This window comes from Protomyctophum bolini, assembly GCF_963924005.1.
Source record: "Protomyctophum bolini genome assembly, chromosome: 17".
NCBI classification, from domain to species: domain Eukaryota; kingdom Metazoa; phylum Chordata; class Actinopteri; order Myctophiformes; family Myctophidae; genus Protomyctophum; species Protomyctophum bolini.
The window spans coordinates 13,266,801-13,337,089 of NC_137878.1; the positions used below are offsets into that span (position 1 = coordinate 13,266,801).

General features: G+C 41.9%; 8 protein-coding genes across 10 annotated transcripts in view; 2 read left to right on the forward strand and 6 right to left on the reverse strand.

Moving 5' to 3' along the window:
• Nucleotides 1-3,122: 3,122 nt before the first annotated feature.
• Nucleotides 3,123-9,255, reverse strand: rergla (RERG/RAS-like a). 2 transcript variants are annotated; one of them, XM_080786950.1, is made up of 6 exons: nt 8,980-9,255; nt 8,303-8,359; nt 6,382-6,455; nt 5,789-5,937; nt 4,390-4,531; nt 3,123-3,290 (listed from the first exon to the last, which is right to left on the reverse strand). In XM_080786950.1, exons 1-6 carry the CDS (start codon nt 9,029-9,031, stop codon nt 3,150-3,152), a joined length of 615 nt encoding a protein of 204 aa, XP_080643076.1. In that variant the 5' UTR covers nt 9,032-9,255; the 3' UTR covers nt 3,123-3,149. The 2 variants fall into 2 exon arrangements, with proteins under 2 accessions (XP_080643076.1, XP_080643075.1); XM_080786949.1 differs by having other exon boundaries at nt 3,123-3,293.
• A 6,374-nt stretch (nt 9,256-15,629) lies between these two features.
• On the reverse strand, nt 15,630-17,080 carry LOC308331369 (ragulator complex protein LAMTOR4-like). Its single transcript, XM_080786786.1, has 2 exons — nt 17,018-17,080; nt 15,630-16,075 (listed from the first exon to the last, which is right to left on the reverse strand). Exon 2 carries the CDS (start codon nt 15,990-15,992, stop codon nt 15,690-15,692), a length of 303 nt encoding a protein of 100 aa, XP_080642912.1. The 5' UTR covers nt 15,993-16,075; nt 17,018-17,080; the 3' UTR covers nt 15,630-15,689.
• A 4,021-nt stretch (nt 17,081-21,101) lies between these two features.
• On the reverse strand, nt 21,102-27,812 carry gmnn (geminin DNA replication inhibitor). The gene is made up of 7 exons (XM_080786881.1): nt 27,765-27,812; nt 27,035-27,105; nt 25,388-25,489; nt 24,859-25,009; nt 24,081-24,163; nt 23,024-23,134; nt 21,102-22,421 (listed from the first exon to the last, which is right to left on the reverse strand). Exons 2-7 carry the CDS (start codon nt 27,086-27,088, stop codon nt 22,074-22,076), a joined length of 849 nt encoding a protein of 282 aa, XP_080643007.1. The 5' UTR covers nt 27,089-27,105; nt 27,765-27,812; the 3' UTR covers nt 21,102-22,073.
• Nucleotides 27,813-30,622: 2,810 nt separating this feature from the next.
• LOC308331840 (tyrosyl-DNA phosphodiesterase 2-like) lies at nt 30,623-38,384 on the reverse strand. The gene is made up of 7 exons (XM_080787358.1): nt 38,211-38,384; nt 37,348-37,475; nt 36,322-36,498; nt 35,511-35,602; nt 33,850-33,968; nt 32,358-32,528; nt 30,623-31,892 (listed from the first exon to the last, which is right to left on the reverse strand). The coding sequence occupies exons 1-7, from the start codon at nt 38,361-38,363 to the stop codon at nt 31,611-31,613; spliced, it is 1,122 nt and encodes a 373-aa protein (XP_080643484.1). The 5' UTR covers nt 38,364-38,384; the 3' UTR covers nt 30,623-31,610.
• Nucleotides 38,385-38,737: 353 nt separating this feature from the next.
• On the forward strand, nt 38,738-41,718 carry acot13 (acyl-CoA thioesterase 13). The gene is made up of 3 exons (XM_080788200.1): nt 38,738-38,913; nt 40,132-40,316; nt 40,991-41,718. The coding sequence occupies exons 1-3, from the start codon at nt 38,830-38,832 to the stop codon at nt 41,148-41,150; spliced, it is 429 nt and encodes a 142-aa protein (XP_080644326.1). The 5' UTR covers nt 38,738-38,829; the 3' UTR covers nt 41,151-41,718.
• A 1,153-nt stretch (nt 41,719-42,871) lies between these two features.
• Nucleotides 42,872-49,534, reverse strand: cUnh6orf62 (chromosome Un C6orf62 homolog). Its single transcript, XM_080788196.1, has 5 exons — nt 47,839-49,534; nt 47,490-47,666; nt 46,820-46,945; nt 46,028-46,162; nt 42,872-44,559 (listed from the first exon to the last, which is right to left on the reverse strand). Exons 1-5 carry the CDS (start codon nt 47,965-47,967, stop codon nt 44,434-44,436), a joined length of 693 nt encoding a protein of 230 aa, XP_080644322.1. The 5' UTR covers nt 47,968-49,534; the 3' UTR covers nt 42,872-44,433.
• Nucleotides 49,535-50,380: 846 nt separating this feature from the next.
• Nucleotides 50,381-58,053, forward strand: LOC308331952 (tyrosyl-DNA phosphodiesterase 2-like). The gene is made up of 6 exons (XM_080787509.1): nt 50,381-50,586; nt 53,321-53,497; nt 53,890-53,981; nt 55,006-55,124; nt 55,643-55,813; nt 56,581-58,053. The coding sequence occupies exons 1-6, from the start codon at nt 50,501-50,503 to the stop codon at nt 56,863-56,865; spliced, it is 930 nt and encodes a 309-aa protein (XP_080643635.1). The 5' UTR covers nt 50,381-50,500; the 3' UTR covers nt 56,866-58,053.
• Nucleotides 58,054-65,639: 7,586 nt separating this feature from the next.
• tmem64 (transmembrane protein 64) overlaps nt 65,640-70,289 on the reverse strand; it is a 33,467-nt gene continuing 28,817 nt past the window's right edge. For both annotated transcript variants that reach the window (XM_080787983.1, XM_080787982.1), the window contains exon 4: nt 65,640-70,289. This exon is cut by the window's right edge and continues 2,370 nt beyond it. The gene's annotated coding sequence lies outside the window, so the exon portion shown is untranslated.

Sequence of the window (70,289 nt, forward strand, 5' to 3'; positions counted from 1 at the left end):
ATTCATAATGGTAAATGGTGCATTTATATAGCGCCTTTATCCAAGGCGCTTTACATAGATTGTGCTTTACATTCACCCATTCACACACCGATGGCAGCCGAAACCATTAAGGCACCAACCAACACATCAGGAGCAATTTGGGGTTTAGTGTCTTGCTCAAGTACACTTCGACACTAACTCTGGGGGAGCCCGGGTTCGAAATAGCATTCATTCCAATGGAACGTGGATATGGTCACCAAATAAATATTGGACCCAATCGCCACAAGCCACACGTTTTCCCCAAACATTGCTTTTTTCAAAGAGACAAATGAGAAACTTTGCATCAACCTTTCTCTGCGTCAGCCCCAGGCAGCAACATACCCTTTAGCGACAATAATCTTTGGTTAAGCACACAGTCCTGGCAAAGGACCCAGGTAGGGGGCCATCACAATGGCAACAAAACGCAGGGATATAACTCTATAGCTGTTCCATAACGTTAGGAGTTCTACAAACAGCCCTGGAATTTTACAAATGGACATTGTACAGAACTCTTGGTCATCAAAAGATAATGATAACTCCTTCTAACGCTATGGAACAGATCTAGCATAACTCCAACCCTGCAAGCAATAATCCTAGCCCCCAATTTGAATGAAATTCTAACTCTATATCAGTTAACTATAGTCTCTCTTTTTATGACCGAGAAAATATTCCTTACAATGTCCATTTTGTAAAATTGTAAAACTGGTCCTCACAAGTACGTTTGTAAGTTATACAAGTTCAGTGTTCACACACAAATACGTGCAGCCGCGCACACACACACACACACACACAGTGGCCGTGCATGCACTGCCACCACTACATCAAACTGATTCCAAGGCTGTGTGTAGCAGGCAGAGAACTCCTGAACTTATCATGGATCAGTCAGCATTTTCTCTGGTCTGCTGGGTGTACTGTCTGCTGAGCTACCCTGCACGATATAGGGGTATTTTCACACATTTTATTGAAGGGATAGACAGCCCATAAAGTCGTCAAATAAAAAGGCATTGCTCAAAAAAGGGAACAAAGTATAATCTTCACCCAACCTTCAAGTCAGGAAGCCACAGCCGGTTGCTTTGTGCAAAAACTCTGAATTGAAATGTTTGACCAAACTTAAGTCTTCCCCTTCACAAAGTTCTTCGGCCAAACTAGTCAATGGTTTAACAAGTCTCTCTTTTCGATACCTAAAATGGAACCCCTGGCAGTCTTACTTCCTTACTTTTATAGAAGTTCCTGGTACCTCGCTTCCTGGAACTATGGCTAACATGCTTTTTCCCCACAGCTGTATGATCAAAGCTTACACTACATTTTGTCAATAAATCAATAAATTCCAGTGTTATCACCCAGTATGTTATGTTTCTTTTTCTTTCAATACTCAAACCAAGAAACAATTTGGATACCAATACTTTTGTAGGCTACTTTTACTTGAATGTGAATTTTGAATAGTGAACTTTGACCTGTAACAGAGTCATTTTACATTGTGGTATTGATGTGTTTACTTCAGTAAAATACTTCTTCCCCCACTGCCTCTAATGAGCATTAGTCATTCAGTATAATTTGAGTAGCAAAGACTTAATAAAAAAAAATATGAATGATTCCCATTGACTCAATTTACCCCCGGACATTGGTTCATTTTACCCCAGCCACCATTTTAGAAAACAATGACTAGAATAAGCTACAGACAATTTATTTGCTAAATGATTCACATGGTTCTATCCATTGGCAAATCATCAACGTGTATGATATTACATTTTAGACCTAGGTATATTTTGCTTTGTATAATAGTCATTTTACATGACATTTTACTTTGACCGACAAAAACTGTTTGTGTAAAAGAATGCTTTCTACTTTCCCTATGTGCTTCCCAACTTCACAGCCAGGTGTAAATGATGGATGCTTACTAGATTTAAGGTCACATGGCAACACAGTTTTCTAGTTTTCTAGATAAAGGGGGTGGTTCAACATACCCGCTGGCTCATCTTACCCCGTTCTCCCCTATTTGACGATAGGTTGAAAATGGGTGAAGCACTCCTTTCAGTTCCTGCGTTTGGTCCCGACTGGAAGCTCCAATTGGACATTTTTGTCCGTTTAGGTCACCTGTGTTCTGTAGAATAAATAAGTATATAAGTATATAATTACAGGTAATGACGCTACATAGAATGACTTCCATATGTCTGCTGTCATTACAGGCTTTGCCTTTTTAAACTTTTACCCTTTGAAACGGACCGCTTTTTGATCACTGCAGCTGGACATTGTGTGTCAAAACATGGTTTTATTGAAAAATGCATATACATGCTCATGTTTGTACAAAAAGATAAGACAAAGAAAAGTTTGAGAGTTTATTTCCATTTTTGTTTCTTGGCCACGGGTATTTGGGAGGGGAAGGAGGAGGGTAGCAAAAAAATACAGATAAATAAAATTGCTACAAACACATTCATACAATTTCCAACATACGGTAGTGGAGGAGTAGTACAACGACATGGGTGCTGTCAAATGAACATGTCTTGGGGCCTGTTTTGTTGTTATTATAAGAGCAGTGGTTCTGGTTCTCAAAGTGGGGTCTGGGGACCCCCATGGCTACCTTGAGGGACTTGACATGAAAATATGTGAGAACCATATTTTAATTCGCACCAATGTATTTTTTTAAAGCATGCACTTAAAGCGCCACTGTGTACCTTTGAGCGTTAATACAATGTGACTTATACAATCGGGGTGGTTGCATTTTGTCTCTGCTCTTATATTGAGACATTTAGATTGTGTCAAAGGTCATGTCTCACCTAGACATGACCTTGACCCTGAAGGTCAAGATTAAATTCATCCCCTGAGCAAGCAGCATTCATTAGCTCAATGGTATGAAAAATAATGCAGCACTTGCACAGGAAACCGGGTTTAAAATCCAGGGTAGAAGAGGAGAGTTACATATAGTGCATCTTTAAGTATTCCTAAAAGCAAGTACTCTACTAGTACTATGACTCACATACACGTTTGACTGAGCAACTTCCACTTAGTTGGGAGTAAAGATTCTGACCAGGAGTATCGATACCTTGACTCTGGTACAGCGGTTTGAGTAAATTGTCCAAAGATGCTCACAAAACAGTGAAAACACACACTGTGGGGACTCGAACCGTGGAGCTTCAGACCGATTTCCTCCGCTTGCCGAAGACGTTGTTGATGAGCTTGGCCATGGACTTGGATCCGCTGGGGCGGCGCCGCCGCTCCTTGGCCTTGCCTGCCATGCTGGCGTTGTGCACCATCTTGGAGAACATCAGCGCCACCTCCTGGGAGCAATTTGTAATTGTCGTTGTTTGATACATACATCAGATCTACAAGCTCACAACGTGTTACGAATGTGACATGTTGTGAGCTTGTAGATCTGCTAATTACCGCATGCAACAGCAGTGTGTATGAATCAGGCTTTAGGCATTTGGCAGTTCCGGCAGATCCGGAGCGACTTACAGGGAGCAATGTAATCACACAAAGAATGCAGTATCTCAGTGTCTGTCTAAAGTTTAGACAGACACTGAGATACTGCATGCTGTTTAGACTCTAAACAGCATGCAATCTAAATAACATTCGGTGCATTTGAAAATACCAGAGGGGCCACTACGCAGCCCTTATATGGCCTGCGTTGTTGGGCAACGGTTGCTTAACAAAAAAACAAACATTATACAACGGGTCGTTTTGAGGAAGCAATCCGATTGGTTGAAACAGAAAAGCACAGCTGAATTATTGGTTTTGATTAGCCATTGAAATAACGTGGTTATTTCAATGGCATATAATTCAGCCGTGCTTTTCTCTCAGAGCGCAGCAGACTCGGGTGGCTAGGATAGCTAGTTTCTTGGGACATTTGTGGTCGTAGTGACAACATCTGTCATTGAAAGATTATAATTTTTCAGTGATTCTTAGTTTTAAGGGTAACTGTTGTATAATTGCAATATTACACGAGAGGGTGTTCTTTAACGCCAATAATGCACTTCTGCGATAGCTTTCTGAACTCGCCCTGTGGGCGAGTTCCTAAGGCACCGCAGGCATGCATTAATGATGTTAAAGAACACTCTCGTGTAATATTGCTTAATTTAAAAATGGTTATGGCGCTAGCAAACCTGGGGTCCAATGGGAGGCTGTTCCAGAGTCTAGGAGCACTGATGGCAAAGGCCCTGTTACCATTGGTCACAGTATATACTGTATACCAGGTAAACAATGAACCTAGCCTCTTTCCCTCAACAAACATCTAAATGACAATCTGTACACTGAAATTATAGAATATATACCGGTAAACAATGAACCTAGCAATGCTAGGATCTGTCTGAATACCATGTTAAAACTAAATGACATTCTGCAAGCCTACATTGTGACCAAGAAATCAGACCTCACCTGGTAGTGCTCGGCGGCTGACAGCTCGTAGAAGTGGCAGCGCGTGTCAGAGGCCAGGCGCTGGCCCTCCTCGCGTCGCACCTCCCTCATGTGACACAGGTCCTGCTTGTTCCCCACCAGGAACAGCACCGGGTCCACGTCCCTGTCGGGACACAAGCCAGAGGAAAGAACAGAGTGTCAGTGTTGTCAGATTCTGTGAGAGAAATAAGCAACCAGGTCTTTGAAAACAAGTCCAAAAGAGGCAGCCATAACAAGCTTGTAGCCTACTGTACAGTAGATCTGGTATTTTGAAATAATCTTGAAATACTTGGGTATATTTTTGAAATATTTTAACTACAAAAATATTTTACTTTGACCAGCGGTGTTGCCATATCTGCTTAAGTGTAGTTGCTTATTGGGAGAGAGTGGCATTCTGAGCACCACCATTCTGACTAAGTGGCTTCCGCGTGCGGTTAGGGTCAGGGACAGGGTTAGTAATGCGGCGAGTCGGAATGGGGGTGCGTTAACTTGGAATAGCAGGCTTCGGAATACAGGTTTGTAACTGTTGATTATTTGGACTTGCTTGATGTAAATTAGTTTTAATGTCAGCCCAAATGTGGGTCAATGTATTTTGACTGTACGTACCCATATCTGTATATATTGTGGCATGGACCCCCAAGAAATATCTACAAGCTCACAACGCATGGGATCTTGTAGATCTGTTATAAAATAGCCGATATATAATATGTACAATGTAAATAGCCGATGCTCATGTGGATTGTGGACCCATTCATCGCTAGAATCGCTTCTTTTGGGCTTGCTTTCATAGACCTGGTTGCTTGCTTCTCTCGTAAATTGTGGCAACACTGGTGCACAGTTAACTATTAGATTGCATTAGTAGTACTGTACTTCAGTAGGCCTACATTAGTTCTGCGTGGGCAGTCGTTTACATAAGCTACGGACGGTGTAGCATGGCCGCCGTGGGAGAACACTCAACGAGGTTACGTAAGAAATGTTTTGCCGTTTCGCTTGAGTGAACAGTTTAGTATTACTGCTGTACACGGTATCGCAGCGTTTATTTACCTTTGCATTTAAAATAACAGATGCGAATCACATAACATCAGTTGGGAAACATTGTACTTTATGTCCAAAACCAAAAGAACCTGTATTCCAATGGATTTAATTCGTCCCCACCCTGCAAAGAACGAGCACAGGTTGAAACGGAAGGCACTTATACGGTTTCGTATTCATAAGGTTCTGCATCAGCCACACGACGTCTTACGTTGTATTTAGTGCCCTAAATAAACATTAAAATCCATAGACTTGGCTGGCAAATGATTTACGTCATGAGGGCTCTAGTCTAAACAAACACTACAAACCTACAGACCCACATGCTGTACGAAGCAGTGTGCAGAATGACCTTTTGTTTCCCCCCGGGTGGATGTCTCTGATCAGGTGGATGATGGCTTTGGCGCTCAGGAAGGAGGAGCGATCGCTGATGTCATAGATCACCATGAAGCCATCCGCCCAGTGGATCTGATCGTTTAGCGTGGACTTACCCTCGCACGCCTGACAGACAGACAGACAGACAGACAGGTTAATTAATACCTGAGGCCGATTCTTAAAAATGTCAATAGTTTTCAGAAATAACGTATGTTGCTATAAATAAATAACCCATTTCACAATCATATAATTCGGTTGTAATAAATAATGCATTAATGTGTTCATATCTTCTAGTAAAGGTGCGGCTGATTTGAATGCCGTTACGTGCTGCTGGGTAGATTAACCTACACACTAATACACCATCGCTTATCACTTAGTCTAGTGTATGTTTTCTATTACTAATATTATGCTAAATAAATAGTAACGAAAACTGTCAAGTAATTGTAATGGAGTAAAAAGTACACATAGTCCAGTAAAAGTTCCGTAAGTACAGTACTTGAGTAAATGTACACCTCCGCATTTAGCATGCTATCATGATAATGGCGTTAATTACAGTTTAATTGGACTCACCTGTGAGCATGGGTCATACAGCTCCAGGTTGAGTTGTCTTCCGTTCATCGAAAGACGCTTTCTGTAAATACATTCTGGAAGGGGAAGGAACAGTCATGAAACGACCATTATACATCTGTTAAAGGAACACTTTATCCATTCTCAACATACATTATCTTCATACAATTAGTCCTCCTCACTAATGCTCATTATGTCGTCAATGTCTGGCAGAAACCTCTCATCTAATGTTTTCGAATATGAACGCCCTACTTGATCATACTAACAGCATCACAAAAAAGCATCAAAAGTAGCAGATCTACAAGCTCGAAACGCAGGTCGAAGCGACGCATTTTGAGCTTGTCGATCTGCTATTTTGAATACGGGAAAGTAACAGCTTTGGACATAATGAAGTTTCCACCCGATAGGGACAAGTGTGTCTGTGTCTCAGAGGTGGGCTGTCGTACCAGTGACATCATAGGTAGGCAGGTTTGATAGTTTTGTTTTTATTTTGATTATTAATGTAAGAACAATGGCTTCTATTCGAGCATACTAACTTTCCAGGAAGAGAGAAGTTGCGGTTTCTATTAGAACCTGCAGTCCCCATCGATGATGTCATTGGTAGGCAAGCCTCTGAACTGTCCACAGCCCACCAATGAGACGCAGTGTGCCATCGAGATAAGCTTGAAAATAAATGGGTTAAGTGCTCCTTTAATCTCAGCTGCTGAAGCGTCCATCATCACCGCAGGGTGCCTGGCATCGACTATGCAGGTCTGAGTGAGTCATGCTGGTCAGATGCCAGACATTAATAAACAAACAGAGAGCGGACCAGTTTCAGGTGAAACCGGATTATATTGAGATAAAAACAAAGTGCACTATTGTTGAGGCGCCTTCAATGACAAACTGAGTCATTCTACAAAAAGTCTAACTCTGAGAGGGTTCCATTTTTATCCTCCCACATTTAAAGGTGGCGTAAATTATATTGCTTTTCGTGAAGATAACTATAATTGTTAAATTCTGATAGTGATCACTGTTATATAGCCTATACACTGTATAGGCTATATAACAGTGATCACTATCAGAACACTGTATAGTATACAGTGTTTGTTCAGTAACAGGGGTCTCCCTGTCTCTCAGGTAAACAGGAAATACATTTTCAGGACGGGATACTAATGTCATCCATTCAGGAGTTAGAACTGATACAGTACACATGGTAAAATAATTAAAATAAACAAAAATGTGAGCGGATGGAATTGGGATTGGAACACTGTAAAATTGAGGCAGAATGGCATTGGTATCGAACCTGAAAATGTATTCTCTGTTTATTAAAGAGCTTTAGAGATGGGGAGAATATGGAGCTTTAACTTTTTAACAAAACCTTTTTCTGTTTAACTCAGGGTGTACCAAGTGGAACCAAATGAACCCATAAGGCTAAGGGCATCTGTCAGGGCCTTAACTCATTAAATGTTTGAGCACCACTGATACATAGCAACATATTCCTACGTTCTTGCAGAAAACTATCAGGATTTAGAAAACATTTTTAGAATTGGCCTCAAGTCTTAATGGTTAAATTATATGCCTTGTTCAAGCTAGTCTGATGTTAGCCAGGTGAGAGGCTGTCCAGGTTTCTGAACATCTTCCACACGGCTACCATCTACTGTACCTGCTGGTTTATGTGCTATGAGGGGCGCTAGCACCTACAATGCATGCCATTTGAAAAGGTTTATAGCACTTATGTCAATCATTTGCCAGCCAAGTCTATGGGCTTTGAGGATGTTACAATGTTTGTTATAATACGATATAAATACACTTCACACAAGTGTGATTTCTTTGCTCCCGATTGTTACTGAAAAGGCTCATATTACAAAAACGGAGCTTGAACAAAACCTAATTCCGCCTTTGATTCTGATTTTGACAAATGAATAACACATTTTGCTTTGTATACCTGTGGAAGACGCATACTCGCCGATGAATCTCTTGGTTAGGAAGCGGACAATGAGGGCTGTGAACACAATAAGAGGTGTATTTAGCATCATCAGTTATACATGAAAACAAATACTCTCCAACATGCAAAAAAGAAATGCATCTGAAGTTCGTCACTGCTCATACAGGTAGGCTACACATACATTATTAAAGTATGTGAGGGTCCGCATAGTGTTCCACACAACATTAACAATAACAATAAATTCAAAAGAAATATAAGTAGGATCATAATAAGCTCTCCATCTCTTTAGTAAACAGAAAATACATTTGCAGATGGGTTGCCAAATCAGAGTTTCAATTGAATAGTGTTCCCATTCCAACTGTGTCTGTTCATTTCTGTGTCATGACTGTCATCACTCCCAATTCAAATTTCCACCTGTTTAGCCTGCTGTATCCTTGGAGACTCTCTCTCCTGATTCAAATTGCTGCTATATAATTACTATAGCATCAATATGAGCCTATACTATAGCATCATCTTAACCACATGAACCTCTGACCTCAGCATCCATATTCTGGGGGAAACATTAGCCAATATAGCCGATCTACAAGCGGTGTGAGCTTGTGCAGAGCCTCAGCCAACTCAGGCACAATCGGGTTTGAGACAGGGCTTAAAAGTCTAGCTGGAACGTTTTACTATACCAGATTTGCCCACTCCTTCGCTTCCAAGAACCGCAAGTTTGATGTCGTTCATGATTCCACAATTTATTAACACGCCATAACAAAGAATAAGCTGTCACGGTTGTCACAGCTTCTTTGCACGTTCCATCCGTTGAAGTCTGGATACTGCGTGTTCAGGCTCAGCTCAACCAAGATCTGTGCATAAATGTGCTCGCATCTGAATCCTGTGCGTCAATGTGTCTCTCTGTGTGTGTGTGTGCGCGTGTGAGAGAGAGAAAGACAGCCTGTCTCTCCACTCCTCTCTGTCCTATCTCCTCTCCTGCCTGCCTCTCCTCTCTGTTCCTATCTTCTCCCACTGACTCTCCTGTGCCGCCTATCTCTCTGAGCAGAGACCAGCACTGCAGTGAGCCTAACATGTGCCCCAGGGTTTTGTTTATACACATGGTGAGACACTGCAATCCTATTGGCCAGCTGAAAGTCTTTGTTCTTTACAACACTGGTTCTCAAAGTGGGGTCTGGGGACCACCATGGGTCCTGGAGGGCCAGGGTACCAAAACTTCCGGGGGGTCTCCAGCAAAATGTGTTGATATTGCATTAAAATATTTTTAAACACTTTAACATGCAACAGCTACTCAGCTAGGCCTATTTTCTTTCTCTCTTTTTTTTTTTTTTTTTTTACTTAAAACACACAAGGGGCTGCATCTATGATATATTACAAGTCAATACACAATAAGTAGTTTGTAATTATCTTACATTAGCAATGGGCTGGAGGAAGAGATCCCACTTTTCCCATTTTTTATAGAACTTGTCCTCTTGTAGTCCTAGAATGAATGTTAGTTTTTCCATGATGTATATTTTGTTATGAATGCATACAGTCCGGTGGTATTGCTACTTTTGCAATAATCAAAGTGCTTCTTCCGCCACTACAAAGCCATATAGTGGAGAGGAGTGTAGATGTCACCCCTCACACACTTGCTTACTTCATGGTTGTCCATCGAATCCGATGATGACGTCCACTTATGTCGTTAACGGTGCGTTTGTAGGTGGCATGTGTAGGTTGTAGTGGTCAGCTCAGTGGCCTTGTGGTTAGAGTGTCCGCCCTGAAACTGGGAGGTCGCGGTTCGATCCCCAGCCGGGTCATACCAAAGACTGTAAAAATGGGACCCAATGCCTCCCTAGCTGCTTGACATTCAGCATCAATGGGTTTGATTGGGGGTTCAAATCAACTAATCAAATGATTCCCGAGCATGGCACGGCTGCAGCTCACCGCTCCTTGGCTGCGTCTCACCGCAGATGGGTCAAATGCGGAGAACTAATTTCACTGCGGTAACGTGTGCGACTAATCGTACGACTTTGACTTTGGTGGTAGTGGTACTGGCAGTCATGGGTGTGTTCCTCCTGTGTCTCTGTTGCCGTCTTCTGGCAGTCCTGTCCACCTCCAACTTGTGTGAGTTCCTTTGTGGCAGCGCTGCTGCCACGAGTCGCGGTCAGCAGCAGCCTCATAAGGTCCTCAGGTCTGATCCTTCAGTGAGGTCTTCAGCTGGTCCTCTTCTTCGGCCAGGCCATGGTCTAACTGGCCATACAGTACTCTGCAGGGAAGTCTGTCTTGAGACATCCAGATCACATGTCCAAGCCAGCGCAGTTGGTGCTGGATGATTATAGCCTACATACTCCAGCAATTTATTTTTGCCAGTATCTCAGTATGAGGCACACGATCTGCAAGAGGATGCGCTGAAGGCATCCAATATGGAAGCACACAACGTTGTGAGCTTGTAGAAGGGCAGCAAGGGCTATCTGCAGCGAAAATGTGTAGAGTGAAATCAAGAGACACTATCATAGAGTCCTGAGGGTCTCCGCTCAACAACAACGTAATGTAGTTTAAGACACAAGTCAATAAGAGATTCTACTGTATGCATGGAATGTGGGAAAACAGTATTATCACCAATCTGCAGTCAGTCAAGCCAACGAAAACCTGACCGACCGTATCTGTGAATATGTCCATTCCTGCTCCATTCAGATCAACATGCATGACAGTGGGCTCTGTGTGTGTGTCTGTTCATTGTTCATGGACGGTGGGCCCCGTGTGTGCGTTCATTGTTTAAGCACATAAACCATCTAAGAAGTCTTAGAGAACCAGACTTGATTTACTACTGTACTTTGACCGGCTTTCTTCCGTCTATACAGAAATTCTCTACTCACGAAGTAGCAGATCTACAAGCTCACATAGATCTGCTATTTTGTGGCGAATGCCCCCCCCCCCCGCCCCCAAGACCTCATGCTGCCTGAGGTTCAAGTGGTTAAAAAGCCACAACTCCCTTTGGTTCAGTTAAACATGGACCCTGTATGCGTTCACTGTTTACACAGACAGCCACAAATCCCTCTCCTTACATAAATGGAAGATAGGACTATACACACACACACACACACACACACACACACACACACACACACACACACGCGCGCGCGTGCACGTCTGGCATCCCAGTAGCTGTACGGAACACTTGAGCCACCATGATATCATCTTAATTGAGTGAGACAGACAGACAGACAGACAGTGTGGGTGTGGGGGGGCAGCATGGATTACAGTCATACCGTACTTTATATTACTTAAGCACAGAGTATTAAGGCTGCTCATATGCCATCATCTGGAAACTATTAGGCCTCTACAAGGAGGGGGTGGGGGGTATCACTTTGTTTTAAGTATAACCTCGGAGCCGGGGTCGGTGTGATGCAAAAATAGGTCCATTGTTTAATGTGGAAACGAGGTGAACCATTTTACCGTCCAAAAAATGTCCAAAAAAAACTGTTATACTATTCAGGATTCAAATTTTATAAAACAGCAAAAGTAGCAGATCTACAAGTTCGAAATGTGTCGCTCAGCACGTTTCGAGCTTGCGGATCTGCTACTTTTGATGCTTTTGTGTGTGTCCGTTTACGGGTGAGAGACACAAAAATGTAGAATGTGTAGAATCTGGAGATAAGAGGTTTCTGCCAAACAGCAACATCTTCATGTAAACAATGTTACTTCAAAGGGAATGTAGAGGACCCAATTTTATGGGTCAAACGAGGAGTTGCACTGTACTTGGTGCCTTCTTTTTCATTCTACACCAAAAATAGCAGTGCCTGAGCTTGTAGATCGGCTATTTTTTTGGCGAATGTTCCCCCCAGAATATGGATGCTGGGGTTCAAGTGGTTAAATTAAACGTCAAGTATAAGTTATGTTAGTTAGTTACAACCACAGCATCAACACATTTTCAATCCGGCCTAATGGAAACCAATATTCTCTCAAATGTTCCTTGTGACATTAAGGGTAAAGATTTACATATATCGTAATATTACATGAATGTAAGGTGCTGTAACACAACGCGTTGCATAGCAAGGCGCAGAGAGTTTGTAGATCGGATATTTTTAAAATCACTCTAGTGCAAAACAAAGTTCAAGTGGTTAAGTCGTTTCTCATTTTACCAAGGACCCCCTGGAACCCCCCTCAAGGACCCTTGGGGGCCCGGCCCCTAGCCTAAGATTTAGACTATCGATTTATTTATCGATTCTGACGTGATCATTCTCTACGAGAGTCTAAACGACCTTGCCCCATGGTTTTGATCCACTCTGTCTCGGAATCTGGGCGAGTGGGTGGTCAGTGTTGCGTAGCCAGTTGCCACATATATCTCTGGAACATAACCTACTGCACAAGGTTATGTACTACAGGGAAAACATGCACATGTACATATCTTACTATTATTTTTACACTTTGATTGCTCTTTCTTGCACTCTTTATGGTTTTGTTGTTTTGAATGTTATGCTATCTATGCTGCTGCATTGTCTGTAAGGATGCCAAAACAAAAATAAGTTTTACTCCTATGTACCTGTACACAAGATAAATAATAACAATAAAGTACAACCTTAAACCTTGAGACATCCTTGGCTATAGCCGGTGCTTCACACCACATCCTCCGGCTGGCGATGTGCACACCGTGGAGTAGGCTGTTGTACTCCACCCCTCCGCCAGAATCGCCTTCTGTGGTCGACAACAGACACACAGACAGTGGCGTTTCCAGGAATTACATTTTGGGCAGGCAAGATGTGTTAATTGTCGTCTCCCTGCACACACAATCGTAGCACTAAAGGTTTTCAAAGAGATATACCTGCCAGACAGTAGGATACAAAGGCTGAATGGCTGCATTTACATTCCAATGGGTGATTGAGGGTCGCGCTCTACCACAACGGCCAATCAGCTGTCCACTAATAGTTCTCAGGTCTTGTTTTTGGCCTCTCTCTTTTCTCATTGTATGGATTTTGGCCAGGACAGAAATGGATTTGGACAGGCGGACAGCCTGCCCTCGCCTTATTGCACACAGAGAGAGGAGGTGGAAATAAAAGCGAGTAAAAAGAGAGAGGGAACAAAAGAGAATAGAGGATGAGAAAAAGGAAAATCCAATCGACACTGGAACCTATGAATATGAATTACATTTCAAAAATCACAATGGTTCTTTCAAAAAGAACAAACCCCATGCATGTTGAAGTCTAAAGCAGTGGTTCACAAAAGTGAGGCTCACACAATCATTTGAACCACTAGTCTTAAACCATATGTTATACTTTGAGACATAGAGAGAGAAAGAGTCACTACTTAAACTCTATTTATGAAATAGTACAAGCTTGTGCATCGCCAGCTAGTAGGTGACTATTTCCCCTGTTTTTTAAAGTATCTGATCTGCATTTGCACACAGGCATTGACCATGTGCGTGCGTGTGCGTGTGTGTGTGTGTGTGTGTGTTAGCTATTGATTACTAATGCACGATCTCTTGAGAACAAGGCGAGTCTCTCTCTTTCTCTCAATGATCCAGTGTGTGTGTGTGTGTGTCACAGGAAAACACAGACCCCCTAGGCCTAGGGAATGCTTCACAGATCACCTGCATAATAATATTAATTTTGTGCCCATCCCAACTTCCCAAGCTCATCCCTTAACCCCCTCGCCCAGCCAGACATTAGACCCCAAAATACTCAATAATATGATCTATTAAATCGCATTACCCACACTGTACATCATTTTGTGTTCATATATTCGAACGGCTAAGGACTAGTTGTATTAATTCTTCTGATGTAACACTCACAGGACAGGTATCGGTTCCACTTCCAGGGAGTCCATCATAGCAGAAAGTCCCAGCCTCATAGTTCTCAACGCATGGTCATTTTCATGGTTCCACACTGCAGGTCAGCTGGCGGTAGTCCATCTATTTGGGAAGGTTACACATTGCATTCTGTAATTTGTATGATTTGCCTCCGATTTTGTTATAACAGATCTGTTGTATATTCTTCCATTCACAAAATGTGTATAAATTCAGCAGGAATCACAGCGTTGTGCGTGCATTTTCTAATAAATATTCCTATTCCGTCAATGCACAAATGAAAAGATCAGCGTTGTGCGTGCATTTTCTAATATCCTACCAACTCAACTTTTTCAAAATAATTACTGTTGGGAATTCGGGTTCGGGTCTCTCACAGCCAACAAGGTGAAAACGTTTTCTTCCTGGCAGGCGGGCACTGGGGAGGTGTGACTGTGGTATTTTATCATGAACATTAGTGAGGACCAATTATATGAAGATAGGTTGAAAAGTGGTGAAGTGGCAACACTTTACCACATCTCAGACATATAGGCCTTTTAATTTTTAATACAGGATTTCAGTAATCTCTTCCAGTGGTTCTCACATTTTCATGTCCATGCAGGACTCCCAACTGAATATAAGGACTTTAGCTGCAGTCGGTAAAAACAATTTATTCAGGATTCCAATAAAAAAAAATAGGAGATCTACAGGCTGAATTTCACACCACGTTTCCAGCTTTCAGATCTGCTACTTGTGTGATCAAGTAGACCCTACTTAATAGGGCATTAATTTATGAAACCCACAAAAGTTCAAAACAGCAACAGCAACTATGGTAGGGTTAAGAGCAGGGGAGAGCATATTTAAATGCTGCTGTATGTCAACACATTGCTGGGGAGTGGGGACCACCTCTGGAACCACCTTTAAACCCCCACGGGAGCCAGTGTTGAAATTTCTCACCCTCCACCACAGTGGGCAGCAGTTAGGACGTAGCTCCACATCCACCACCATCAGCAGTTATCACCACCACGTGATACTGTCTTTCATTGGCGTTACATGGACGGCCACCAGTGATGACAGATGGAAGGGGGACCCAAAGACTTGTGCGAGGTTCTTCTTGTACATGGTTAACTGGTCTATCAGGCAGTCCGTCACTCACCGCCACCTAGCAACTTGGCATGCACATTATAGCGTTTTCATAATGTGCGTGTTCGTGTAACTGGTTTCCAATGCAGTTACTTGTTCACGTTTATTATTTGGATTAGGGCTGGGACTTTAAATGATTAATTTCAATTACAGAAACAATGACGCTATGAAAAAATGAATGCATTTTAGTCGCACTTTGTTTTTGCACCACAGAACCTCTCACGGGACAATTGGAGAATAAGCCGATCAGCATGGCCCAGTTGATAGGAAATTTATATTTTAAAAGAAAATCACTCATTGATTCACTCTTATACCAAAATCTGTTTTATTTTGAATTTTAAAACAAATTATTTCACCCGTAAATACACAAATCAAAATATTAACCATGACCTCATACAGGACTGTATGAGGTCATGGTCAATGAACAGTTCCTTTCAGCATCTCCCACTCTGGGAGGGAGTGAAACGGGTGACACTGGCAGCTTAGCTAGACAACCACGGGCTCTTGCTGGTTGTTCGGACGCTTTACCACAAATACTTTCTGACCAGACACCGTCACTACGTAGACAAAGTCTGCTAGAATGACCGACATGCGTTTGAAAAAAGGCTCTGCCGAACCATCTAAGCGGAAGCGACAGGCCGTCCGGACCATCTGCATTATGACGTTTGCTGTATGCTCATCATTCTCCAGCTCTCCTGCAGACGCCAACACGCCATCCTCACTCATCACCAGGTATCCCAGCTGGCCAGGGATTCGCTCCAGACCCTGTGTCAGTGCGGCTGTCGCCATTCTCAGTTGTTCTTCTCAGAATATTATGCTTATTCTTCTGCAAGTTGGATTTGTGTATTTCCTCCTTTCGTATTTTTCCAAATCTGTTTTAATTGAAAAAAAAGAAAGCCTTCTCAGGTCAAATATTGAGATTAAATGTGATTAATTAATTACAATGCCTGGAATTAATTAGATTTCGTTTTCAATCAAGTCCCAGACCGAATTTGGATATATTGTCACTGTTGGGACTCGGGCAGAAAGTGGAAGTCCCAGGAGTGTTTTGTGTTACCATTTTTGCTCAAATATCAGACACTACCTCGTGCTGATTGATTGACAGTTTGCATTATGGGTACATTTCACAGAAAGCACAAATCAATACAAAGACCGTTACTGTGGACGACACACTGATAAAGCATTACGTGTTCTTAATTGTTTAACAGGGTCCACCTGTGGACTGTAGCTCACATACTAGCTTGAGCTAGCGTCATTCTTATCCTTAAGGGGCGACCTCCTCGAATGTTTGTGCATGCTTTAGTGTCTACAATTTATTTGTATTTTCTTGGCATTATGCTGCAAGTGGTAAATGAGCCAAATCAATGTTTTCCTGTGCATGATTGATTGATATTAATTAGGGCCTAATCTCCCAGAAATAGACAGCATGGTTTAGGCTACTACTTGTGCTTGGTTGGATTTGGACTGGACATTACAAAGCCAGGTTAGATTTGTCAACGGATTATGCAAAACTATGAAGTTACTACGTAGTAGAAATAAATCATCAAAATTATACGGATAGCTTCACACGCTCAACTACCAACAACACATTCTACCGATAGTGGACGTGTGTTGGTCATCTAAACGTCAAATCCATTGATTCACTTCACTAGCGTGTTAAGCAGGTGGGTAGCAGCTCAGCTGTTTTGCGCTAGATGAGTTTCGAGACGAAATGTTTGCAAGTGAACTACTAAAGTTATAGTTTGTATCTGACATATGGGGGGGATAAAGTGACAAACGATAATACACTGGTTGTTGGTATAGTTTTCTGTTACCTTGCTGGTTGGTTGTCACCAGAACACTATGGAAAGGCCGGGAGAGGAGATGCGTGTGCTGCTGCTCCGTCTACGTCTAGTATGTTTGTCAGCTCACTGAGCTCTGCGCGTTCACGTTGAGAGGGAAGGGAGGGGCATGGCACATGGGTGGGAGTAACCTCGCCTCAGTTTCCACCACCTCGGAGGAAGGGTGGGAGTGGTGTGGCTGTGCTGTGCTGGGGGGATGTCTGACAAAATTACAATGCACATTTTGGGGGCATTAATACGGTAATCAACAATCAAGTATTCACAATCTTTAGATAGAAGCCCTCCCTGGCTGCAATTCACCCAGCCATTCTTGCCATTTTCAAAGAGAGAAAGACAGATCTGTAATTTACAATGTACAAATAAAGAAGAGTACAATTGTAAAGGCACTGTAGACCGGGGGACCAGTAGCCTGGTTCCAGCCCCTGAATCGCTAGCCACACAAAAATTATGTTCAGGCGATTTATAATAATGGAGTGAAACGAAATGAAAATTCAGGCTGAGTGTCAGGCTAGGGGACCAGTAGCCCCTCTCGGAACCCTACATAAAGCTTTTATGAAATTTGATGGGCGCTTTATAGGTAGGGTCCCTGGTCATGCTAAGATTTTTCAATGCGATTGTTGGAACGCGGATATACACAAACTCATCGTTTAGTCGATCGGCGCGGTATTACGACGCTTTTTATTGTGTTTGTTTACGGATGTGCGAACTATAAGTACCTTACATACCTCTGATAAAATCTCCTGTGTCGCGGAAGCCGTTAAGTATTTTTAATCCATGTTTGATTAAAAATGTCGCTTTGATTTCTTCTTGTTTATTTACCGTTTATTGTACCGCCTCTCGATGTGCGGTTGGCTTTGCGGGCTATGTCCCTGCCTCTGATCTGCTCCGTCATAGCTGTAGCACCACTAGCTAGCCAGATAGGCGGTACAATGAGGTGTCAATAAACAAGGTAGGAAGAAGCGACATTTTTAATCAATCATGGATTAAAAATACTTAACGGCAGTAATCCTGGTCTCTAAACTGCCTCCCCCTGGCCAGCTGGGGCGCCTGATGGAGGGGAAAGGAACTGGTTGGAATAACGTGTTCCTTTCACGCGCTAAGTCCAACCAGGGAAACTCCCCCCTGTCAGGTGTAAAGGAGCAACTTGGACACTCAAGCATGAAGGAAGCATGAGTTAAGTCCGTTGCTCTCCCCAGGTTGGCGGAGGGTGTGTAGAGCCCAGGATCACAGTAGATGATTGACACAGGGGTGAAAAATGGGTTACAAAATCGTGGGATAAAAAATATATTAAAAAAACAAATACTTAACGGCTTCCGCGACACAGGAGATGTGTCGGTATGGTATGTAAGGTACTTATAGTTCGCACATTCGTAAGTCAATACATGAATAAACATGGCGTGTTTACATTGTATTTGTTTGTGCGTAACTGGCGACAGCCCAGCGTGGAGCAGGACCCAATGGGTAAAGTAAACAAAGTATCAGAAACTTTACTACATTCGGGTTCTGCTTGCGGGGCTAGGGGACCAGGGGATATAGGCCTACAGAATTTCCCTTCTATACTGTCTAAAGCAGGGGTCTTTAACAGGGGGTTCGGAAGGGCGTCCTCAGAGATACTGTAGGACCCCCTTGTGTGACAGGAACTTTATTTTTTTAATTTCACATGAACCCTCGCATCCCAATTCTGGGGGAACATTATAACCAAAAATCACACCCGTGCGAAGTGAGGGGTGCTAATATATTAAAGTCTAACTCATGTTGATTAGGTGATGTAATGGTGATGTAAAACAAACGGTGCCAACACAAACATTAACCGCCATTAACAATAAAGAGACGATATGACGTAATGAGGAACATTATGACATAAATCTTCCCTTCATTGTCAATGGCGTTTACAAAACAAACATTGAACTAAAGACAAACATAAAATCTGTATAGGAGGGGCTAGTGCCCCTCAAAAATAGATCTACTGAGAGAAACGCGTTTTGATCTTGTATGTAGATCGTGTATTTTTGGCAAAGATTTTTGATGAGGGGAAAAAGATTAAGAACCGAGCCAAAGGTCAAGTTTACAAAATAGGCCTATTGAGGGTTTAACTCTTGGGACTGAGGCCGATTCTATTGAGGGTTTAACTCTTGGGACTACGGCCGATTCTAAAATCGCCTTCTAAATCCTGAACTAGGCCTAAGTTTTCTGTAAAACTTCAAATATTTATGAAAAAAACCACACATTTAACATGAATCCGATATGACGTGGGGGTACCTGCCCCATCTCTCCCTCAGCTGGGGTTCTTGGTCTGAAAAGCATTGAAGACCCCTGGTCTAGGGGAAACCGGGTCATAAGTAAAACAATATAGGCCTACCGGTATAATTCAACATAATTCACAGACTACTTGAAATATAATAATCATCTTTTGATATAAACATACGTGCCCTCCTTACATTTTCACTAATAAGGCCAAGACGAATATTACTTTTAGTGCAATAAGTCAGTGTGTAACTGTAACATGCAGTATAACAGAGTAGGCTACAGAGTACAGACCTAAAGATGGACTGAAACGTCTCAATACTGAAACAAAGCAAATAACTAATCCCCATTTCCCTCTATGTGTATATTGTCACAGATCTGTGTATCGGAGCACCCTGCAAAAAGTATTTCCATTTGTAAGGTACAATATTTCCTAGATTAAGACAGAACACACACAAAAAGCAGTTTCTGTTGGTAAACATTTATTTCATCATATCATGTGAAGTCTTGTCTTTATATAGCATGTTGTTTTGACCAACTGTGGGAACAGTTTACTTATACATGTGACAATTCACCGTGTTTTCTGCATAGTCGCTCTGGAAACAAGAACATCAGCTAAATGCTTAAATTGTATCGTTTATGTTCTCTTGAACTTTCAGAGGCATCTTTATGGAACTATGAAGAAGTATATTTGATGTTTAGGAATACTAGGTAGAGACTAGAGGTAGCCAGATTTAAGTTGTATAGTGTACTTCCATTTACTTGTACATGTAATATTGAAGATTAACTACCAATCATTTACTTGGGGACCACTCAAGGACCCCTGGGGGTACCTAGACCCCATATTATGAACCACACTGTCAGTGTAGAGTAGTGTCATTCTGGGTTTTATCAAGTGACTCTTTTGGGAGAACCAAACTGACATTTAACACTGGTTCTCAATGTATGGTCCATTATGTACCAACAGGGGTGCAAATGGTCCCTTACTCGTTGGTAACTCCGAGAGGGTCCATTTGTACACTCTAGTTTAACAGACGATTGTACAGTAGACTGTAGATCAGTCAAAAGAAAAAAAAACATGGTCTCAAATGGGGGTCCAAGGCCTAATGCGCATCACACTGGGGTTTCTGGAAATTTAAAGGGTTGAGAATCACTGAACTATGTACTGGAACCTCCACCCCAAAATAGTCTGCTTATTTAACTCAAGTGTACAAAAACTACAAATGTCTGGCTGCATTGTATAATTGGCTCACTGGCACACTCTACTGGATGAAGATGGAATGTCATTAGCAAGTTGTCACTACACAAGTCTACAGTATATGGGCTAGTTTCCAGACATCGGCACAAACATTACAGTGCAACCTTGCTACATACTCTGGGTCCAGTGGTGGACAAATTACTCAAACCCAACAGCTACTGGCTATAAATACTCTGGTTACCATAAATTATTAGTTGCCTAGTCAAATTTGTACTAGAGTACCTGCCTTTATGCATATATATATATATATATATATATATACACACACACACACACACACACTAGCAGCGGTGGTTTCCAAACATTTTAGCTGAAGACCCAAAGGGAAATTAGACAGGACCAAAACAGTAGTGAAAACACCAGATCATGCTCCGGACCACATTGTGAGCTAGAAGATGACATTTTCACTCCCCACTTTACTTTTTAATAATGCATTGCTAGTTGACATTTTACAATAGTTAAGAGATTGTGAATCTGAGAAAGGTGAGTCAACACAAGAGGCACAGACAGAGCACATGAAAGTTTTAAAATGTTTATTGCACAGAACTTATCAAATCATATGTACATAAGAGTGCAATAAAACTGCACTGTAGTAGATCTATTAAAACACCATATGGCAACAAGGTGTACAGTCTTAAACTAAAGTTATGCTCCATCGTAGTTTGGAAACTGAACCAGCGACAGGTTCAATGTCTCTGACTAGGAGGAATATGAAATACAGCATGCCACCAAGGTTTAGAGAGAACATGGGGCCAGTCATGGAGATGGGAGTGAACTGCTCTTCAAACATAAAGTACTTCATTCTAGAACTGCACCCTTAAAAAGCACAATGACGTTTGGTGTAGTGCAGTTTACTTGCCATGGTTAAACATTTCAATAGCTGGTTGATTAGAGCTGGGGAAATTACAGGAGACTAAATCAGTACAGACTTGTTTTAGGAAGCAGAAACAAGGCTATGTGCAAGGCAGTGATGAAGGAGACCACAGAAGAGCCCCGCCAAAAAAAAAGAAATTAAGTCTCCTCATTGACTTTACTGCATGGTAAAAGAGCTCTCAAAGTCACTTGCAACACAAAGCAGATTCTGCCAATATAACATCACAATACCTTACCTACGCCCATTTATATATAAATTTATAATCATTAGGTCAAACTAGAGTTGACATTTCTTTAAGAATAAAAGCCATTGATTTGTGATATTATATTGGCAGCAACATATTTGTTTATGCTAAAAGAAACATTTTGAGAGCAGTTTCACTGTGCAATGTCAATTAGGCCATTTTGGATTATGAGTTCCCAATCAGCTCAACAATGTTGAATAATGAAGACACCGCACCACATTACATCGTGGCAAGGCAGCTACACAATCAAACCTAATGCACCATTGCACAAACTTAACTGTAATTTAAAAAATAAAAATAAAATAATTTGCAGCCGGGATCTGAAAACAGCATTACGTGTCACAAAACAAATGACAGGCACTCACAGCAGTGTGGTTTTTACTGTCCCGACGGTTCATCTGGGTCCTGGTCAGGCCTCTTCATCATCATCACTGGCCCGACATTCAGATTCAGTCTCATCTTCCTCTTCAGCAAGGCTACATTGACTTGACTGCATGGTGAAAGAGCTCTCAGAGTCACTTTCACAAAGCAGATTCTGCCAATATCCCAACGGTTTATCTGGGACCTGGTCTGAGGCCTCTTCATCATCATCATCATCATCACTGGCCCCACAATCAATCTCATCTTCCCCTTCAGACTCGTCATCCTCATCATCCTCATCCTCGTCACTGAGACTAGATTCAGCCTCGTCATCCCCTATTTCCAGGGCCATGTCTCTCAGCTGCTCCAGATTTTCTGGACTTGACCCGGTGAGCCTCTGAAAAGACATCACACGTTAGCAAGCACATAATAGCCACCAAAAATAGCCAAAATAGCCAATAGATAGAGTTTACAGCACTTTTTTTTTAAAGATACGTTCTGGGGCTTTTTTGCCTTTGACAGGTGACAGTATAAGTAGAAAGGAAAGGCTGGAGAGAAGGAGAGGACACCAAAGTTTGTCTGGATCGGGACTCAACAATCAACATGCTGTAAAGCTGGCTTAGCAGCCACGGTGCCTGGAGTCCTGGACCTCTGAGCCACGGCCCAGGCCACAATTTTAACCGTTTGACATACGATGTTTACAGCACTAGCCACATTGTTCTCAAAGTAGTTTTTCCCTCTAGCGGGTTTACTTTGCACCTTACCAAAGGCTATTCATGTACTTTAGTATCAAATCTCTTCAGCTTTCCATGCTCAAGCCATTTCTCGTCCACTTATTAACTCCAAGAGATACTCAGGGTTGACAGTATCATTTATAAACTAATTTCACACCTTTTCAAAAATGTTTTAGTAACCTACAAGAGATCTATAAAAGAAATACAAGGAATTCAGAAGTCACTGAAAGAAAGAAAAAAGCAGGTAAGTAACATGACTTTATACCTCAATCATATCAGACATGTACTGGACATGCTGGGCCAGTTCCTGAAGCTCCCCATTTTCGCTCTTCAGCTCGGCGAGTTGCTCATCCTTGGCCTCGATGTTTTTGTGCAACTGTAGTGGTGACAAGGACAAGCATGGTGGTGACTAATGTGACCGATGGACAAACACAAAATGCACGTACTGCAAAACAGGGTGTTTTTTTGGAGTCTGCACAGTTCATAAATTACATTTGTATTTAATCTGCATCCATAAAAATGTGATATCCTATACTTTTACTATAATTCTCCCCCCCTCCCCGTTTAACATGCTGGACCTAATAATAAAGTGAACGAAAAGGGATTCTCCGTCTATCATTTCAGGCTTTCAAGATACATTTGTTTACGAACATTAAAGGGCCTCTTCACCCCTTTTGCAACCAAAGGTACACTTTCCTGGGGTTTTTATGCGTGCAATATGTTTTTTTATATTTTAGTCATGATGCCATGTTTATGACCAAAAACCTCATGAAAATTTCGTCTCACTTCCTTCCGGGACTACAAAGACACGTCCATGCAGCCTCCCCACTCTCCACAATGAGGGGAAGTGCACTAAAGCATTATAGGAATTCAGCAATCCAGGCAAACACACTTTTCTGTCCATAGGGTACAAACTACAAATTGTGCTACCGTTATCTACTACAAATACTATTAACATAGAGTGACTGCAGTGTCTTCCAGCGGTGAAATGTCCCTTGAAGACTGGACGCACAGGTGACCGTTTCATGTAATGAATTCCTAACAGATCCCCAAACCTGTTTTGGAGAGCGTTTGTTTCATTTCATTAAACCTCTTGTGTGAGAACTAGCGACACATTTCACCCTGCAACAGTACCATGCACAGAGAATAGCCGACATGTATCAATTTGAATATCCAATTTGTATGACTGCTTGATTATAATAACAGTTAGGTCTCATTGAGAGTAGAAGCCTAAAGGCACTACATGGATGATTTCAGTCAGCGTGGGAACAGGCTGGACTGACGGCTAAACATTAGTTCAGATCTCTCGAAGATTAACCCACCTTCTCATTCTCCTGCAGGACGTTGTACAGGGCCTTGCGTCTCTCCTCGGCTACCTCTTTCCAGTAAGCGGAGGGAGGAGTCTCTGAAAGAGTGGGAGACAAGCAGTCACTCAATGAACAAAAAGGAGTTCGTCAGAAGTAAAGGTAAATTCTTAGTTGTGCAGGATCATTGCAGATCGAAATAGTGCATAATATGAATAATCTAAATGATACATATTTTGACCAGGGTCCTCAGGGGTTCTATACTTTGTCTCCCTCCCATCCAAATCTCTAGCCTAAAATAGATCCCAATGCAACGCATGAGCAGATCTGCCATTTTTACTAAGTGGTCGCTCCAGAACAGTGATGCTTGGGTTCAATGGTTATGGGAAGATAAGAAAAGTCACAATAGCTTTTGACTGGGAGCTGATGTGATCATAGCCAGGGACTAAAGGTGGCCTTACACTAGCTGATTATTTTTCAATCTGAAATCTGATAGCACCACACACACTACAGGATAATCGGGCCCGATTATTTTATACAGCACACACACACTACACAAGTTTAAAACTCGGGCGCAAATATCAAACACTTGATGTTGATCAGGCCGATCCCAATCGCGCTGTGAGCGGCCCCCCCGAGCAGATCGGAGGGATTACGATTGGATCTTTTATACTTGCACTAGACGATAATTTATGCCTGAGAAACCCCCCCCCCCCCAGCGTAAAAAAAATCCCGATTATCAGCTAGTGTAAGGCCACATTTAGTGGCTAGCAGAACAGAAACTGTGAACACCCACCTTTGACCATGAGCATGTAAGCATCGGCTGAGACGCCGTCTGGCAGACACTCGCTCTCCGTCTGGGTGGATTTCACTTCCGCCTTCGTCCGTTTGGAGCCAGTCACCGGGTCACAACCCCACTGCTTCCTTTTGGGGATGGCTTTGCCATTCTGAGGAGCGAGAACGTACAACATTGCAGATACATTTGATGTACTGTATGCTCCATTGAATTGTGTTAAGGTTAAAGCTCTATATTTGGATAGTCGCTACAAACCGTTGCAATGGTTTAAATAATCAGCCCTTAACAGATTTCTTCCTACCCCCCTTGCGCCTCAGACACATAAATTCTCCAATCAATTTAATCTGTGTGGGACAAATATACTGATTTGCTCAGACCATTTTGTTTACTTAAACCCCCACCTCCCCCCCACACACGCTTAACAAACTTAATGATTTCCCATCCGAAGAGAGCCATGTTAACTTAACACCAGATAGACATTTAGAACACATTTACACAGCAAAGCAAAGACCTCTTGAGCAGACTGTACCTGGTGAGACTTGCCCACATTTGTGCCGGAGGCTGAGGGCTGCAGGACCTGCAGGGTTTTCCTCGCGACTCCCATCGCCTGGTTAGATGGTGAGAAAAAGCTCTGGAAAACACAAAAATGCTCTAGTTAAAATGTGTGCTACTGCACATCTCAACTTTAATTCAATTGCCACCACAGGTCAGTTGTAAAGATGAAGTATATTTGGTAAAAAAAAAAAAAACACAAGCAGTGTGTGACCCTCATCCCTCGCCCATGACCCCCCCCCCCCCCCCCCCCCTCCCCGTCTGGGTCTTGAGAAGCTATTACAGTTCAGTCCCGTGGGAAAAGCGCACAGGACAATCAGCAGCGCACCTTCACAGCTCATTCACCGCGGCTTAGTACCACTTTACAGCCCTTACTCTAGTTACACTGTCACTCCTGGGAAGAGTAAAGCCTGATTTGTACTTCGCTGTACACCAGTGTCGCTCACTGAAAATAGGTAATCTACAAGCTCACAATGGTACTGCAATGAGACATGACGCAAGCTTGCAGATTGCCCATTTTCAATGTAAGACACTGCCGCACAAAGTACAATGGGGGTGGCTCTGTTGACAGGAGGTAAAGGGGCTGGGCTGAATGCATCAGGCAGTGTTGATTCCCACGGTGCGCGGCAGGCCCTTGCACCTTCACCTACCCCGCGTGCACGTTGGTAATGATCGTGGGAAAGTGTTCTCCCCCACAGCCCATTACAGGCAACGGTCAAGTTAGGTTAGTTAATGTTTGGCAGCGGTCAAAACACAATGCGTGCATTTATGGAAGTTTAAATGAACACTGGCAGTGTCACATTTGGTGATCATTACAGACCTGTGGCTCCATCTGAACTTAAGGCCACTTGAAGAACCAGGCCTAACGAAATTCTAAGTAAATGTTGATGCAGCCCCTTTGTGAGCACAGGAGTCATACAATGACCAAAACACCGCCTGCATGTACCAGAAAGTAACATTTTAGACGTTAATGCCACATGGAATGAAACACAAGAACCCATTTAGACCCGAGGCAGATTCTAAAAATGCCTTCTAAATCCTGACCCAAGTTTTCTGAAAATTTTCAATTTGTTTTGATTAACATCATTTTACCACTATTAAAAATTACCTTCAGTCATTGAAACGTTTCACCTAGAATGATGGGACTGGCTGCAAAATTGCTGATACACGTCCGTCTGCTCTATTGCAAAGTGGCAGTGCGTGATTTGTTGTACCAATGCCATAGACTGAAATAAGTGCTGGACCATGAACAGTTAACTCACTCATGATCCCAACTGTCGATCTATAGATCTGGTATTTTTACTAGTTTGTGTCTGGAGTCTTGAACTGAAAGTTTTGGGAACCACTATTCTAACTGACAAAGGGTGGTGAATGGTGATTACCTCATAGTAACTGAAAACAACAAGAGTGATCAGATTTTACACTTCAGTCCAGTCATTTGCCAGTCAACAGCTAATCTACAAGCTCACATGTTGCAATGTGATATTTTCTTAGCTTGTAGATCCGTCTTCCTTGAACAAGTCTCCACGATGTCTCTTGAAAATGTTTCACAAAACAGGGGTGCCAGCCAGGGTTAATGCTACCCAGCACCCACTTGTTGGGGGAAGAGAGGAGACTAGATTACCTTGATATTCTCTGAGGACCTGGCCCCTTGTTTCATCGTTTTGTTGGAACTCATTTTCTTTCAGTAGTAGCCTAAAGAGAAGGGGGGGGGGGGGGGGGGGGGGAGACGGCAACATTAGAGTAGTTTTGAAGAATAGCTAAACATCAGTTCTAATACAAAAGCCACCGTTTAACGTCGGGTCGTGTATGGGTCCAACTCTGAGAGCATAAAAAAGGAAGATCTGTGCACGCTCGTCTCAAAAAGCTAAAGTAATAGTTTTAGTAATTCAAAATGGGTGTCCGCGATGTTGAGTATTCACTAGCCTAGATGGATTTTTATATCTATGAGATCAGATACGACGGTAAAAGTCTGAATCTATGATAGTCTTCTTGACCCAAAGCAAGGCATTCAACCGCCGGCCGCCGTTCTAAGCAAATGTAACGTGCAATCAATTTTTTATACCATTCGAATAACTAAACGGAGAGCCTTTGACGTTATGTAGTGATCAAACTCATCGTTACCATTGATCAATTCATTCATTAAATCTTTAACGGCCTCGGGTCCATATAGAACTACAATGAAATCAAATAGGGAACAACAAAGTGAGAGGGCGGTGAACACACGAAACAAGCTTGTTTGTTTGATAGTTTTAGTTCCAGCTGTGTGCGTCCATCCAGGTTAAACAAGAGTTACATATTCGCGTAAAACAAGCACTATGGGGGAAAACAATAAATAGAACATATTTACTTACTGTTTTGATTGCTTTCAGTTTCAAGACGCGTCTGCTTTTCCTGTTGTGTTCTCTTTCTGCTAGTACAGAACTCGCGCCACCAGCGATTTAAGTACGGCCCCTCGGGTCACGTGGCTCACCGACAAAGAGAGAGCGCTCGTTTCAGTTCATCAAATGACCGCGTGGCGGTTTGTTTCCATTGGGAAAAGTATTGACTCCGCCCCCCGGTCAAACGGCAGGCCCGCTGGAAACAAAACGAGCACAAAACACAGGCACAGACTTTTACACTGACTGAAAACTAGTCGCGCTGTGATTGGCAACACGGTTACCAGGTAACCAGAGCCATCTAATAGAACGTAACCCTCTGCCACGGCACCTTTAGACTAGATTCCATCGCCTGGGCGGTCAGCCGCGCTGTGATTGGCTAAATGGTTACCCAGGCTGAGGCTACGTTAAATATTCAGATTGACCACCTGCACTTGCCATTCATCTTCATTAAACTAGCCTTTTCAGCTTGTTAGTTACCTGCATTTGGCTTCAAGTTCAACCTCCCTTGACAACGTGTGACCAAGTGGTACTTGAGGACAAGTTTGAGGTATTGAAATTGCTTGATTGAAACGTTTATTCACAGTTTGTAGAATGGGTACAGTTCAAACGAAAGTACAGGTAATACAAAAACTGCTGCATTAAACCAGAAAAATACTTGTTTACATCAGATGCCTCCATTTCCACTTCATCAGAACTAGCCCTGAAACAACATGACTGTCATGATTGAAGTAAGAGCGTCATGTGAACCATGGCTACATCAGAACATTTAAAGATGTACAAATATACACTTCTATGGAGCTACTTTACTTGAGTATTTACGTTTTGATATTTATACTTGTACTCCGCTACAGTGTCAGAGGCAAATAATGTACCATGATTATTTGTTGTCACTAGTTTGGCTGTTCGTATACTTTACTTGTACAACCACTGCTTGTGACACACAGATTGTATCCTGCTCAGCCGGTGAAGAAGGCTATACATGAAGGCTGTACATGATGCCATGCGGACTGAGAAGACAGCAGGCAGCAGGAGAAGAAGACTACAGTCTAAACCTAAAGCAAATTCCAGTCAAATGACTCTGAGCCTCCACTCATCATGTGATTGCATGGACTGCAATGTGTGTCAGCTCAAACTATTTTTACAAAGAATGGACCAGGAAGAGGAGAATGTCTCTGCTCAGGAAGCACAGAAGATTCAAGAGGAGGACACACTCCGTTCAGAGGAGATGGAGGATGACACCGAGCACACACTCAGTTCAGAGACGGAGGATGAAGCACCCAAATACACACTCTGTCCTCTGTCTGCTCCTGTTAAGACACGGTTGTACACAATACCAGTGGACATTCAGGCAGCAGAAAAGCCACTGAAGACAGTGGAGCTGACTGTGGATCCTGGTAGCGCGGTCTCCGTCTTACCCCGATGCGTCTACGAGGAGCATTTTAAAGACGTTCCTCTCCATCACTCCACTTCAGTGCAGCTGACCTGTTCACAGGGCCCTGTGATGGAGCAGGGCTGCATGCAAGCCACTGTTCACAGGAATGGCGTTCAAGTCCCAGCCTACTTCTACTTTATGGACATGGGATTGGGAACTACTGCACTTATGGGAAGGGATCTGATATCTGCTCTCCACCTGCACATCGAGGCTTGAAATTCACAGGCGCAGTATCGGCTATCAGAGAACGTAGTTCACGTGATCCGATTATTGGATGTGAGGAATCCATCTTCCTCTTTGACGTCTGCAGGGAAAAAGGCGTTGTTGACACACTCCGAAAAGGCCTCTTTATATGACAGTCAAGATCCCCAAAGTATAGCGTTGCCATCAATGCCATGTCAGCTTATTGTGAATGACTTTTTCTTTTTGGGCTTGTTTCTTAACTGCTTAGTTGGTCTTGTTTGGCAAGCTCTAGTTGGGCTGTTTCATGTTTACTTTAAACCAGTAGTTCTCAAATGCTTTCTTGACAAATTAATATTTGTCCATCAAGCCCCAGCTGTCAAGGACCCCAATACAAGATGTGTGTACTGTTTGTGTATGTTATAAAAACATTCCACATCTTTTCCCCAAGATTCTGTTTTTTCTCTTGCAAAATATGGCAACACTGCCCAAAAGGCTTGCCAGTTGCCAGAACCTCCAACAAAACCTGAACGGACCAAAGGACTGAGATGCCTGGGGACAAAATGAAACCATTTTCATTGAATTTTGTTTAATACTTATTTTCTCATTGAAAATATGATGTCCGTACAGCATGGGGGAACGGGGATGGGATGGTTTACTTGCATGCATAATGTTGAAATTATGCAAATTATTTTCTGAAATAAAAACAAAACAAAGTTTACGTTTGTCTTGAGTTTATGAATTGATCGTTTGAACTAATACTCAGAGAATGCCAGGCATATCGTGGAGATGTAACGTATCGTCGGACCTCTGGACGATATTCATCACAAATATCGTCACCCCTAGTAACAGGATAGGTGAGGTGGGCACCTCAGTATTAAATTGTTAAATATATATTTGGAACATGTATTTAAGTAAAGTATCATGGATGATTGGAACATGCTTAAACATTCGACTAAGGTTTAATATTTCTACAATTGCTGCGAATTGCTACAAACCTGTATATCCCCTCATTTTGGGACATAATCAAGAGGTTGAAGGATAAAATTAAGGCTGAATGGCTGATAATGATTGAGTTCCATCAGGGTTATACATCTTTTAGGCATTTGCATATAGTACTGCCAACTCAAGACAATGTTATTTTCATGGCCCTCGATCAGTTACAGCAGTCTCAACAAACTGCGAATGTAATAGAAAATTCCCAGAATGTAGATTACCGGTATTAATTTTGTTTATTGAAGTATTTATACAGTAGTAAAAAACATTTGGATGGAAACGCATGTCCATCTAGAGACAGAGCACAAACCATATCAGTAAGAAAGCATATGAATGCAGTGGTCCATGTACAGCACTAGACAGGACTGCATGGTAACATTAACATAATGATTAAGATGTCAGAAACATTACAAAACACCTCAGTCTCTGAAGAGATCAAATACCCCTCTCTCCGTTTGAAGACAGCAAAGTGTCAATTTATGCCATGCATAAACAATATGCTATATTGAAAATATTATTTTTAACCACTGACTGCATACATGGACTTAGGGAGGTTTGCTGGAAAAAAGACAGTTATGTTGGATATGGTCTCTGTTGGGTGAAAACCTCATACTGTGTGTCCAAAACTGTTACTTTTCAGGATTCAAATTCAAAAGCATCAAAAGTAGCAGATTTACAACCTTGAAGCGCATCAAAAGGTTAGGATGTGGAGATAAGAAGTTTCTGCCCAACAGCAACCATAATGATCTGGACTGGTCTCACTCATAACTCTAGACCTTTCCCACTACATGCTTTGCTTATAAACCTGTGGACCACCAGGGGTCCAAAATGGACCCTTATTCGTCTGTAACTCAGAGAGTTAAATTAAACACTGAGGATCTTAAAGTGGACATTGGGATCCCCAAGATTAAAAACAAAAAATCATATGAAATGGGGGTTCGTTGCCCTAAAGTGGTCCTTGAAATTAAAACGTTTGCGAACCCCTGCTTTAAACCACCATAACTGTAAAGCCTTTGTATGTCAGGGCTCATAAAACCCTCCCTTATCCAGCAGTGCCCCTGCATCATGTTTCAATAAGGGTTGGTTCTGGAAACGGTTCCAAAATCTGAAATGGAACCGATTCCTGTTCCTCAATGTTGGATCCGGTTCCTCCGGTTCTGGATCGCAACCCCTAGTTTCAACCAGTCTATTGCAAGCCGACCTGTGTCTCGCTAGCTTGTGGTGAACTGAGCGTATATTCCCCAGTGATCGCTAGTGTAACGGCCATAGTCCAGCTTCTCCAGGCCAATCAGGGCCATGTTGACAGGGGCCGGGCGAGGGACCCCGCCCCCGGGAGCCGGTCGTAGGTATACGCGGTCGAAGCGGCAGCGGCTGACGTACGGAGCGGCCTTGTTGGTGTTGACCTTGGTGTCCCAGGTGTAGCGGCAGTGCTCCTTCCTGCCCAGATGCTCCCAGATGTCACACACGCTGCGTGGCAGCCCCACCTTGGAAACCTGAGACCGTGTTAAAGGGCGAGTTAGGAAATGACGACTCTACAACAAATAAGAACTTTCTCCCTTATGGTCCTGTGTCTGAGGTCTTTGGTCTTGTTGTGATTATGTCCATTTGTGTCCAATGTGTCCGTCTGTTGTTTTGTCTTGAGTTTATGAATTGATCGTTTGAACTAACACACACACGTATACTGTACCGGTATATTATCTCAGGTATTACGTGTAAATGTATTTGAAAAGAGACCCTTTGGTTGTACGGCTGTTACAGCCTGTATATAAGATAAGAGAAACCCAACAGCTGTGCTGTTTGTGATACAAGCTTCTAAATGATCTGAAACCATTTACTTACGCTCAAACTTTCTTCTTTCCTGCCTTGATCCTGCACAAAAACAACCTACTTGTGATGTGGACCATAAAGTTTGATTCTGATTCTGTTCTCCGATACAGAAGACAAGACGGAAGCCTAACCTCTGTGTCTCTGAGGTTGGTGTCCCCTCCAAACAGCACTGTGACATTATCAGGTGCCTCATTCATCTTCTGCAGCACCAGCCTCAGCTGTTTCATCCTCTCGTCCGCGTGGCCCTTGCAGCTCTCAAAGTGGGACGTCATCAGACAGAAATCCAACCCTCTGAACTTCACCTGAGGTCACCAGAGAAAACGCACGCGCACGCACACACACACACACACACACACACACACACACACACACACACACGGAAGGTGATTAAACAAGGCCACCTTTCCCTTCCCTCACAGTCACACGCATTATGTTTGCTTTCACTGCTGTTGAAATATAGAATACAATGAAACGTATTCTGCTATTCAAGGTTTCTTTATTGTTACATATTGTGTAGGTGGAGGTACATAAAAGGTATGTCTTTCTAGTTCCTCCGATATTGTCAAAGGAATGATAATAGATAAACATACTGTATACACAATCAAATAAAATTGAATAATAAGGTAGTACTGAGAAAAATGTCAGTTTGATTGTTGGTCCTAGTGCTTATCGTGCTTGAAAAGTGCATGCACTGAGCAGGTTCTTACTCCTAGGTTATAAACATCTATTTATAATGTATGTCTGTGTGGGGTTAGCATTTTCCGAATCTTATTTATCTTTTTCCTAGCTTCTTTGTTCATTAGTTCAGAGTGCCTTAACTCGCAGTAGAGACTCTGGATATGTTGCTTATATGACAACCTATAAATGAAATATTAAGATGCTGAATTGGACACGGTAATCCAGGTATAGAATAAATCACCTTGTTCCTGAGGCCTAACTAAAGAATTTCATGAATAAATAAATTCCCTAATTACCAAGGTTCATGTTTTAGGTTGTTATTAGAGAAAGTAAAAGATGAGTGTTAATTTTTCTTCATTCTTCAAGAGAGCACAATGCTTTCTTTTGTTTTAGGAATTTTAGTGGTTTTTGACAGAGGGGCGGGGGCATTCGAGCATGGGGTTAAATATGTATTTATTTTACAAAATATCATGGTGATTTATTATTTAATATAGTTTTAATATACCCCAGGAAATTACATCTGGCCAGAGAAGATCACAGGATCTACTGAATGTGAAGGAGGCCTACTGGGGTCATTCAGTAGATCTCGTGATCTTTTGTGGCCAGATGTAATTTATTGCGGTCTAGTAGGACTATAGTAAATGATAAAAAAATTAATCGCTATAACATTTTGTAAAACAATACATATTTAGGACCATGTTCGAATGCCCCCACTCTAATAACAACCTAAAACATGAACCTTGGTTGAAAAAAACTAAAGTTGTCCTTTAAGAAGTAGTGAAAATAGCAACACGTTGTGAGATCTGCTATTTTCAGTAGTTTGGGTTCTGGGAAAACATCTGATTTCTCTTTTGAGCTAAAAGGTTTGGGAACCACTGTTGTAGTGCCTCACAGACACCGTATGACTGTATCTTCTGACATAAGACTGTATACTTAAATAAATACCTGAGCAATCAGCAGGTTCCTCATCATCTGAGTGGTAGGGTACGGGACAATGTTGCTTTCCAGCAGCTTGACACGGGATTTCTTCAACATCATCCCAGTGAAGTAGCCCTCCTCACCAGCTGACAGAGAGGTCATGTTAGTAGAGTATGACATGGTCCCGAAGGTCAGCACCACACTGAACCCTTGGTGTGGTGCGTTAACATTCCTGCTACTAGTAGTTATGACACAACAAATCCAGTGGGGGGCAGTGTATGACAGGAAGTGAGTAGATAAATGCATTATGTGAGCAAATACCTTAGATCTGCTATTTTTGCTACCTTTGCACAACTCTGTCATATGACGAAGTTGGGCATTCATTTACAGGGATATAATTTTATGGAGATGTACATTTCTGGCCAAAAGTGACAATATACCGTTTTTGCATGCAAGGTTACTCATTTCTATACCTTATACAATTGTACTTTGTTACAATTGTTACTATTTATGACAGAGTCTGCTACATTGGCATTTCACTGCACAAACAGTCTTTGGGCTTAAAGGAGTAGTTCACCCAAAAAACGACTTATTTTCTATCAATTACACACCCCATGAACTCTTAAATGAATGGAGATTGTTTAGTTTTTGTCAAATTCCTGAGCCAATAATGATGATCGGGTCATTGGTCACTCGGTCAGTGGGAGACTCGGTAGGAGACTCTGAGTCTCTGAGTCTGCCGGTCATCAAATGATTGGCTTCGGAATGCAACAAAAAAACAGATCAACTACTCTGTTAATGGTTAAACAATACAATGTTCCTCAATGGAAAGTGGTTCTTGTCGTGAACATCTGGAGACTCAATTGAGGGTCCCGACCTGCAGTTTGAGAAACTCTGCTCTATTGTTACCTTCAAGGAGCAGGTAGCTGACAGCTTGTTTCTATTGTTACCTTCAAGGAGCAGGTAGCTGACAGCTTGTTTCTATTGTTACCTTCAAGGAGCAGGTAGCTGACGGCTTGTTTCTATTGTTACCTTCAAGGAGCAGGTAGCTGACAGCTTGTTTCTATTGTTACCTTCAAGGAGCAGGTAGCTGACAGCTTGTTTCTATTGTTACCTTCAAGGAGCAGGTAGCTGACAGCTTGTTTCTATTGTTACCTTCAAGGAGCAGGTAGCTGACGGCTTGTTTCTATTGTTACCTTCAAGGAGCAGGTAGCTGACGGCTTGTTTCTATTGTTACCTTCAAGGAGCAGGTAGCTGACGGCTTGTTTCTATTGTTACCTTCAAGGAGCAGGTAGCTGACAGCTTGTTTCTATTGTTACCTTCAAGGAGCAGGTAGCTGACAGCTTGTTTCTATTGTTACCTTCAAGGAGCAGGTAGCTGACGGCTTGTTTCTATTGTTACCTTCAAGGAGCAGGTAGCTGACAGCTTGTTTCTATTGTTACCTTCAAGGAGCAGGTAGCTGACGGCTTGTTTCTATTGTTACCTTCAAGGAGCAGGTAGCTGACGGCTCGTTTCTATTGTTACCTTCAAGGAGCAGGTAGCTGACGGCTCGTTTCTATTGTTACCTTCAAGGAGCAGGTAGCTGACAGCTTGTTTCTATTGTTACCTTCAAGGAGCAGGTAGCTGACGGCTCGTTTCTATTGTTACCTTCAAGGAGCAGGTAGCTGACGGCTTGTTTCTATTGTTACCTTCAACGAGCAGGTAGCTGACAGCTCGTTTCTTCAGGTACATGACGTAGGGTGGAATGAGCTCCTGGAGGAACACCACGTCAGGAGTATATCTGTTGTACACGTAATAAACATGGACCTTATTCTATAGTATACTGTAGTTAAACCGTAGAAGACATTTCATTCAGAAACATGACCCATTGGGGCGAGTAAACAAATGCCTGCTAAATCAGTATCATTTTGGGGGCCAATGACCCCCGAAATGATATGTATTTGGCCGCAGACACCTACTGTACCTGAAAATGATTTGTGCCAGGCAGGGACCCCCAGACGAGAAGATGTGTTAATAAAACAAATCTAAATTATACAAGACTTTTCAAAAATGTTCAGAAATGGCAGATGTACAAGGTATTTTTGAGAACCACTGTTCGAATCACTTTTCTAAAACACTGTTCTAAATTCCAAGAGTTTTCTGGAAAATGTATGTTGTTATATAGAAAAAGTGGTAAGTAGCTCTAAATTAATATTCTGGTAATCATTGCTATAGAGACTTTGGTCAGTAACAGAGGTCTCCCCATCTATCTAGCTCTTTAGTAAACATAATGTAGATTTTCAAGTCGGTATACCTATTTTATCCTATCATGAGAGAGAACTCCTAAAAGTGACAAACAAGTTAAATTATAAGTAATGCCACAAAGACGTGATAAGACCAAATTGATCAGACGATCTCTCTAACCATTCAGCTATGGTTGCCCCTCAACGATAATTGACCAACGATAATGTAGGATCATGGAATTCCAACCAAAGATGAGAGTTCAAAGTGAAGACTTACAAGGCTAAATATGAACACAAGCCTCTGGCACGCTCTTGTAGGTTAGTCTCGTCAAGTCCATCCACATTCCAGGAGATCAGAGACAGTTTGTCATCTTCTTTCTCTGGAGACTTCTGCTTGTCTTCTGTTTTGCTGGTTCCACTGGAACAGGCTGGTTCCTCCTCTGTTAGATCAATGCTGGACAATCAAAGTAGATAACAATCAGTAATCATCCAGTGTTTTAACAGAAGACACGGTCATTTCATTGGTATTTGTTTATAACACGTATTGTCCACCCAATTGTATCTTTGTTCATGTGTCACATCTGAGATGTACTTTGTAATAATACGGCACATCTTGTTGTTTTTATAGTGTGTACACCCCTGTTTTAATGTCACATTGATCTATTGAGATCTGTTATTGATGGAGCTTTACAGCTTGTGTGTGTTATAATCAATGGGCCCTGATTGAGCTTGGTCCATTCATGTTTTCTTTTAACTTTGCCAAGCCATGCTGTAATAAAGGCTATTTATCACTATTAGTATTTTTCAACCAAACAATGTGCCTTGGATCTTTAATTAGGTTCCCCTGAAGCATGTTGCAATTGTTTTTCTACAAAGCAAAGCTCTATAGACCAAATCATCATGGGGCAATATTATCCTGTGTCATTTCACGTTATTGTTATATCAAGATTACCTGAACCATCTGGGCACGTACAAACATCTCATTTTTGTGTGCCTATGTGTGTGTGTGTGTGTGTGTGTGTGCGCGCGTGCGTGCGTGATTACAATGGACTTCAAAGCAGATACGGTACGCTGAAAAAGCCTATACATAATTAATTACAACATACATAGCATTTGGCTTTAAAGCCACAAACGACACGATGTTTGCGTTATTGTCTAGGTTAGTTTTGTTCAAGTTGTTTACTACTGCAGGTAAACAAGCCGGATGCTACATATACATGCTAATCTATTCTATACCCTACAATTTTTACAAACATTCTGACTTGGTCTATTACAAGTGTGTCCATGTGGGGTTTGCATTTACCACTTCCCCTTTGCAGCATTATCCGTTTTCTTCTTCTTGCTTTGGTGGCTGCTGGTGTCTCTCTCTGGGGAATCGTCCACTGCGAACACTGCCTCCAGGTCAGCCTCAAAGAACGAGTTCAGTGCTCTCTGCAGGATCATTTAGTACAACGAAAAGCCACTCAGAAGTTGCTGCACTGGAGGGGTCAGTGTTCCCTCAGCCCAATGTTCTCTCAGCTCCGTCTTCCAATTTACAATAGCATTTAGACACTCTTATCCAGATAAGGGTAATCACTCACATACATAGAATGCAGAGATAGTGAAACTATAGGAAGTATAGGATCCTCCATGTAAACCAATAACCTAGCATTGTTCCCCAGGGGCAGGCCTCAGGGTTAGGGTTGAGGTCAATTTTAAGGGTTAAGGTCAATTTTAGGCTCAGGGATAACATATGGGGCAGAGGGAACATATAGACACTAGCCCCTTTCGGGACCTTCGGTTACCTTTTCTGCACCGCCGTTCAAAATACAGAAAAGTTAACAGAGGGTCCCAAAAGGGGCTACATAGAAACTAAAATAGACTTTATTTATGCCAAGCCTTAGCCTTGTAGGAATAGAGCTGGATCCTGGATTACAGTTCAGGTTAAGGTTGCAGATATGACTTAAATCAATATATTATCACAACATTTGGGACCAACCCAAAAGTAATGAATGTACCATATTGTTAGTTTGTTCAACTTCAAACAAAGTTTTTTTTTAATTGAAAGGGCCAAAATACATATGCATTGCTAGTTATGTCCCTAAAATGGGTGATATTCAATCCATTGCAGGCAGAATACATGCAAGTATTATTGATGTGAAGACCTCAGCTTTTAAGGGACTGTACCTCCATCTCCCATTCATTTTCAGCCAGGTGGCATTGAGCCACTCCGCTGTCAGATCCTGTGATTTGGGAAAACTCTTCGCAGAGCTTAGTCCTGCTCTGTTCTAGTTCTAGATCAGAATGAGGTCGTTTATGGGTTTCAGGCGGGTTGCTCATTGTAGCTCTGCTCTCTTCTTCACCCAACAGATGCACACGTTTTAGGTCTATCCGAGAAATACCTCCGGGTGGAATCACTAATATTTACCCGAAGTACCGGGCCGTAGATATCAAACTGGACTGTCTACTACTATTTATTCCCACATTCCAAATGTGAGAATGATAGGTGACAGGTCACATGTACATTTTTGGTTCGCTGTTTATGGTTGTGTGCCGTGTATCGTCAAGTCAGGCTCTGCGTCAGGTCACACATTAACATTATGATGGCACTTCAGATGTGAGGTGGCGATGAACTTCGTGTGGGTTGTAAATGTTGTGTGCCTACTCGGTACATGTTGTGACCGGACCTCTTAGCAAACGCAACAGCTTCCGGAGTGAACGTAAACAACCCGCAGCAGCAGCAGCAGCAGTGAAGCCAGCCAGGTAGCTGCAGCAGTTTGACATTGAAGCACACTGATCAGCTATAATGGTGTCCATGTCATTAAACGCTATAAAACAAGTCATGAGGGCCATGGTGGACAGCCCAGGGTTCGACAGAGTCCTCAGTAAGGTAACACGTACAACCAATAATACCACTACTTACATTAAAATCATATACTAGCAATACCTTTGCTTTGCTGAATTGATATCATATCATTTGAACCTTGAGGAAATAGTATTCCTTTCATTCATTGTTGGTATTCGGGTTTAAATGACATAGCTTTTGGCATTGATAAACACACAAACCTGAATGGAATATGATTTGTTTAACAGGCAGTGACTGTATGGATACTACAGAAAGTGCCTATACTGTCTAACGACTCTGTTAATCAACAGGTACTTTGTTGATTAACAGGTTAGACAGTATCCATACAGTGTGTTCTGTAGGTACGTAGCCTAAGATTTAGACTATGTATTTTATGATTTATCAATTCTGACATGTCAGAATCGATAAATCATAAAATCATAATTTTGATTTGGATTGAATACTTTATTAACAATGTGCATGGACAAGCACAGGGAGGGAATTACAGTACAATAGTCTGCTAAAAATGGGTACAATGAGTAGCCTACAGTGCAGTCTCAGTACTATGAATGCAAGAAAGCCTATTGGCTTGTTTCCTGTACTCAATTCATAGAATAAGGGACTAAATTATTTTCGCTCCTATGCCACCAAAATGTGGAACGCCCTACCAACAGTCATTAAGACATGTGAATCCCTTGACTCTTTCAAAACCGCTCTCAAAGGGCACCTACGGACGGCTGCAATTCGAAACTGGTCCCCGTAAAATCTGAATACTTTTATAATACTTTTTTTGAGTGCTCCTATACGGAGCACTGTTGTGCAGCCTAACCACACACACGCGCGCGTTCCGGGGACCCCCCACACAGAGTTGCACCACTCACTTTTTTCCCCTCTACAGTACACCTCTACACTTGAACAGTACACCATATCACCAAAAATCTATAAACCGATTGTTGGCTTTTATGCCATATCCATAATGGGGACCTAACTCGGTTAATGTGGTTAATGTTGTATGCTTTGTTGTGTGATGGTGGGGCACAGCAAATATAGCCCAGCAAATATTTACCGTCTCTGTCGGGTGGAAACGTCATGTCCAAAACGCTTACTTTTCAGGATTCAGATTTAAAAATCACACCCGTGTGAAATGAGGGGCGCTCTTGTCATAGTACATCAATTTATGCTACATTGCTACATAAGGTGGTCCCTTATTTATTGGCCAAGTGCTCCACACCAACATGTGACACCTGGGTGTCACCCTCCCAGGTGGACGTGGTAGCAGCCAGTCCCGGTAAGGTGGTGTGTCAGATGACTGTTCAGGAGGAACACACCAACCGAGGAGGTACGCTGCACGGAGGCCTGACGGCCACTCTGGTGGACGTGATCTCCACCGCCGCCATCATGTACAGCGAGAGGGGGGCTCCGGGGGTCAGTGTCGACATGAACATCACGTGAGTACTGAGTATGACGTCGTGTCCGTTTGAATTTCACTCAAATATGTTCCCTAGTGCAGGGCAGGGGAGGGAAACCATCTCGTTTTGATCCACCAGGTGATCGGATCATCGGGCTGTTGATCACGTGATCAGAAAACAACCATTATTAACCGTTTTTGTTGGATGTGCAATTGTGCATACATAATTTTTCCTTCCCAGATAGTCATAATCTTTATTATTATTGACTCATTCTTTGTTAGGTAGGTATTATAATATTGACCTTTTATGGTTTAAATCTGATGCCGAGGCAGCCGAGCCTATGGGAAACTGAAGCAAAACAAGATGGTAATGTGACCTTCTGGAAACCCAGGGTGGTGGTTTTCACTGTCGGGCACTGATATGAGTGATAACACCAGCCTTTGAATGAAAAACATGTATTTCCAGGGAGTGGGACCCCCAGACGGAGCGAAATGAGTAATAAATGTCACTTTAAAGATTTCTTATTTTTTAAACAACCAATCTCTAAGCTGTATCTGTATCTGTATCCCCTGAGCTAAGTGACCATGTGCCCAAAATGGTGGCTCACCCCTCCTGCTTTAGTGCTTTGAACTACAATACCTCACTCAAGATTGAAGTGAAACCTCACTGACTGGTTAACAGAAAGTGGTACATGTTCTTGTTTGTCTTTCCAGGTACATGAACGCCGCCAAAATAGGAGAAGATGTACTTATTACCGCACAGGTTCTGAAGCAGGGCCGGACCTTGGCGTTCGCCACTGTAGACCTCACCAACAAGGCCACAGGAAAACTCCTTGCACAGGGGAGACACACAAAGCACCTTGGAAGCGGCTAAATGTCATCTGGACCTGTATGACAATCACACGGTGTGATTGCTGCTGTTAAATGTACTGAGTCAACATGTTAACTCGTCAGTCGTCACTGTCGGGTGGAAACCTTGTATGTCAAACTATTACTTTTCAGCAAATGTAAAAGAAAATGTGAGGGGTGCTCTTATAACCTCAATTTGCGTCCTCACCTTTGTCATCAATGTTTGTTACGCAATGTTTGTTTTCACAAACACAAAAGCTGGACAAATTAGCGCAAAATATCCCTAAACTCCTCAACTAAAGATCCTATGCAATGAGTCAATGTATACTTGTCTTGTAAATAGTCTTTTTTCACAACTTTTTTGCAACACTCCTGTATGATGTAGGCAGGGCATTATTTTGTGTGTGTAATATGGAGATACAAGGTTTCTTCTCAACAGCAACAAAATGGTGTGCCTGTTAAGTCCACTGTAAATCACTTCAAGGCTCGAACTTTCAGTGGTTGGTGATCTGTTTGTGCAACAGTCATCCACTACTCCATGACTACCGGTATCAAAGCTGCAAAAAAATAAAATAAAAGGTTATTTGAACCAATCTGTATGGTAGCGCATGTTAATACATTGTACTGCAACTAGTTCAGCAATGGTTGGGATGTGGTCTCCTGACTTTACTATATAAATGTACACCTTGGAGGACACCTACTCCTACTGGTTGACAGGCAGTACTGCCTGAAGAAGCTCAAGGGCTGATTCTCCTCTTGAAAGGTACTTTGGTTTCTCTACACAGGAGACCAGGGTTCAAATTAACACTTTGACTCCTGAACACGAGTTAATTGACTAGAATATCTTCCCTCCGGTTCACAAGTTATGTTTTCATTGTTTAGTCTACGTTTTTAATACGTTTTAACTTTTAAGTCATACAGGGATTCCACCGGACAGAGTGGGATAGGTGACATCCGTCGCACAAGCATGGGACATCGAGGCCCAATGCATTACAATGGCTTGCGTTCCTTCTCCGCTCTGTTGTGATCACCACTTTGGAACACTTTAACACTATGACAAGCGATTACACCATTTTAAAGTGGATTTTCATAACAAGCAAGGATGAAGTCGGCTTAGTGTAAACTCGGCAGGTAGCTCTGGAGCTTCTTTAATCACCGGGAAGGGAAACTGTTAAGGGTGTTACTCACAATAGGCTCTATGCACAGCACAGCAGCCATATTGGAAAGAAAGTTGTCGTCCGTAGTTACTTCACAGGTCCTACCACGCACTTATACTAGTTATATACTCTGTTCCATTTTGGTCAAACAGTCAAGATGCTGATATTTGCTCACTAGAAACACTGCTCCTTGGAGGGCTTCCAAATGGCCCTTACGGGTGTACAAATGGAACATTTTGGTTCCATTTGTACACTCAGTTTTGGGGGTCCTTGAATTTAAAGTTTGAATACCACTGCACTACAATAAATGGAAGAGTTGGGTCTCTTTCTTACCGATATGGCTGCTGTGCATAGTGCATTACCTCTGGAGCATTTGTATCTACTTATGGTCTGTAAAATCAGCCCGTCACTATATAATATTAAATCATGTCACCTCACTGTGGCAATCAAGGCCGTTCTAAATTGTTCCGATGTATTTACATTTGACCAATAAATTCATCCTTTGAATAATCAACATGCTACTGGATTGAGTGGATTCAAGCTCAGAACATATGCAATAAAAAAGACAATAGTTATGCTTTCAAATTTTGCATTGTATTGGGATATGTTCAGCAGTGTTGATTTGAGAATCATTGCAGAATAAAGCAAAAACAAATGACCCACCCTAGCCCCTTTCATGTAACATAATGAATCAACATGGAGCTAAATTATATGTACTCTGTGCTTCGGATTCTTTGAAAAGCAAGCTTGCAAAGAAGAATTTAAATTTTCATATGTACTGCAGCAAATTATTATTTTTAGTAAGTCAAATTAAAAATCTGTTAAAGTTCCTGTTAGGTACATTATATTTCAACATTAGTTCCTCAGCATTTAGTTAACCAATAACCCACACTCCCCAAAAACATAAAACATTACTTTCAGTAGCTTAAATCAATAGTGCATGAATGGCTTGCATGTGACAATAACCATGAGCAACTAAACCAACATCTTTCAACTGTCACACCTAATTCTGATTTGACCAAAGGTCTGCCTGTAGAGCCCGACTGATATATCGGCCATTATTTGACTTTCAGTGACTATGCTATGTGTGACGCAATAGTTATCGGCTAAAGGTTTTCAAAAACAGCTGATCGACAAGCTCACAATGCATTGCGAACTTAGAAGATAGGCTATTAAAACAAAGTATAGTCAAGTGGTTCAATTACATATAGTTTAGTTTGTTAAAAAAAAATATTTATTTATTCTGGTTTAGAAGTTAAATGTTCTCAAATAGAAAATGTAATCAAATTAGTTATTCAAATTGATTGATTTGAAAATTACGGTGGTCTAGCACTGTCCAAAATCAGGATCGGACCCAAAAACCTGGCATCAGTCAGGCTCTACTGCATGTGTTTAGAGAAAAAGCAAATGACACCTGAAAGTTAAACAATCTGTCCAGCCAAAAACAAAACAAAATCCTAACAGGTTCAAAAAGAGACGCAATGCCTACACCAAATGACTTTTGACAAATATTGTTCATCTTGTTATCTTTGTCTATACAGGAGTTTTAAACACCCATTTGTGCCTGTCCTTGGTCAAAAGATTGTGTAAAGGTTGTTCTAGAAATCCCCCCAGGTATCTTTACATCACAAACAAGCTTTTTCAATCCTTTTGTATTGACAGCAAGGATTATTACACATGTCCGACCGAGGACCTCCGTGAAGACCTGTGTTTTGTGTTGTTTTTTTTGTTCCTGTTTTGTGACAACATAAGAGTTCCTTCGGTGACAGGTGTTGTTGACAGTATGGCTCCCAAGAGAACAAACAACCACTCAAAAACCAACGTGCAGGTTCAAATAAAAAGTGGATGAGCGAGAAAGGTGGGGTTGAACAGGGGTGAGCGTTGAGGGTTGAACTAAAAAGGGGGGAGGAGGGGGCGACCAAACCACAGGATGGGATGTACAGTGGGGTGATGACGGCAAAAACAAAAGGAACTGAATCGGCTTCAGGTCGGAGAGGGGGGAAAAAAGGAAGGAGTGGGTGACAAATAGGACAGATCCAAGCACAAGTTCAATACTATTGGATGGAAAAATGGGGTCGGCGAGAACTAGATCAGGTTGATTCAGTAGTTTTAGGTATACATGGGGACAGAGGAGGGTTCAGAGTGGGTGTCCTAGTCAGGCATGTATGGGCGGAGGTGGTCCTCGATGTCTCCCACACCCCAGCAGGTCAGCTGGTCCTGGGGCAAGTACAGGCAGAGGCTGCACAACTTGAACACGGTTGCCTTGGTTTTAGGAGTCTGAAAGCCATGAAACAAAATATTTAATTGACAGTGTGGTACCGTACGATGAAAAACAAAACAAGCTTAAGCTCCACTAAATCCAATTTTATGTTCCATTTCTGCCCGAACTATGCTATGGCAACCAGGTGAAACGTTACCCTCATCCGACTCCTCTCTTCCAGGTGATGGTACCAGCCATACACCAACAGATTTATTTTATGCTGCATTGTAACTGATAGTGGCACAACATTCAGTTGAGGGAAGGCACCAGGCCTGCCCTCAAGTCAGTAGGAGCCAGGTGGCACAGAGAAATAGACCCCGTCCCCTTATAAGACTCAGATTTGATCAAAACCGGGATGTTGGCGGCTCATTACTGAAATGTCGCTACAACGCGGTTACAATTTTAAAATGACGCCATCCAAAAAATATATCTTAGGCTATTTTGCTTCCGGTTCACTGTGGGGTGAATTTGGGAATCTTCAGAGTAAAACATCCGGCTGCAGCCGTGGGAGGGAGCGCCATCTGGCGAGAGTAAAGTCTGGCAGCCAATATGTTAACTCCTTCCTGTGAAGAGCCACCAGTTGCTTTGATGAACCGGAAGTAACAAGAAATCATTTCCGGGGCACTCGCTAGATACTATTGTTTTCATCACAAGCGCTGATACAGTACCGCGAGGTCACTGGATTATTTTATTGAGCTCCTAAAACACTGATGTTTTGTATGATCACCTCAATTCTGAAATAAACGCTGCTAAAGATCGTCGCTAAAGATATTGTGGACAGAGGGAAGATAATCAATGACGTCACCGACATGGAAGCAAACCGTTGCCGGGCGACAGAGACACCAAGAACTGGTCAAAATTATTCTAGCTGGATGCATTATAAACTAGAACTGCACTCTGTCGAGTGCATACTTGCTTGTTGCACAAAATGGCCTACTAGTGCGCAAGCAGAGTGCGCATGTACTTTCGACCGCTACAAACTGTCAAATCTCAGTTTCTCTGTGAAGGAAAGTTTGAAATGTTGAATTATTAGGTTTAACTATTTGCTACCTACCTACTTTATGCATGTAACGTAATGACTACTTGTGCCTGATATGGTGCCAGATTACATACATGTATACATAGGAGCATTACCTTTAATCCTCCCAACACTAAAACATATCGTCGTTACGTCACCATCGAAAACCAATTACACTCTGGCAAACCATTGATTTTATACATATACACATACATAGTATATGTATAACTAGCTCTCAATGATTACGTAATAAAGATGTGGATTAAAGGACCCAATGCCAGAGTGTAATTGTTTTTCGATGGTGAAGTAATGACGATATGTTTTAGTGTTGGGAGGATTAAAGGTAATGCTCCTATGTATACATGTATGTAATTTGGCACCACTGCCGTATCAGGCACAATTAGCAGATCTACAGCAGATCTACAAGCTCACAGCACATCACTTTGTGCCATGCTGGTCAGACTCACCTGTAAGTGCTGTCTATTCATGAAGAGGAATACAGACTGGGCGGGGTTGTTCAGCACCAGTCCAGCCTTGTCCTTGCGGCCGACAGCGTGCATGAACTGCTTTTCATAATCTCCATGATGAAATTCAAACTTGGCCTGTAAATGCATAGGAAGTTTAATTTGCTACATACGTGTCATATACGTTTGACTAGAGGATGCACAACATCCTCATACTGAAGAATGCATAAGAGTTGCACAATATTTGTGCCATGAGGGTAGAGCAATGTCATCAGTCAGGAGGTGTCATGTGTATATTTCAAACGTGGCATGTGTATGAAAGTATTGTAGGTGTAAGATGATTATTTTTAAATATATAACTTATAACTTCAGGATGGACAGTCTAAATCACATTTCCCCACAAGGACAATAAAAGTACAGTATATTTATTTAATAAACACATCAACTAACACATCAACAAACTTGGACATTACCCAACTTTAAGCAGCACTATGTAACTTTTTTTCTTATGAATAAAATAAAAATTTGTCCAATCTGTATGGTAAAGAGTATCTTAATACCGGTACTTCGTTGTATATCGTCTCCCTGCTCTTCTATTGAGACACTTAGATCCTGTGTATACTGTATAGGTGAAACATGACCTTTTTTTCTGACAGTCAAGATTCATCCCATGGTCCAGTGGTGGGCGAGTATTGTTACTGCTGCGATACCTATACATCCCAAATTGATCACTTTCTATCCGCTGTTGCATTCAGTGTTAATAGTAGTAATCTAGCATTGGTATAACATTCCAACCTGAACAGGCCTGAAGGGTTCGTCGTCGGCCCCTTTCCATCTGGAGAACAGGAGACAGACGATCTTCTCGATGTCATTGCGTGGCCAAAGAATGAAGTCCATCTCCTGTGTGCAACCGATCACATCCTGACGGACACAACATGATGGCAGGAACTTAAGTAATGCCTTGTTGGTTCCACAACTTCCTAAATTGCACAGTTTAGGCAAGTTTAACGGCTACAGCTTCTCAATCTTTGCTGCTTTCCGTTCTAAAGGGTGTCTCAGGTCCTGAGTTATACCAGTACAATGTTACACACATTTTGCATTGTGCACCTAAAATAGCTCTACTATACAGTAAAACTGGACAAATATGTATGCATTCTGCATTCTCTCATCATACCAGTAAGACGCCTATGGGCGAGGTCACGCTAAAACAGAGCAATAACTCTATAAATTGAGGGTTAAATGTAGCCTGCAGTATCAAAAGTACCATGCTCGGCATAGTGGAATCATCCATAAATAAGTGTTATTAAGTGTTGTAGTTAGTTCAATTCGTCAAATTAGGCAACAAATTATTTTCTGGAATGACAACAAATCACATCACCGGAAATCACTAAACCTAGTCACACGCTGCGTGTCATAAGGAGTGTTTTACATGCAAAACAAATGCTTGCAATGGACTCTGACTTACCCTGCGCATTGACTGGTATCTGGGGGCATGCAATTGCACCACATCTTTTTGCAGGAGATCTAAGGAACTCTCAAGGGAGTAGCTGGAATCCCGTACACCTCTGAGGATGTTTTCTTCATAGTTGTTTGTCATCACTGGTACCACTTCAGCTACCTCAAACAGTGCAGACTTCTTTTTCTGTGAGGACAAACAACAAAGACAAACCATTCCGGTCATTGAGTGACACTGCTATAAGTGGGATATTACACAACAAAAGTATGTCACGAGAAGATGCAAGAGACGAAATCAAGGCAGACACCCTCAGGTTAAACTGTAACATGGATAACATCCCAGTATTATGAATGCTAACCTTATCTTTGAATACGAAGGCTATATAGATCTTGAAGTCAAACTGGTCAGCCAAAGATTCCCTTTTCTTCCGGAGTTGAGCACGAAGGCGATTCCTTGTTTGGTTTCTTCGTGAGGTTGGGTCCCCCATGGTTAGATTTTGATGGTACTAGTGCCCTCGCTTATACAGAATATTTTGGCTATACACTCACTCTCTCAAAGAGGTGTAGTTAGCTACCCTTTGCAGAAATTATACGTCAAACAACTCTATACTAGCTCTTCAAAATACCTGCTAACTACCAAGTGAAAAAGGAAAGAAATACAAAATCAATCTAAGTCATTTTCAGATTTGTAAAGGGACTATATTGGGAGGGGGATGCTTATCAGCATAAGACTACATTTCCTTATTGAGAACTCAAGGATGCATGTTTAAGACATGACTTTTCAATGAGGGCCAAATTAACTTCTTATTCGACAATCGCTAGATTTTAGAACATTAAATTTTAAAATTAAAAGGGGCAAATCAAATTAAATGCACTTATTCTTGGTTAACAGCAAAAGGGTTGATACTACCAAAACCCATACCAACACCATATGTTGCTTGTGAAATTGAAGACTACAAAATCTAGCAAGCAGACAAATCTCCTATAGTTGTGGGGGTGGTCATCTCAGAGTCTCTGATCCATGGCTGTGGTTTTGTGGCTATTTAAAGTGATTTTATAAGTATTATTACAGACGGATTGAGGGTTAAGAGACAAACATGGCAGCAGGTAAACGCAGATGCCAGGAGAGGTTGGCATCGGGCAACATCAAAATAACTTGACATTTCTGGTATTTTGTTTCTGCTCAGCGCCATTCAAGGGGCCTGCGGTTGTTGTCGTTTGTCATCGTGTCAAACAGTTTATTCTTAGCAGACTAGCTAACACCCCCTCCCCCCAAGCTAATCTACGCAACACATCTCCAACAACACTAGCTAGTTAGTGAGCAAACCGAATCGACCTCGCTACATCTTATCTCTGTGTCGGTTTGACAGTAACTGCACTGCAGGGCCTAGCTTAAACGTGTAGTCATCTTTGAAAAGACGCCTTTTTCTTGTTTCGTTTTCACATCGTTTACGGCTGGTTCTGGTTCCGTGCTGGCCTCTGGGTCTGCGGGGCCGTACGTGTGTGTGTGGGGGGGCAACAGGGGACCACTACACGGTTGGTCGGACCCGTTACACGATTAATCGGTCGACTGTTTCCACTTCGGCGTCAGCATTTTGACACAATTCTCCTTCGGACACATGGAAGAACCGAAGTCCCCACACTCACTCAGCGACGGTATACTCGGGGTCCAGTGTTGGTTTTATAACTGCACGACGACGGGGGGAAAAGGGGCTTTGAACGGCCAACACAATGAATGCGCTGTTTTTTCGTCGTCGTTGTTTTTCCTCTTCGTCGTTTTTTTCCTTCTTTTTCTTCCGTCGTCACAACGTCGTACTCGCCATGTCAAGATAAAGTGAGCATCCAGCCGCAGTCCTCCGTTCTTTCATCAAACAAGCGCTGAGTTCTGTCTCCCGGCGGACCCATCTTCGCGGCTCTTATGTATCTGTATTTGTTCTTCGTTTCGTTGTTTTGCGTCGTTTGTTTTCGTCGCTATTTTACGGTGTGTAAAATTGTAGGAAGGAGAGAGCGAGCTGCTCGACGGCTGAACGAACAAACCTGCCCCAAAATGGCCGCGACGACACACAACAGCACAGCTACAAAAGATATGACGACACGCGCACCATGTGACCACGAGAAGGAAAAACAACATGAAAATAGCAGATCTACAAGCCCACAACGCTTATCGCTTTGCATGTCGCATATCCGGTCTGTAGCGGATACCCTCACAAGTCATGAATCATCATTCATACAACTGAGTCCGAGTCACAAGCTTATACTCTAAGGTCACAAGTGATAACACAATAGTGTAGGTCGCAGATTACTATGAAAACCTGGCTGTCAGTGACTCGAGCCGTCACGCCATAGGGCTATGGCCGTCAGTCCGTCACGCCTCATGACACGTCACGCAACCATATATGGTCGTCAGTCCTTCACGCTTCGTGATACACTCCATATATGGCCATCTCCAGAGTGGCTCTGGCCGTCTCCATGAAAATCACACACTGACCTCATCAAACCCTGTGGATAGCCATAAAGATATAAGATAGCTATAAAGAAGACTGGATCATCACCTAGATCTGCATATATGGAGCCGGCCAGCAACTCTACCTCAAACCCTTAGATCTCCATATATGGAGCTGACCGGTTCTGATATGTTGATTCTACCCCACCCGTCCTTCCTGGTCCTTACTGGTATGAGTGTGCGTGCGCGCGCACTGAAGTTGTGGTCTATATAGGTGTATTATTGTGTTATAGCTTGACTTTTATGACTCAGTTAAGTCATGGCATGTTTATGCGCGCTGGGACCACCAAGCTGTACGTGGAAGTTGGAACACCTGACTCTGGAAATAAAAACGTCTGGGTTTCCGAGGCTAGTGCGCAACTAGCTCTGGTCCGACCATAGCCAATGCAATGCTTCTATGATTCTGCAGCCTGCAGCGAGGTGCGACAGTCTGACAGACAGTTTATTAGCTTGTTATAAATCAGAATTATCATAATAAATTAATAATCCTCCACAGTGAAGTCATTTTCAAGGCTAACATGGAGAAAGAAATCGAGAGAGGCACCACCACTACCAGCCATCAAAGCAAGAGGGACACATCTCAGGAAAACAAGGAAGTGAAACGGTAAATAAACCCAACAGTGTTAAAATAAATGTAAATGCTATTTTTTCCCATATGAGGCTCGGGACCGAGGTGGTGAAGCCTGGTGTGATTGATTGATTGAAAATTGTATTCACAATATGCAGAATGATATATTTAATCCCTATATGGGAAAAAGCACAAGACTTTTGTTTACATCAGGATCCTCCATTCATACACTTCGATGCAAAAAAATAAAATAAATATATATAAGACTATACAGTTAAGGGGAGGGAAACGTGTACAGTATGGAAAAGGGGGGGAACTTTGACTTTTTTTTTGTTACTATACTGTGTAGGCCGTAGGGTAATCAGTATGGCTTATGGAGAAACGAAACTCAGAAGATGCTGCTCTCAACAGCGATGGGAGGGGCAGTGGAGGGAGGACAGCACTATTTACTGCCCCCAACTGCCCTCTTGTGGCAATTTGGAAGATGCATAGCCTATGCTCATAGTCATAAGACATTAAACCGACCAGAAATAGCTCAATTAGAAATATTTATTGAGCTACAACTTTCCATTTTCACTAAGTGAGGGGCGCTAATATATTAAAGTCTAACTCATGTTGATTGGGTGATGTAAAACAAACGGTGTCAAAACATTATAACATTATAAGAGCGCCCCTTCACAATTTGTGGCAACAGCCCCCCCATTAAATGCCATTGACAATGAATGGAAAATGTACGTCATAATTATGTAGATGAGCAAATCGTCTAACCAATAATAAAACTTTATTTATATAGCACCTTTCAAATTTGCATTACAAAGTGCTTCACATAGACAAACAGCAAAATATGCAGCAGAAGACATTTCAAAAGACAACAAAATATAATAAGCTAAGCAGCAGGGGGAAAAATATTAAGGTATTAGATTGGCAGTGAAGGCTAATCTATAAAAGTGCGTTTTCAAAAGGGATTTAAAAGAGGACACTGATTCACTGATGAGTGTTCCAAAGTTTAGGCGCTATGGTGCTGAAAGCCCGATCTACTCCGACAAGTTTGAGGATCAAGAAGCTCTTTGGTTGAGCGGGTTGGGACATAGGGGGATATTAGATCAGGGAGCGGGTTGGGACATAGGGGAGATTAGATCAGCGATGTAGGGTGGAGCGGGTTGGGACATAGGGGGAGATTAGATCGGCGATGTAGGGTGGAGCGAGACCGAACCTGGCCTTGTATATGGTGAGAATGAGATGAGATGAGATGAGATATACTTTATTAATCACAAAGTACAAAGTAATCACAAATAAACACAAGTGGACATAAACACACTAGACCAGGACCACTAGACCAGCAAACTTTGGGGAGGCAGTTCTTATGCATTTGCATTATAGAGTCTGATGGCAGTTGGCATGAAAGAGAGTCTATACCGCTCCGTATGCATCCTCGGGGGGAAGGTGAGCCTTCGGCTGCAGCATAGCATGGAAGGGGTGGGATGGATTTGCCGGCATCCTCCACTCCAATTTTGGCCCGGTAGGCGAACTGTAGGGGGTCCAAGGAGTCGCTCACTAGAGGCCGTAGGTGCTGCAGCACCTGTCTCTCCAGGGTCTTCATGACGTGTGAGGTCAGTAGCCTACCATTGGCCTGTAGTCGTTCAGAGTAGGCCTACTGGGATGCACTCCTTTTGGCACCGAAATGATGCAGGATGTTTTCCATCTCACAGGCACCCTCCCCAGCCTCAGTGAGAGGTTGTAGAGGTGCTCGAGCAACACTGGCAGCTGGTCTGCACACATCCTCAGCACCCTTGGACTGATGCCATCAGGCCCAGACTTGCCCTGGTGACATGTAGCCTCCTCAGTTCGGTCTTCACCCGGTCAGAGGTCACAGTCAGTCCCACCTGGTGGGGTGGTGATGGGGGAGTAGAAATAGAAGAGGGGAGAGAGGCCAAGCGCGGGGGAGAAGGAGTTTGAAATCTATTCTGAAGGAGATTGGGAGCCAGTGCAGGGACGCTAAAACGGGGGTGATATGGTCAAATTTCCTGGAGCCAGTTAACAGCCAGTCAACTTTTATTAGCAGACTCAGGTCCATAGAGATACATACACGGTTTATGATTTTTATTGCCTGTTGTATCTCTTGTATGTTAACCTCGGGTTAACATACAAGAGATACAACAGGCAATAAAAATCATAAAAGAATGTAAAACAAATACATAACTTACATAACTTAACCCACAGGCAGAACATACAGGCATTTTAGCCAGTGTACCCTTATGTATAACGTGAACAGCTCACTGAGGGGCTTGAGAGCGCTACAATGATACTGTTTGTCGCCTTGAACAAGGACACTTTCACTTTAGTGGAACAATGACTGAACTTTCGGGCAATAGTGTTTGCTTGAGCATACAACTTCCGACATTGTCTGTATATATCATCATCAGTCATTTGATCCGTAATAAAATGGCCAAGATATTTAATCTTATTCCAGACCACTACACTATTGTCTGATTGTTTAAACATAGGAAAGTTAAGGCGTTTGTCCTCTTTAGTTCTACATATTAGAACAGCGCTTTTGCTGGCATTATATTTTATATCATGTTGCACACCATAAATAAACTCAGTTGTTCATGAGATGATGTATGATGATGTATAATGATAAGAGCACCCCTCACTTCACACGGGTGTGCTTTTTATTTTATTTTATCTCAATATCAGATGTACAATCTCACAATACGCCATGGCACCAAACTTGAAATTGGAATGTTTGATGATATGCTTGATTGTCCAGCGTTGATCTAACAGAGGAGGAACCAGCCTGTTCCAGTGGAACCAACAAAACAGAAGCCAAACCGAAGCGTCCAGAGAAAGAAGATGACAAACTGTCCCTGATCTCCTGGAATTTAGATGGACTTGACTTGGAATGCCTGGTGGAGCGTGCCAAAGGCTTCCATTCCTACCTAGCTGAGTAAGTCTTTGAACTCTTCAAGTTCCAAGGTTTTAATATCCAGCAGTCACCACACTGTCCATTACTTCATACAATAACAACAACTCTCTAGTGCTCTCAAGTGGTAATTTAATTTAGGCTGCCATCTAAAAGATTTTCACACAGAAATAATTTCTCCTATCAACTCATGACAATGTTATTTAGATGGCCCTCGATCAGTTACAGCAGTGTGTCAAATGGCTTTACAGGCCCACATTTAAACAGAAAACAAAAAGACCCAACAAAACAAAACGGTTCCAAAAGCCCACATGATTTCTACAAGGTAATAGAAACTTCCCTCTGCGGATAATTACAAGGAATAAAAAACAACATTTGGAAATTAATATATAATATGTGATGTGGTTTCTCTGCAGATATTGTCCTGACGTGGTGTTCCTCCAGGAGCTCATTCCACCCTATGTCATGTACCTGAAGAAAAAAGCTGTTAACTACCTGCTCATCCAAGGTAACAGAAGACCGTTTCTCAAACAGCCAGACGTTCTGACGGCGACCCTAACTTCCACATTGTGTTGTATAGAGGGTATGTGCGTGACATCATCGTACCTGGAAGTTATGCGGGAACGCCCACTGAGTGGCAAAAAACTACTTTCTGGCCTTGACAGCCCATTCATTCAAACAGAAAAGTCCTGTCTGATTGCATTAAACAATGTTAAACTCACCAACATTGCAGCTGTACGAAAAGCTTGAATTATCCTCTTTCTATCTGCAAAGTTTTTGTTTTATAAAAATAGAAATAGAAACGTTATGAGCTTTCTGTCAAGCATTTGATTTTATTTCCTAAGTGTCAGAGTTTGGAAGTGCTTGTTTTCAATAACACAACATTTTGCTGCCTCCTGCATTATGTGTCATTTAGAAACAGGTGGTACGCAGGGACGGTTGAGTGATTTCCAACGAGCGCCCTCAAACTCCAACACTCCATGCTGCTCAATGTTTTGCCACTCAGTCTAGATGAGGGGGGCGTGTCCTGATGGGAAAATCATGCATGTGCATACTCTCTATTGTCGAAGTTGGGCAGAAAACGTGTATCTCCATATTTCAACTTTTATTATTTGTATTTTTATAAAATATATAGTATGAATAAATAAATAGTAAATTATTGCTCTACTTTGTCGTACAAGAGTAATGCAAAATAGTGAAAATAACTGATCTACAGTATTGATCTACAGCCTTGTGTTGCAACGTGTTCGTGCTTGTAGATCCGCTGTATTAAAAAATATGAAAGTGATAGTGAAAGTGTTTAAAGCAGCACTATATCACTTTTTTAATGAATACAATGATACAATTTTCCCAATCTGTATGGTATAACAGCCTTTGCAGCATTCCTTTTCTGGTTTATGATCAATCTACCCAAGAAGTTAGCATACAATACAACATAAATACAATGAATGTGTATTGCTGAACATTCAATGAATCTATTAGAGGCTGCTTTGTCACAGCTACTCTACTAACATGACCTGGCTCTCTGTCAGGTGGTGAGGAGGGCTACTTCACTGGGATGTTGTTGAAGAAATCCAGCGTCAAGCTGATGGAGAGCAACATTGTCCCGTACCCTAATACCAAGATGATGAGGAACCTGCTGGTAGCTCAGGTGATTATGCAGTTATATGACTGCCTATGAAAGTAAACAAAAATACTACAAAAATACTTTTGTAATAATTGGCTCAATAATCATGTCAGAAGATACAGCTTTGTTATAGAATGTTAAAGGTCAAGGACGACGTCACCCATTTTCAACCTAACTTCATATAATTGGTCATTATATCATGGTAGAGGAGATCTTGAAAAAACAAGAAGGTGGCCGCACACGCCAATAGCCAGTGCCAATATTTTATTAGGACAGCAGGTAAGACAAAAATGAATCCAACGTTTCAGCGGTTAAGCCTTCATCAGGGAAATTTGCCCTTCAGTCAGGGGTGACTGACTGAATGGCACTGACAAGAGATGAAGACGCTGTGCAGTCCTACATGAATTGGGATATCTGGTCACCCTACTTGAAAACAACAAATTAGAGTAGAGTAGAGTACCAGACCAGTAAACTTCTCTACATTGGATCACTTTTCCATCTCAAACTGACCAGCGTGCATTTGCTTTTTCTGGTAACCAAAGGTGAAATTCAGAGACCTGGATCTGTGTCTGATGACATCCCACTTTGAGAGCTGCAAGCCGAACGCAGCAGAGAGAATGAACCAGCTCAGACTGGTTCTGCAGAGAATGACAGAGGCACCCGATGACGTCACGGTGCTGTTTGGAGGGGACACCAACCTCAGAGACAAGGAGGTAAGAGCACGGGGCCTTGATCTAGTCACAGTAGTATAGGGGTGAAATAAACGCAGGTCCCCATATCCTCTCTCTGCTCCTGTCAGATCAACCAGCATGGGTTGCCAATGCAATGAGGACATCATCCCATGCCTCCCAATCAGTGAACAATACTGACCATCCTGTTATTTGAAGGGCCCGGCAAAACTTGAGGCACCATTCACATTGGAAGCCAATGACATGCAGAATACATACAAAATCTACAAAGCTACAATCCAAGCTGGCTTCAACTGCAAAGTGTTATTTAATCATTTCCACTCACCTTCTCTCTTCACACAATATCTGCTTGTAATATGGGAAAAGAAATATTTCTGTCAGCTAGTTCCCAATTTTCTTTATATATTCTTCTCGCTCGTCGGACACACGCTTGACGTAAACGAGCGTGGTGATCACTACGCAGTGACAGATATGCTGCGTCACTTTGTGTTTTTTGTAGCTGACAGTGTGAACGCATGGCACTGTTGCCAGTAATTGAACCCCATGGGCTCAGCCTCTGCCCTATGGTGCCTGGCAAAACCTCTATGTCATCAAATTATTATCATCACACACACACATGGCTTTTCAGATAACTTTCACTCCAACAATAATGAAGCCGTCAAAGCATAATAAATGCTGTGGCGTGCATCTTGATCACTTACATGGAGTCATTAATTAAACCTTGCACACAGAGTTCTTCGGGCCATTCATAGCTCACCTCTAATAATACCCACGTTATGTTTCCATCCCAGATGGCCACGGTGGGGCTGCCACCCGGCGTGTGTGACATATGGGAGAAGCTGGGCAGTCGGGAGCACTGCCGCTACACCTGGGACACCAAGGCCAACGACAACAAGGACGCAATGTACACCACCCTTTTCCGCTTCGACCGGGTATACCTCCGACCCGCTACCGGGGGTGGTGGGGTCCCACGCCCAGCCCCCTTCAACATGGCTCTGATTGGCCGGGAGAGGCTGGACTGTGACCGCTTCACTAGTGATCACTGGGGGATATACACTCAGTTCACCACTAGTTAGCGAGAGAACAGATCGGCTCACAATCAACAGGTGAAACATGTTTCAGATGGGGCTGCTGGCTAAGGGAGGGATTTATGAGCCCTGACGAAAAGGCTTTGCTGGTGTTATTATTTAAGCATGTGTGGGTTAGGTGAGACTGTGCTGGGTTAAACCAGTTTAGATCATTATGCACCATAACTGTCATTGCAAGACTTTCCTAGTCTGGTAAACCATCTGCTGGCTAAGGTTTTACACAAGGGATATACAAATAAATGTCTGACTTTGCAAAATTAAATGTAGTAGTACTGCAACATGACCACTTGAGAGCACTACAGAATTACGGTATTGTCTGAAGTGATTGGCACTTGGAAAATGACATCTGTTTCTAGTTAATATCAAAGACTGACACACATGTTCACAGAAACTCATAATATAACATGAGTTATGAAGACAAAACCTGCTGTTGCTTTGGGGTGACACAATCATAAGCTGTATCACACTGACCTATGTTTGTGGGTGAGTAGGTTAATGCAGATTGTCTGCTCACACCTAACAATAGTAATAATAACTATTAATCCCTGGGTGGAAATTGGCTTGTTGCAGCAATGAGAATTAAACTACAATAGAAGCAAGAAAGATGCAACCTACAGGAGCTTACATAAACTCTGCATAGGGCTTTACATTGCAGTCTGGCAATTGCGTTGTAATTATGTTGTAATCATGGGTGTACTTATCGGGTACTATAAGAGGAGCAAAGCAATACATAATGGGTGCTTAGTGCTTACACCTCTTGCTTCCTACAGATAAATATCAGGTACAAAGAGCGTTGTTAGAGGTACAACTAAACAGTGTTGTTACCGTGTTGGTCATAGTAATTATTGGGTAGGTCACTATAATTGGTCATAACTGAAGGGGATTATGGTGTGAGTGTGAGTGTATGTGTGTGTGGGGAGGGGGTTACTTTGTCTCCCTTCAGGACATTTATGACATATCCATCACATCAGTCCTTGGACCAACCTTTCCACACAGTTATGTGCATATCGTTGCTGTTGGGCAGAAATGTCTTATCTAAATGAACGCCCTACCCTACTATAGTGTCATGCAAAAGCATCAAAAGTAGCAGATCCGCAAGCTCGAAACACTGTAAGAAGCGACGAGTTTTGAACTTGTAGATCTGCTGCTTTTGCCAATTAATTCCACAGAAAAGTGAGTAGGCCAATTGTGATTGGCCGGAATGTGATGATGTATGATCATAAGAGCACCCCTCACTTCACACGGGTGTGATTTTTAACTTCCTATATTACTGTTGCTTTGTTTTAATCACTTTATTCTGTCTAGCACCTTGTCACACCTTTGAAAGGCGCCTATAAATAAACCATATACCTTTCCTGTGACAGACAGACAGACAGACAGACAGACAGGGGTGAGAACATGACCTCCATGGCTGAGGCCTTGCAAGCTGTCAGGACGCATGTTGTCAGTGAGTTTGATGGCGGTTCTTTTCCTGACATCACCAGTGAAGCAAACAGACTCATGCTTAACCACCTCAACCCGATATACTTCACTGGCCGGGGTGCCTCAGGGCTCTACGCTTGGTCCCCTTCCCTTCCCGGGGTGCCTCAGGGCTCTACGCTTGGTCCCCTTCCCTTCCCGGGGGCCTCAGGGCTCTACGCTTGGTCCCCTTCCCTTTTCTCCCTTTACACCAGCGGTTCCCATGCAACATTTTCTGAATCGGGGCCCACTTGAAAATCTGGAAAGCGTGTGCGCTTAAACACGGCAGCCTTTTATTTGTCAATGACTACTGACTGACTACTGGCTGACTACTGAGTGACTATTTTCTCTCACTGTTTCACAGTGAGAGAAACATGAGAGGACTTTTGTTTGGTGCGTTGGACTATATTTGACCGGAATTGCTCGACAGTTGTTACATAAAGTGTAACTGTAGACTGTACATTGGTCAGACGGGACCCGGAGTCTTGGATGTTCCAAACCGGAGCTGTCCTCGTGGAGCTCGGTTGCGTAACGCCAATCCACACCCCCCAGTTACGCCATGTCTAGCCTACTGTCTCTCAAACGTCAGGATCTGGGGACCACCAGGAGTCTAAATGGAGCCCTATATGGGTCTATACACTCTCAGAGTTACATTAACAACACAACATAGTGTCATAAGGGGGAGTATATCAAACAGGGGGTCTTTAAATGGAGGAGAGAAAAAAAAGGTTGATAATGACTACTCTTACAGGAGGAGTTGTCCTCCTATAGACCTTGGTTGCATAACGTCAGTCTGCCTCCAAACCCTGTCTATAGTCATCTCTTTGCCATCCATCCCCGCTGGCTAGCCAACCAACCAACCAGCGAGCCAACCAGCTGCGACGGAGAGACAGTGGGAGAGGAGGGGGGTGGAAGAAGTATAGGCTACTCAGATAGTTTACTAGTAGAGTACTAGTAGTACTAGTAGAAATAGAACGTACGACATCTACAATTAAAATAGTCTATACTTTAAAATTGAAAAAAATTATGCATTATTGTGTTCATCGCTTGCAGATAATTACTTTACGTGCTGCTGCAGATTAGCCTATATTAATAGGCCTAAATCATTCATTTTCAGCTTATTAACAATACAGGTTTGTAATAATACTATAAAGTAACTATTAAATAATGTCAAATAGTGGAGTAAAACCAAAATGTCCTCCACTGCTTGGAGTGCTCAGTGGCATAGGGGGAGAGCGGGGTATTAGCTCAGTGGCATATAGATGCTGTATATGTATGGCACTGTTACCAGGTTTTGCCAGTCCGGGTCTGGGTCTTTGAAAACAAAGCCCAAAAGAAGTGACTTTATGCTACACAAGCCCTTTAAAATACATCAAAAGGACCATAAGGACTCTGTTGTTGTTACCATTCTAAGTGCCCTTATTTTATTATACTGTACTTATATATGTATGTACTGTATGTTATTGTTTTGTTGTATTGTCTGTTTGTCAAAAAAAAATGCAATAAATATATTGTTAAAAAAAATACATCAAAAGCTCACAACCTGAACATGTGGAATGTTTATGAAACATTTTAAAAACACAAATCTTGTAGAGGGAACTACCATTATTTTACAAGCGACGTTACAGGAAAAACGTTTCCCACTTAAAATAAGCGGATGTGGCAACCGCCAAACGTGCTGTACGGGACTGTATTTCCAGCAGCCACAGCTACACACATATAAAGAAGCGCTGACCTTAGCAGAGGACACAGATGTCTGCTGCCATGGAGCGCACCATGTCATGTCACCATCAGAACACACCTCAGTCCTCCTGATCAAACACACCCCATACACTGTTGAGGTGTTATACGAGTCCCTCAGGGCTCTATGCTGTAGGCCAGTCAATCGAAGCTAAAAAGGGGCGTGACGTGACCCCAAATAATTTGCAATAGTAATCATTAAAGGTTTATTATAATCCTAGGGTCATCAAAATAACATATTAAAAAACATTTTTAATATGTTATTTAATTACCTTAAAGGGACCCCTTTTGCAACCACGTTTGGGAGACAAGAAACACTTTCCTGGGATCTTTATGTGTTATATTTAAGGTTTTCAACGTGTCCATGGAATCCATGATGTCATGGACAAGTTGACTACGTTACTTGACCCTCCCCCTATCCACAAGGAGGAGCAGTGCACCAAAGCATTATAGGAATTATAGTCCAGGAAGGAAGTGAGCCCAGTGTCCATGACATCATGGAGTCCATGGACACTTTGAAATACTGAAATATCTAAAAACACATACCCAGATAAAACCCCCAGGAAAGTGTTTCTTATTGTCTCCCAAACATCATTAAAATAAGATCTGGTTGCAAAAGGGGTGAAGTGTCCCTGTAAGGATCATAAAAAACGATTACAATTTATTATACAATTTATTTTGGGTCAAACCTTCGATTGACTATTGGTGTCTTTCCCGTTTTCCGTTCTACAATATTAAAATATCTTCGCTGAATATAGCCGATCTACAACCTCACAACGCGTCGGAACCTTCACAAAGGCGATGCGTTATTAGCTCGTAGATCAGATATACAGTAGAGTCAAAATAGCTCAAGTTCAAGCATATAGGGCTTAAGTGGGTAAAAGGAGTATAGTTCCCTCAAAGCAAAGTTTATTTTGTCTCTGGCAGGAGACTCAAACTGAGTCTACGGTTGATTGATGACTCGAACATCAAATTATTGGCTCAGGAATGTGACATAAACAAAAACATCTCCATAAATTCTAAGCATCATGGGGTGTGTAATTGATAGAAAATAAGTAATTTTTTGGGTGAACTACTCCTTTAAGAATATTATTTTGCAAATCAAAGCCCAGGTGTGCATGTACTCGATTAAATAAGCACGTGTGGAAATCAAGTAAAGGCAGCCTTTGTTGTGCTAGTATAGTCCTCCTATAGTCCATGGCGGTATTGGGTTCCTAAAACCGTCCTGGCACTGGCATAATACCTTCTGATGGGGATATAACAACATACTGTATAACACACCCTGGGAGTGGTGCGACTGACTGACTGTCTGTGGCATGGGGACAATGAGGGCAATGTGGCAATGAGTCACACAATCGTGTGACTATAGGGATGTGCTAAAAACGAATCTATCTGGCAGTGTATCGTCACAAACTCCTTGCTAAAGCTGATACGCATTGATATAGAGCAGGGGTCTTCGACAGGTGGTCCTCAGAATTACTACAGGGGGGGGGGGGGCACCAAATCTTTGTGTGATATTAGCCACTTCAACCCTAGAATCACTATTCTGAGGGGAACATTGGCCCAAAATAGCAATGTGTTTACCTCAGAAACACACTCTCACTTTCTTACTATTTTTGTGTTCACTGTTTGATTTGGTAGCCCAAAAACATCACCGTCTACCAAAACAAACAGTGAAAACACCAAAATACACTGAGAGGGAGTGTGTTTCTGCACCAATACTACTCCAGTGTCTGATGGCTGCTGGTATAGAGGGAAGTATGGGTACACAAATATTTGTGTTGTAAACACATGCAGGGCAAAGTCACATAGCCTATCTTCTTCTTTTCCCTTCAGGGCACAGGGGTCACCACAGCTATCATCTGCCTCCATCTCACCCTGTCCTCTGCCTTCCTCTTCTCTCACATGTACCAACTAACTTCATTTTCTCTTTCACTACATCCATAAATCTTCTCTTTGGTCTTCCTCTAGGCCTCTTGCCTGGCACTCGTTTCGATGGAACAAGGCTCCACAAAGTATATTTACATTTTACACTCACATTACATTTTTTATTTACCTCCAAAAGTTCATTAGATAGTGCAAGTAAAAATAAATACATAAAAAGTAAATAAATAACACTGGACAAAACGACGTTCCAAAATAGGAAACATAAAAACAACAAACAGGAACTTACCATAAGAATACTGCTAACAGGCTGTGCCATCCACGAGGCCCTGGCAGTCCTCCCCTGATGTTGTTGGCTAGACTCAAGACAAACTGAACATCTCCTCACCTGCAGCTGATGAGATGATGAGATATACTTTATTAATCCCTGAAGGGAAAATTGAGGCGTTACAGCAGCATAATGTGACACATAAATAAAACTACTGGACAAACAGTAAAACAACAGACACAGGTGGACATAAACACATAATACCAGGACCACCATAGCCAGGACCATATGCATTTGGGGAGACAGGTCTTAAGCATTGATTACTGATGGCAGCATGCCTGCTCTTAAACAGGTGGGACAAACCAAGCATAATCACAGTATCAATAACTCAAAGAGGCAAACCAAGGCCCGTTAGCTGATCTAGAATTACATACTGCTTTTCAAACATAATAAATACAATTCAATAAATATTTCAGGTGAAAACATGACAGGAACAAACACTCCTCCTCTACAGTGCTTGGCCCAATCAGTGCTTCCAATCAACAGGATTAGATTGCCAGCACTGCAGAGAAGAGATGGTAATTAAACATAGTGTTTCAATCATACCAGTACATGTCTTTGATGCGTGTATGTGTATAGGGCAGGGCACGGGCTGCACTGTGACACAAACACACACACACACACACACACACACACACACACACACACACACACACACACACACACACACACACACACACACACACACCCACAGCGTACATTGTGAGTGTGTAGATCTGATATTTCCGTGTTTGTGATTGTTTGAAAATGTTTTGACAGATTTGGCACAATAATCAATAACAAGTTCTCTTTTCCAATAGGCCAAGCATCAGGATGTAATGATTCATTAGACTCAATAACACACCTATGTCTACCTCCCAAGAGTTCAGAGTGTGAATTAATGTAGAATATATTATATAAATATATATATATATATATATATATAATCCTCTCTCTCACACTTGATGCCAGTGATCACCCATTCACCCTCCCCTTTTCCAATGTTGGTGCCTGAGGTTGCCTATGTATATACCCCAGATTGCGTGTGCATAGCCAGGATTCATTCATCTTCATTCATCATACAGCAAAGGTCTGCCAGGGGTGGGTGTCCTGCTTTGTCCCACATTACAGGACATCTGTGTCACCGTGTCAAGAGGTGACAACAGGTCACGTGGTTTATCCATTTGCCTCGAGTAAGAACCCTTCAACCAAAGACCCGTCAACCTTTCCCTCCACAAATATCCACACACCATAGTACTGTGGAGGCTGAAACTCAGCCGTACATTACGGACAGAGTATAATGGAGAAAAGCTTTAGGCCTAATTGAAAATAGCCGATTGTCGATATGATATTTTCAATGAAAGCTTTCCCCACAATATGTACACTGGGGTTTAAGTGGTTTAGCATAAATGTAGCTTTCCTTTCCTAGGCTACAGTGGTGGTCAGGTGGATGTGTTCCAAGATCATTTACCTCATTTTCCCATATTTTGATTAATTTCTTTCACTCCTCCATATTAGTGTTTACCAAACAGAGTCGCAACCTATTTTGGGGGCCTGTTTTTTGGGGGTCACAGGCAATTCTTTCCTGCAGAATAAGGAACAAAAATCTAACAAACATAGAAATAAAATAAATCATTTGGAGTACCCAATTACTTTATTAGCACTTTTCCTCCAATGTAGTCAGTAAGCCCACATGCACACGCACACTCACTCACTCACACACACGTTGGGGGGGGTCTCAGTGCTAAGGTCTTGTCCTTGCGGGTAATGATGGATCGGACACAAATGTGACCCGAGAGTCTGGAGAGAAAGCAGCAGACAAACCGGTAGCTCTTGCTAACAGATGGAGCTAATGAGGTGCTTGAGGGAGGAGCCCCAGTCTATTCACATTCTGATTGATAGACTACGGCTCTTTGTCAATTCATCAGTGGAGAAAAAAGTATATTTCAGAATTTTACTGGAGAGCTTTTCAATGTTTGTAATTATTGAATTAAAAAGTGTATAAAATAAATTATATTCTAAAACACATTGACGCCTAGTCTGTACAGGGTTCTCACACATTTCAATGCATTTCAAAAACATTTCCAAAACTTTGATTAATTTGGCGCAATAATGAGTCTACTCCTACTGTATGTGTATGTGTGCCCAAAGACTGAGACAGAATGGTATAATACATTCCAAATGTCATGCCAAATCTTTGCTACACCGTCTATCCTAGGTCAAAGGATCACACTGCAGCATGTTGTGAGCTTGTAGATCTGTTCTTTTTGTCAAGTCCGTTACACAATAGGCTGCAATCTACTTATTAACAAAATAAATAGCCAAAAACAATTGCAATGCATAGTCAAATATTTTTCCAGGACTCTTGATGAATTCCAAACCTTTTCCAGTATAAAAGTATAGATCGCTTAAATATATTGTTTATAATTAAACGTCTACAATCAATGAAAAGCTCTCCTGTGAAATCCTGAACATGTCACTTGCCCTTTGGGCTCCATGCTCTCAATATATAAGGTGGTGATATAAGGTTTCCCCAGATCTGATAAGAACGCTGGCTTTAGGTGCTCTCCGACCTAAAGGGTCTGAACAGCATCTGGGCAAACTCCAGACATTGATAGCACCTCAATCTCATAGATACAACACGGCCCCATTTGGAAAGTAGCCTACTTACATTTAGGATTAGGACATAACACCTTCTGAAGTCTGCAGATTATTAACCCAGGTAAAGAGGGAGGACATGATAAAACACAGCCCTCAACAAGCATATCGTTGCGGTCGGGCAGAAATCTCAATATTCTACATTTTTGTGTTTTGTTTTTATTTGTAACTAAGCGGCCTACTTGATCATACTGCAGTGTCACACAAAATCATCAAAAGTAGCTCTACAAACTCACAATGTGTTTTGAGCTTGTAGATCTGCTACTTTTGCCATGTTTGAATTTGAATACTGGAAAGTAACAGTTTTGGACATGATGAGGTTTCCACCCAACAGAGACGTCTGAGAAATAACCAATGCTTCTGCTTTTGATATTCCCCTCTGCTCATCCATTTATCACCACCAATGTTGAGTCTGCATGTAAATACATGCATTTACTTTCAATATAATTATGCATGTTTGATTACAAAAAAATAAAAATAAATTAACCCTGGCATCCCTGTTTTGAGCAAAAGTTCTAGATTTAATTTCACAATTTAGCAGAAAGAAATGTAGCAGATTTTTTAAATAGCAAAAATAGCTGATATACAAGCTAACGCTAGCGCATCACATTGCAACACCTTAACTTGTAGATTGGCTATTATCGTATATATAGGGCACATAAACACATGTTTAAGCCGTTATACACAGACAAAAAAAAGAACACACACAAACGAGAATAATTAAGAAAGCCTTGACAGTTTTTATTTCTCTCTCTCATAAATAACACTGAACAAGCTTCATACAGCGATAAATATCAATATTCATACACCGTCTGTAAAATTCTCTGTATTACAAAATACAGTATTATGTGTAATGCACTTGATACAGGTGGGGGAAGTATTTCATAGTACCTCAATAGCCGACCCTTAAGTTAATATGTTACTGTAGTGTACCCGTGTAGGCCTACTCACATACCAACAGTGAAGAAATGTGCAGTTCTAACCTCCCAGACTCGGGTCTGTGTGGGTGTCTATGAAAGATTCACTTCCCTTGGGAATTGGTTGTTGCATAACTAGATCTAAAGTTAAGTTCAGAGCCCACCTATAAGGAAAAACAAAAACAAAGCCTCAAATGAATGAGATCACCCTCTGTAAAAATGAAAATTCTGCCAAATGATCTACTCACTTTCATGCCGGTTGAAAGATGGGGGACGTGTCTTTCACGCAGCATATAAGCAGTTTTCCAGAAACACTAGGATAAACAACTCAAGTCAATGGCAGTGTTAATTTTGACAGCAATTATTCGTTTAGTTTTAGTCCTAGACTTTTGAATACAATTCAATTTAGGTTCAGTCATATTTTAGTCATCTGAAATGTTTTAGTTTTATTAGTTTTAGTTGACTAAAATTCATACCATTTTAGTCACTGGTCAGGAGCTAATTAAGAGTTCAGAAAAGGCCAGATAATGACACTAAAAAGACTCCTTGCGCAGCATGGTCCAAGCCTTCGGAAGCTAAATGATCGCACACATGCAGATATATTCACTAGTTATTGTTTTCCAAAGCGCTCATGCTTGCCGTACACCCGGGGCTTGCAGAGCTCTGTGAAGTCAACCTCCGAGGCAGGGGTGTAAACATGCGGGGGAGACTTTGTGTTCTTGCTGAGCAGCGCTTGGCTTTAGAAGACTGCATCGAGTCATGTCATGGTTTTTTATAACTCTTAAGATAGAATGGGGGGTTGGGGGGTAACACTATTTTCAAATGCAAATATAATACTTTCATGGAAATACAACTTCATCAAAAGGTCTAAGAACGAAATCCTATTACAGATTTATTTTGCAGTTGAAGACTGCCTACGCACGTGTTGCTTTTGTAGGCGTGCAAAAGCAACAGAGGGATGGAAAACCGATCGAACAGTCGAACAGACTCTGGATCCCAACCCTACTAGGCCCCTGGGGGACTCCGGTCAACACATACAGTATAGGGTTTTAATAGGTTAAACATTGTATTTGAATTTGAAGACGCAAGACAATACTCTTGCCTGCTGTGAATTATGCAGAACTCTAACAATAGATCACCATTGACTTGAATTGTTTTGCAGAGAGCTGCCGTGTATTCTTGTGTGGCTAAAGACATGGCATCCGTGTCTCAACTGACATGAGGGTGAGGAGATAAAACAGCGTTTTCACTTTTGGCTGAACTATTCCTTTAAGTAAAAACGGGCCTACCGTACTTCCTCTAGTTCTATTTACGCTCCTCGATATCACATTTTCAAACATCTAAATTTGGGAGTCTAAAACAATGCAAAGCATGACCGCAGTGACCGATTGTGAACCTAAGTTTGCGGTTGTTGAATGTTATTTTTCATTCATTTTTTGCATTAAACTTGGAAGAACCTCCTTGTTTCCTCACTCTGTTCTGTCAAAGAACTTGTAGTATGACAACCACCTTTCGTTTGAAGAGGACCGTCTGTACAAGTAAAAACTAGCGATGGCCGTCATCAAGCCAGCCGATTGCGGCTAGTCAGTTAGTCTGCAGCAAAAGCTAATGGCTTTGACAATAAAGACAATAACGTGAAGAAATCGCTGCTGACCGCCATTTCCAGAAGGCCTTGGACCTTCAAAATGGGTTTCTCATGAATAATAATAATACAAAAAACAATGTTGAAAAATAAGAACTTATCCGAGTACCATTTGAAAACACACGTCCTCATGTCACAACCAATCCAGACAACAGTGTAAATCATCAATTCAAGTACAAAAATGTCAAAACCTCAAACTCTGACAAATGCCTAATTTGGTTGGTCAAATGGCTAATTTGGTTGTGCAATCTGTTTGTGAACAACTGAAAATAGCTTGTCTATAAGCTCACAAAGTGTGGCACCACAACATGTTGTGAGCTTGTGTATATGCAATTTTCAATGTGTGACACTGGCGCACAATTCTGTATTAATTAGGCATTAATATTTTCACATGCCAAAAGGGCAACGTATTGAGAAGTTAAACATCCAGAAATCGTCTGCAGACTCCAATTCAAGTGCTACGAAGCTGAAAGGTGTATTAGACACTGGTGTTTGGGTGGGTGTGGTTGCCTTGTTGTTCTATTAGATACTGGTATTGGTGGTTGTTCTTTTCTCATTAAATCTCTCTATCACATCACAGCCAGGCAGCATGGACATTTCACAGATAAAGTTGTGGGAGAATGTAGGGAGGCTGAACAACGTATCGGAGCACAAGCCTGGCAATGTCTGGTTCGTTACAGAGGCTTGTAATTGTAACACGGGCCGCATTCCAACTCATATCTAATTCATGTCCTACTGCTGTAAACTTCTAGTTTACTACACTCCACAAATACAAAATAAATTCACATTTTTTCCTTCCTAACACTGTAAGTGATGGGCAATTTCCAACACGTCGGCTGACTCCAACATTGGTTCTCATTGGTACAACTACAACTTATAGCACACATATATATCCTACTGTATATATACTGTGTTTATATATATTTATATATATATTTTTGCTTTAAAATCTGATTATTATTGCTAAATTATCACACAGGAACGGGCCCCCGATCAACCAGTATAGAATGTGAAGACATTGAGCGTGGGAATAATTCTACAGCTTTATCAAACTGTCTAACGGCATTGGAATGTGTTTGGTTCACATGAGTCTCTCGTAAGCCAAACACCTTCTTCCACAACCTTCAAAAGCTACATGTACACTGCCAGTCTGTAATAGACACAGCGGCCATATTGGAAAAAAATTGGGCCTCTTTCTTCCTTCACAGGTGTTACCAATGATACTAATTTGTACACACCCATAAGGGGCCATTTGGAGCCCTGTCAAGGAACGATCCCTGGACCCCAGTTTTCCAGTATGCCAACATGCACAAAGGCAAAACGAACATGGGGAAATGAAGTTATTTTCAACCCATTTTCAGAGCTTCCAAAGTACAGACTGTCAAGCACAATTCATGCACGTTGTATGACAGTGTGAGGCCATCTATAGACGCATCTGTGGAGCCGTGCCATGTAGGCCAGCTGTCCCAGGGCAGCCAGCGTGGATGTCTATAAGCTCATAGTTATGTATCACCTATTTTTGATGAGCGACGTTATCGTACCATGGAGCATCCATTAAGCATTAGGCAGGAGCATTTGAAAATTGTGGGAGCCAACATGTCCGCCTCGAGAGACTAATTTCACATCAACCGCCTAAAACTTCACAAAATAACTACTTTTGTGAATACATCAGAGACGGGCTTGTGTGAAAAAAAATTAAACACACAAAAAAACCGTAACATAAAAACAGATCTCATATAGGAGCCCTTATTTATATTACTCAATCAGACGTTGTCTGAGGAGCAGCATCATGAAAACAGATGTCATGTAGTAATAATAATAAAAAAAAACACACACAAAAAGAAAGGTATGATCACATTCATCGATTAGAGTCCATGTTTGTGTTTGATTGTCGATTTTGAGACACATTGTTTTTGAGCTTCAATTATCTGGAAAACAAACTCCTCTCTTGACTTCACGTTTAAACCGTATGAAAATATCTATTCTAACGGACTGTGCAAAATAAACTAGAACTTTATGCTTGTTTTGTTGATAGCTGTTTTTAATAACAGCTGATATTGCCTACAATAGTACTTTATGGAATAAAATAAACAAAGTCACGTGTACTGAACCCTCCATGCGGCATCGGTTCATTATGGCACGTAGAAAAATAACAGCCTTGTCATCTCTTCTGTCATCGCTTAAATGCATGTAGAATGTCAGTGACAAAATAACAACACATACAAAAGGAGACGTGATCCCCCACGCTGTCATGAACTGAACCCTAGCGTCCCTTCCGGGGGGAACAGACAGAAAATGGCGGATCTATAAACTTGTAGATTGGAAAGATGAGGAAAAAAATGGGAAAAAGAGGGCATTGCAGACCTCTGTAAACGTAAGTATGTGGATTAGTGTCGATTTTGACAGCAAATTCTGATTTAGTGTTAGTCATATTTTTTTTAAATTAAATTAAATTTAGTTTGAGTCATGTTTTAGTCATCTGAAAAGTTTTAGTTTTTGTCTAGTTTCAGTTGACTAAATGTACAGTTGATTTAGTTGACTAAAATGTATTTTGCTAGGCCTTGATGGCGTCGGACTCGAAATGGCAGATTTTACACTTGGTTATAAGCATAAAATGACTTGTCTTTTAGTTCTACTGGATCTCTTCTCCACTAATCCCTCCCCAACATTATAGTCTAGTTTTGTATTTGTTGACGAAATTGTCAATATATTTAGTCATCGTAGCTTCGTATTTATTTAGTTTTAATCAGTGAAAAAGGGTAGTCGCCAAACAATTTTAGTCATAGTTTTAGCTGACAAAATCAAC

Excerpts from the sequence above, each read along its gene's own strand:
- rergla (XM_080786949.1), bottom strand. The coding sequence starts at position 9,031 with ATGAACGACATCAAACTTGCGGTTCTTGGAAGCGAAGGAGTGGGCAAA. Across the intron at positions 8,360-8,979 it reads CGAAGGAGTGGGCAAATCTG|CCCTCATTGTCCGCTTCCTA; the intron begins GTATAGTAAAAC and ends TTGTGTTCACAG. Across the intron at positions 5,938-6,381 it reads TGTATGACCCATGCTCACAG|GCGTGCGAGGGTAAGTCCAC; the intron begins GTGAGTCCAATT and ends TCTGTCTGTCAG.
- LOC308331369 (XM_080786786.1), bottom strand. The coding sequence starts at position 15,992 with ATGGCGACAGCCGCACTGACACAGGGTCTGGAGCGAATCCCTGGCCAG.
- gmnn (XM_080786881.1), bottom strand. The coding sequence starts at position 27,088 with ATGAGTTCCAACAAAACGATGAAACAAGGGGCCAGGTCCTCAGAGAAT. Across the intron at positions 23,135-24,080 it reads TCCTGCAGGAGAATGAGAAG|TTGCACAAAAACATCGAGGC; the intron begins GTGGGTTAATCT and ends TCACCACTACAG. Across the intron at positions 22,422-23,023 it reads ACATGTCTGATATGATTGAG|AGGCTCACCGGGTCAAGTCC; the intron begins GTATAAAGTCAT and ends ATGTCTTTTCAG.
- LOC308331840 (XM_080787358.1), bottom strand. The coding sequence starts at position 38,363 with ATGAGCAACCCGCCTGAAACCCATAAACGACCTCATTCTGATCTAGAA. Across the intron at positions 37,476-38,210 it reads AAAATGAATGGGAGATGGAG|AGAGCACTGAACTCGTTCTT; the intron begins GTACAGTCCCTT and ends ATGATCCTGCAG. Across the intron at positions 33,969-35,510 it reads CAGCTACCTGCTCGTTGAAG|CTGGTGAGGAGGGCTACTTC; the intron begins GTAACAATAGAA and ends CCTCTCTGTCAG.
- acot13 (XM_080788200.1), top strand. The coding sequence starts at position 38,830 with ATGGTGTCCATGTCATTAAACGCTATAAAACAAGTCATGAGGGCCATG. Across the intron at positions 38,914-40,131 it reads TCGACAGAGTCCTCAGTAAG|GTGGACGTGGTAGCAGCCAG; the intron begins GTAACACGTACA and ends TCACCCTCCCAG. Across the intron at positions 40,317-40,990 it reads AGTGTCGACATGAACATCAC|GTACATGAACGCCGCCAAAA; the intron begins GTGAGTACTGAG and ends TTGTCTTTCCAG.
- cUnh6orf62 (XM_080788196.1), bottom strand. The coding sequence starts at position 47,967 with ATGGGGGACCCAACCTCACGAAGAAACCAAACAAGGAATCGCCTTCGT. Across the intron at positions 46,163-46,819 it reads AACCCTTCAGGCCTGTTCAG|GCCAAGTTTGAATTTCATCA; the intron begins GTTGGAATGTTA and ends ATGCATTTACAG. Across the intron at positions 44,560-46,027 it reads TGAATAGACAGCACTTACAG|ACTCCTAAAACCAAGGCAAC; the intron begins GTGAGTCTGACC and ends CATGGCTTTCAG.
- LOC308331952 (XM_080787509.1), top strand. The coding sequence starts at position 50,501 with ATGGAGAAAGAAATCGAGAGAGGCACCACCACTACCAGCCATCAAAGC. Across the intron at positions 50,587-53,320 it reads GAAAACAAGGAAGTGAAACG|CGTTGATCTAACAGAGGAGG; the intron begins GTAAATAAACCC and ends TTGATTGTCCAG. Across the intron at positions 55,125-55,642 it reads GGAACCTGCTGGTAGCTCAG|GTGAAATTCAGAGACCTGGA; the intron begins GTGATTATGCAG and ends TGGTAACCAAAG.